The 52,464-nt window shown below is 60.5% G+C and overlaps 7 protein-coding genes across 9 annotated transcripts; 5 read left to right on the forward strand and 2 right to left on the reverse strand.

Moving 5' to 3' along the window:
- The first annotated feature begins 808 nt into the window (after positions 1–808).
- On the forward strand, positions 809–7,229 carry ALDH3B2 (aldehyde dehydrogenase 3 family member B2). Of its 2 annotated transcripts, XM_008146856.3 has the most exons (10): positions 809–867; positions 3,101–3,263; positions 3,636–3,746; positions 3,914–4,034; positions 4,215–4,300; positions 4,410–4,491; positions 4,706–5,092; positions 5,712–5,878; positions 6,347–6,446; positions 6,694–7,229. In XM_008146856.3, the coding sequence occupies exons 1-10, from the start codon at positions 809–811 to the stop codon at positions 6,876–6,878; spliced, it is 1,461 nt and encodes a 486-aa protein (XP_008145078.3). In that variant the 3' UTR covers positions 6,879–7,229. The 2 variants fall into 2 exon arrangements, with proteins under 2 accessions (XP_008145078.3, XP_054581013.1); XM_054725038.1 differs by lacking the exons at positions 809–867; positions 3,101–3,263; positions 6,347–6,446 and having other exon boundaries at positions 3,702–3,746; positions 6,694–6,867.
- A 4,614-nt stretch (positions 7,230–11,843) lies between these two features.
- ACY3 (aminoacylase 3) lies at positions 11,844–15,882 on the forward strand. Its single transcript, XM_008147021.3, has 6 exons — positions 11,844–12,079; positions 12,891–13,086; positions 13,332–13,425; positions 13,559–13,666; positions 13,847–13,956; positions 15,673–15,882. The coding sequence occupies exons 1-6, from the start codon at positions 11,844–11,846 to the stop codon at positions 15,880–15,882; spliced, it is 954 nt and encodes a 317-aa protein (XP_008145243.2).
- A 3,054-nt stretch (positions 15,883–18,936) lies between these two features.
- Positions 18,937–25,401, forward strand: TBX10 (T-box transcription factor 10). Its single transcript, XM_008147022.3, has 8 exons — positions 18,937–18,943; positions 21,687–21,954; positions 22,040–22,141; positions 22,523–22,694; positions 23,695–23,850; positions 24,140–24,207; positions 24,455–24,549; positions 24,974–25,401. The coding sequence occupies exons 1-8, from the start codon at positions 18,937–18,939 to the stop codon at positions 25,261–25,263; spliced, it is 1,158 nt and encodes a 385-aa protein (XP_008145244.2). The 3' UTR covers positions 25,264–25,401.
- Positions 25,402–26,467: 1,066 nt separating this feature from the next.
- On the forward strand, positions 26,468–28,560 carry NUDT8 (nudix hydrolase 8). Its single transcript, XM_008147023.3, has 4 exons — positions 26,468–26,808; positions 27,351–27,483; positions 28,072–28,149; positions 28,249–28,560. Exons 1-4 carry the CDS (start codon positions 26,615–26,617, stop codon positions 28,480–28,482), a joined length of 639 nt encoding a protein of 212 aa, XP_008145245.2. The 5' UTR covers positions 26,468–26,614; the 3' UTR covers positions 28,483–28,560.
- A 75-nt stretch (positions 28,561–28,635) lies between these two features.
- LOC103291066 (double C2-like domain-containing protein gamma) lies at positions 28,636–34,240 on the forward strand. Of its 2 annotated transcripts, XM_054725541.1 has the most exons (12): positions 28,636–28,694; positions 30,341–30,443; positions 30,540–30,921; positions 31,078–31,157; positions 31,231–31,302; positions 31,514–31,623; positions 31,704–31,842; positions 31,975–32,025; positions 33,239–33,390; positions 33,494–33,575; positions 33,749–33,845; positions 33,925–34,240. In XM_054725541.1, exons 3-12 carry the CDS (start codon positions 30,672–30,674, stop codon positions 34,056–34,058), a joined length of 1,167 nt encoding a protein of 388 aa, XP_054581516.1. In that variant the 5' UTR covers positions 28,636–28,694; positions 30,341–30,443; positions 30,540–30,671; the 3' UTR covers positions 34,059–34,240. The 2 variants fall into 2 exon arrangements, with proteins under 2 accessions (XP_054581516.1, XP_054581517.1); XM_054725542.1 differs by lacking the exon at positions 30,341–30,443.
- Positions 34,241–34,581: 341 nt separating this feature from the next.
- Positions 34,582–39,962, reverse strand: NDUFV1 (NADH:ubiquinone oxidoreductase core subunit V1). The gene is made up of 10 exons (XM_008146858.3): positions 39,794–39,962; positions 38,708–38,790; positions 38,464–38,634; positions 37,333–37,516; positions 36,381–36,570; positions 35,824–36,036; positions 35,492–35,658; positions 35,130–35,211; positions 34,836–34,981; positions 34,582–34,731 (listed from the first exon to the last, which is right to left on the reverse strand). Exons 1-10 carry the CDS (start codon positions 39,863–39,865, stop codon positions 34,645–34,647), a joined length of 1,395 nt encoding a protein of 464 aa, XP_008145080.2. The 5' UTR covers positions 39,866–39,962; the 3' UTR covers positions 34,582–34,644.
- Positions 39,963–48,690: 8,728 nt separating this feature from the next.
- On the reverse strand, positions 48,691–51,296 carry GSTP1 (glutathione S-transferase pi 1). Its single transcript, XM_054724852.1, has 7 exons — positions 51,217–51,296; positions 50,858–50,893; positions 50,519–50,625; positions 50,321–50,408; positions 49,938–50,041; positions 49,144–49,251; positions 48,691–48,960 (listed from the first exon to the last, which is right to left on the reverse strand). Coding segments are annotated over exons 1-7 (633 nt in total). The 5' UTR covers positions 51,218–51,296; the 3' UTR covers positions 48,691–48,771.
- Positions 51,297–52,464: the final 1,168 nt, after the last annotated feature.

Here is a 52,464-nt window from a genome sequence, read left to right on the forward strand (position 1 = left end):
CGGGATGTTGGAGAGCCAGTTTTGGCCCAATCCCCGCAGGCCAGGCTGAGGGACCCACCTGCTGGAGGGACCCCACTCACTCTGCAGACGCCCTTCGAGCTGCAGCACCATCCCAGGTGCGGCCGGCCTGGGAGGGACCACGGGAGGTTGGCTCCAGGGCATGTCCAGCCCGTCTCGCCCAGTCCCTCCCCTCTGGCCACCTTCTAATTAATTTCCTTTCAATGTGCACGAAGCTGTGCACCGGGGCACTAGTAGGAGAATAAAGGGACAAAGGAAGGATGCAGCACTCTGTAGCCACAGCTGCCCTGGCCGGGTCAGGCTCTCTGTGGAGAGTGCAGATGAAGGAGCCCGTGGTGTAGGGTGGGGGGTGGGGTGGACATGAGGACTTGGTGCAGGCACCTGGATGGGCTATAGAGCTCTGCTGGCTGAGGGCTTCCTGGAGGAGGCACCAATTGCTGCCATGGTCCCGCTGACATTTTCATCCTGTAATTTCCACCTCCTCCCACATCTTTCTATTTGTCAGCTAATTTCCTGACAGCCTAATTTCCAGACCTGTTCCAGAGCCAGCTGGGGCGGGGGACAGGGGGAGAGAGGGCAGTCAACTTGGGAAGTGTAGGTGTGTGAACAGGGCGGCGGCGGGACTAGCCCAGCGGGTCTGTCAGGTTGCCCAGGTGCCGCTCCACTTCCAGGTGTGGGCGAGGTGGGCAGAGGGAGTCTCGTGTGGCCAGCGCCTCCTAGGAGGATTAGCAGCTGGCAGAGACCGGTGTGCAACCTGGGCAGGGGCAGGGTAGGCTCATCTGGGAGCAGAATGTCGGGCACCGAGGGCAAAGGCGTGGTGAAGGATTCAAGGGCGCAGCCCACGCTGGGGTATGTGGGGCCGTGGGGAAGGGGCAGCGGCAGAGGGGCCAGAGGGTGAAAGGCATTGGGGGGGGGCAGGGATGAGATGTGGGGCCACAGGGCAGCGCCCACGGGCCAGGGCCTGGCTCCACGCAGGGGGCGGGTGCTGCCTGCCCTGGTTGTGCCGTGTGTCCTCAGGTCACACTGTCCCCCATGGAGACCCCTGGGAGTAGCCTCAGAGGAACCCACAGTCCGGGCCCAGGGCTGGCCTGGCCCCGGGTGGGGGAGGAGGCAGGGGCTACAGGGGCCAAGCAGGTGTCCCCAGGGCTGGCCTGGTAGAGGGGGGAGGAACAGGGAGCTTCTTGGGAGGGGAGGCCAGAACCGAGTCTGGCTTTTGGTTCTAAAGGTGAGACTGTTTCTGGTTTTGGAGGTATTGCATTCTCGCTGTAGACCAGTGGTCGGCAAACTCATTAGTCAACAGAGACAAATATCAACAGTACAACGATTGAGATTTCTTTTGAGAGCCAAATTTTTAAACTTAACCTTCTTCTAATGCCACTTCTTCGAAATAGACTTGCCCAGGCCGTAGTATTTTGTGGAAGAGCCACACTCAAGGGGCCAAAGAGTCGCATGTGGCTCGCGAGCTGCAGTTTGCCGACCACGGCTGTAGACAATATGGAAGCTGCCCAGAGATGCTGAGAAGTCGATAAAAAGCTCAGGCGCAGGCTGGCGCAGGTTGCAGTGCTGTGGGCAGAGGTGGGGCTGAGCTGTGTGTGTGTGGGTGGGGGGGGGGGAGGGTCGCCATATCCTAGCTGTTGGGAGGGCAACTCAGGTGGGCTCTGGAGCCTGGGTTTCCTATCCTCACAATGCGTGACGGTAAGACTCGGAGGCCAGGTAAGCTGATGCACGCCACACGCTCAGCTCCGGCGGCCAGCTCTGCCCCCTCCCGGGGCTGCGGTACGCCCGTCGCCCACAGAATAGATTCCGACTCCCTCGTGAAGTCTGGCTGCATCTTGTTCTCAGGATGTGCCCTCACAGGGCCCTCCGTTCGGAGCACCCGCTTCCCCACCGCAGTCAGAGCCTCTGGCCGGCCTCCCACAGAGCCTGCAGCACCCCGATCGTGTCTGTAAGGCTGTGTATTCCCTGTCAGCGTGGTTCCATGTCTAGACTGGGTTTCTCCCGAGCGCGGGCCAAGTCTGCTGCGGTGACCTCTGTGGCGCAGGTCCACCGGGGTCAGGGGCCTCCGCGAGCCAGTCCCTGCTCCCTGCAGAGGGAGGCGAGGCAGGGGGCCACCGAGGATGAGAAGCAGGAGCCAGCTGTCCTGCTCCAGCCCCTGTGGGGACGCTGGGGACCGCAGCCCCCAGCCCCTGGTCTGCTTCCTCACTTTACTGGGCAGTGGTGGGTCTGGGCCTTTGGGTTGGGCCATGGACAAGCTAAGCCTGAAGCTGTCCCCAGGCATTCCCGGAGTTCACAGTGCGGACACAGACGAGGACGGCTGAGGAAGGCAGGGAACCCCTGCCCTGCCTGTCTCACCTGGGAAATGAGAGCCGAGCTGGGGTTGGGGTCCTGGGATGGGCGTCACACAGAGACAGAGACACAGAGAGATAGAGACACACACAGAAACAGACACACAGAGAGACAGACACACACAGAGAGACAGACACACACAGAGACAGAGACACACACAGAGAGAGACACACACACAGAGACAGACACACACACAGACACACACACAGAGAGAGACACACACAGAGACAGACACACAGAGACAGACACACACACACACAGAGACAGACACACACACAGAGAGACAGACACACACACAGAGAGACAGACACACACACACACAGAGACAGACACACACACACAGAGACAGACACACACACAGAGACAGACACACATACACACAGAGACAGACACACACAGAGACAGACACACACACACACAGAGACAGACACACACACAGAGACAGAGAAGCTCTGTGGCCTGGGAGGCGAAGAGCCCTGAGGCCTGGGTTAGGCCCAGAGCGGGCACTGACCAGCGTCCTCTCCCGGCTTTTGCTGGTGGTCTGGTGCTCTGGGTGGAGGGGAGGCATGAAGGTGTGCAGGGTGCGTGTGTTGGTGGGTGCAGGGCCAGCCCTGGCCCTCTGGGGTCACACGTGAGTCCCAGGAAGGGTGTCTGTGAGCCCATGTGGGGCAGGCAGAGGCAGGGTGGGTGCCTGAGAAGGTGGGGGGCCCGGCCCACACTGCCTTCACCCCGGCAGGATGGACCCCTTCGAGGACACGCTGCAGCGGCTGCGGGAGGCCTTCCGCTCGGGGCGGACGCGGCCGGCGGAGTTCCGGGCTGCGCAGCTCAAGGGCCTGGGCCGCTTCCTGCAGGACCACAAGCAGCTGCTGCAGGAGGCGCTGGCGCAGGACCTGCACAAGGTGCGGGGCGGCGGAGGCGGCAGGGGCGGGGGAGCTGGCCGTGTCCCGGTTCAGTCCTGTTCATGTCACAGGCCCTCCCTGGCACGCAGTGCTCACGGCACTCTCAGCATTGACTCCTCAGACAGGCGGGCTCGGTGGCTGTTCCATTACCGACGGGGACCTGAGACCCGTGAGGGTGTATCACTCCCCAAGGCCCTGCAGCTGGGAAGTGGCAGAGCGGGACCTGGAGCCCAGGCCACCTGCCCAGGGGACCGGCTGTGCTGTCCCCGGAGACGGTCTCCATGTCCCTGGTAGGGACCTCTGGGGACCCCTCACACTAGATCCCTTCCCCGTCCTGCCCCTGGCCTGACCCCCGCATTTCCCCCGCCGCAGTCAGCCTTTCAGGCGGACGTGTCCGAGCTCATCCTGTGCCAGAAGGAGGTGGACCTGGCGCTCCGGAACCTGCACGCCTGGATGAAGGACCAGCCAGTGGCCAAGAACCTGGTGAGCTGCTGGCTGGGCCCCTCGCACCCCGACCCAGGACAAGTCACTGACTCTCAGGACCTCTGTGTCCTCATGGGGACGCCACTGCACAAGCACCTCAAGGGCCCTGGAAGTAGGGGACTTAGGGGTGTCCTTGGCTGGGCCTCACCATCCATCTTGCACCCCAGTTAACGCAGCTGAGCTCCGCCTTCATCCGGAAGGAGCCCTTCGGCCTGGTGCTCATCCTCAGCCCCTGGAACTACCCCGTGAACCTGACCCTGCTGCCCCTGGTGGGCGCCCTCGCGGCCGGTGAGGCGGGGGTCTGAGCCCTCCTGGCCCATAGCCCTTCCCACAGGGGAGCCCCAGAATTCCACTAGGTTATGCCCTAGCCTCGCACACCCTCCCTGCACCTCTGCTTTCCGATGCCAGCCCTGGGGTGGGGGTGGGGACACCAGCGTCCCCCTGTGTCTCCCCCATCTGCCCCTGCAGGGAACTGCGTGGTGCTGAAGCCATCAGAAATCAGCCAGGGCACAGAGAAGGTCCTGGCCGAGGTGCTGCCCCAGTACCTGGACCAGGTGAGCGTGGCCTGACCCCCTCAGTCCCACAGGCCTGCCCCTGCCCGCCTGGGAGGTCCGGCATCCCGGGGGCCCACGGTGTCCCCTGAGCTGCCGTCCCTCCTTGCAGAGCTGCTTTGCTGTGATGCTGGGCGGGCCCGAGGAGACCGGGCAGCTTCTGAAACACAAGTTTGACTACATCTTATTTACGGGTAAGGATGGCCCCACCAGTGTCCTGGGGCAGGGCATCCGAGAGCAGGGTGGAAAAGGCTGTGGCCCCCCAGGGGAGTGTCCCGGGTGGCACCAGCCAGGCCTCTGGGTCTTGGAGGGCGGGATCCCGGGGAGCATGGCCAGGCAGATCCCAGGCGGTGTCTGAACCCTCTGGCCAAGGCCAGTTGAGGATGAAGGTCAATCCCATGTCCTCAGGGAGCCCTCGAGTCGGCAAGATTGTCATGGCCGCAGCCGCCAAGCACCTGACGCCCGTCACGCTGGAGCTAGGGGGCAAGAACCCCTGCTACGTGGACGACAACTGCGACCCCCAGATCGTGGCCAACCGAGTGGCCTTTTTCCGCTACTTCAACGCCGGCCAGACCTGCGTGGCCCCCGACTACGTCCTGTGCAGCCCCGACATGCAGGAGCGGCTGGTGCCCGCCCTGCAGAGCGCCATCGCCCGCTTCTATGGCGAAGACCCCAGGGCCTCCCCAGACCTGGGCCGCATCATCAATGAGAAGCACTTCCAGCGGCTCCGGGGCCTGCTGGGCTGTGGCCGCGTGGTCATCGGGGGCCAGAGTGAGGAGAGCGACCGCTACATCGGTGAGTCCCGCGCTCCCGACCCGGGGCCCCGGGCTAAGGCCCCTCCTCGCTGGAGGCCACAGCTGGGCCGAGGCTGGGCCCTGAGGTTCCCAGGGCCCCACTGATGGAGCCCAGCCAGGTCCACGGCCGTTGCCACGATTCCCGGACACTAACGCCACATGTCGCCGTGGTCTGAGCCTGTGACCCCGTGACCCCACCCTCGGGTCCAAGCCCTGCTTCTCGGAGCTGGGCCCAGTGTCCAGGCTCCCGAACCCTCAGATCCCCAGCTTCAGCCCCAGCACCTGCTGCTCCACAGCCGTGACCCCGGGTCCTGTGAGCCGATTCCCGGCCTGTGCACCCGCTGGGCTGTGCTTACAAAGCAGCCCCGGCCTCTGGGCCGCAGGACTCCGTGGGGACGCCGCTGCTCCAACAGGCTGGGGCCTGGGACCTTGGGCTCCAGGGCTCTGGGATCCAGTCACCCTGAGACTGTCAGACCACGGCTGGGACCCGGGTTCCTGGTCACTGCTCAGGGCCGTGGGGAGACTCTCTTCCCTAGAACATCCCCGAGCTGGAGCCCCGGTCCCTGGGCCCTGCCCGAGGCCCCACGCCCAGGGCTGAGCCGCCCCCTGTGCCCGGGCAGCCCCCACGGTGCTGGTGGACGTGCAGGAGACGGAGCCGGTGATGCAGGAGGAGATCTTCGGGCCCATCCTGCCCATCATGACCGTGAGGAGCCTGGACGAGGCCATCGACTTCATCAACCGCCGGGAGAAGCCCCTGGCCCTGTACGCCTTCTCCAACAGCAGCCAGGTGGGGCCCGCGCAGGGTTGGGGCAACAGAGGCGCTGAAAGGGGTGCAGACAGCCCACCCTAATCCAGTCACCTGGACGATGACTCCCTGCACAAGGGCGCCTGGCAGGGGAGGGCTCGGCACCCAAAACCTGCCAGACCGGTGCCTGGCGGCGTCTGCCCTGGCAGCCTCCATCGGGACGGAGAGCCCGCTGCCTGCCGAGAGTACCGTTTGCCTAAACCACGCAAAGGCTCTGTGTGGTGAGCAGAGCCCTGAGGGGATGGGGCGGAGCTAAGCTGCGTCCTGACAGGCCGACCAGGCTGCTGCTTGGGACCCTTTCAGCTGGGCTTCTGGTCAGGGCCCTTCCATGTGGAAAGTGCTTGAGAGGTGATGCTGCTCAGTAGAGGATGGAGCCAGGGAACAGCTGGGCCGAGCCCCCTTTCCCGACGATGAGCCCACCACTCTGCCCCCCACCACCCCCACCCCCAGGTAGTGAACCAGGCGCTGGCGCGGACCAGCAGTGGCAACTTCGGAGGCAACGAAGGCTTCATGTACCTGACTCTGTGGTCCATGCCGTTCGGGGGAGTTGGTGAGCCCTGCCCTCCTCCACCTCCAGCCCCCACCCCGGGGACGCCTGTGTGGGTCCTCCAGACCCAGAAAAGCCCAGTTTTGCCTTCATTCACTGTTAATGTCGATCTAAGCCCTGGGCCTCTCAAGGCCTCAGTTTCCCTATCGGCAAAATGGCCCTTAGAATGGCCAGGCTTTCCCTGAGCTGGCTGCCAGGGGTGGGCGGTGGGCTGCCCAGCCTCAGGCCCTCACTTGCGTGCCCATTGCAGGCCACAGCGGGATGGGAAGATACCACGGCAAGTTCTCCTTCGACACCTTCTCCAACCACCGCGCCTGCCTGCTCTCCCACTCGGGCCTGGAGAAGCTCAACGAACTCCACTACCCGCCCTACACTGCCGTGAAGAAGAGGCTGATGAGCTGGGCCTTGGGCTCCCAGAGCTGCACCCTGCTGTGAGCGCCTGGCCCATCTCCAGCGCCCTACCCCCACCGCCCCCTCGGCGGCTGCTGCCCACGTGCTCGGGCCCTGAAAGGCAGGCGTCCCCTCCAAGAGTGCAAAGGCCCTGCTCCCAGGGTTTTGTCTGAACAGTCTCCCTGCTGGACAGGACCTCTGGGCTGCTGGGCCCCTCTCTCGGGGCCCAAGTCCCCTGGGCATCCTCCTGACAGAGTCACTGGCCCTCTGCTTGGATATGTCTGGTGACGGAGACTTCACCCCCGCAAGGGTGGGCAATTCAGGTGGTTGGAAAGCACTCCCTTTCCCTGGCAAGTGTGGCTCAGCTGGTAGAGCATCATCCCATGCACTGAAAGGTCATGGGTTCGAGTCCCTGTCAGGGCACATGCTTCGGTTGTGGACTGGATTCCCCCAGCAGGAGGCAGCCAGTCAATGTTTCTCTCTCATCAGTGTTTCTTTCTCTCCCTTCCTCTCTCTCTAAAACCAATAAAAACATATTTTTAAAAAAAGGGAAGCACTCTCTTATATTAGGATCTATAATTCGGCTCCCAAAATATAGAGCTATTTCTTTTTTAAAAATACGTTTTTGTTGATTTTGAGAGAGGGATAGAGAGATAGAAACATTGTCAATCGGCTGCCTTCTGCACGCCCCTTACTGGGGATGGAGCCCGCAACCCCAGCATATGCCCTGACCGGGAATTGAACCAGTGGCCTCTTGGCTCATGAGTCGACATCCGCCGGGCAAATACAGAACTATTTCTGACAGCTCCCCTCACACCTGGCTTGGGGAGCTGACCTGAAGTGATTAGATCTGGCCAATTGCCTGAAGTATGTAATCGACAAGAACCCTAATGCTGTGTGTGGAACCAACAGGAAGGAGTGCGACGGTTGATTGGTGATGTCTGCGATTAGCACAGGCAGGGGTTGTGCACGGGGTGGCCGCGGCTGTCCTCCCTGCTCTTAGACTGCCCAGAGGAGATCAGAGCAGGCAGAGTCTACATCTGACCACTTTGTCTGACACACGGGGAAACTGAGGTCTAGACAGGACAGGGCTGACCTGAGTTTACACAGCAAACAGGGCAGAGCGCAGAGATGGCGGGCTTTGTGAGAAGTGTGGGCGAGGGCTCGGTCAACAGCACGTCTGGTCCGTTGTGACCAGCCCCTTGCTCTCTCCCCAGTCCTCCACCTGGAGGCCACTTCCACACCCCCAGGCCGGCTTTGGTGGGCTCCTCGCCCCTTGGAGCCCGGGCTAGTGGCCTGAGATGGAGGGAATCAGGGGGATATGATCTTCCTGCTCCCCCCGGGGATGGGTGGGGATGGTTGTCTCCACAAGGGTACAGGGTGGACTCAAAGGAGGTGCTAAACAGGGGCTTGTTGATGAGTGAAGGAAAGAATGGATAAGGAAGTGAAAGGACGAATGGATGGAAGGATGGGTGGGTGGGTGGGTGGGTAGAAGGGCAAGTGAGTGGGTGAATGAGATGATGGATAGTTGGTTGGGTGGATGGATAAATGATGGATGAGTAGGAGGCCCAGAGAGAAGCTGAGGGACCATTGGCCTGTGTCTAAGAGATCCCATCCTCCCACCTCTGCCTTGGGAAGTTGCTTCCTCAAAATGACCATTGGACTGAAAAGAGAGAGCCAGGGGGACTGAGAATAACTGGAGGGTGTCCAGGCCCCAGTCTGGGCAGTGAGCCCAGTGAGCAAAGAACAGACGATGCCGCTCATCGAAGACTGGACATTTCGCCGCCCTCACCCACCTAAGCGTGTTCCCTTTGCCCTCTCGGCCATTGGCTGCTGTGGTTCAGATGGGGGACAAAGCCTCCAGGGAAACGTGGCTCTGGGGGGCCACCGGAGGTGGGGAGGGGAGGGCAGTCCAGCGTGCCGGGCTCTGGTGGCCCCTGATTGGTAGAGCAGTCACATGACCGCATCCTGGCTGCCAGGGCGGCTGAGAGCAGGTGCAGCCTCCTGCCCGGAGGAGGCTGTTCCAGAGAGGCCCCAAATGTGACAGGTACGTGTCCCCTCCTCACTCCATCCCTCCCAGTCCCAGCCCTTTCCTTTCGGTCACCGCTGACCAGGCTCAGTCCCGGAGACAGTGTGTCAGGCACAGAACGAACACTGTTCCTGGGTTTTGACCCCGCACACAGGGTTCCGAGAGCCTTAGGGCCCTTCAGGCTTTGGCTCAGCTGCTCTCTCCTCCCAGCTCTCCCTCCCTCCCACCTCTTCCTCACCCCCACCTCCCAGAGGAATCCGGCAGCCGGGCTCCTGGCCTGGCTCACACAGCACCAGCGCGTCCTGCCGCTTCCCTGCCGCAGCGCCACCACCTCCACAGCCTGGGTGGCATCCCTCTCGGCCACTCGGACCGGGTGCCTCTGGGCAAGCCCCTTCACTTCTCTGAGCCTCTGTTTTCTTAGCTTGTGGAATGGACTCCCCCCACCCCTTAGAGTTGGTGTGAGGGTTAAAGGAGATCATGTGGGTCGGGTGCCCCGGGGGCCCCACTCTGGGATGCCGTGGAGCCCAGACTCTCTGTGAGGGAGCCAGCGTCGGGCACAGCGGCCCTGGCTGCAGAGGGCCCCGACCACAGCCCTCCCCGGGCTGCCCAGGGCCCTGCCACGGCCTGGCCTCGAGGTCTGTGAGAGCGGCCTCTCCTTGTCCCGCGGTCTCGGGCTCCTGCTGCCCGAGGCTTGGGGCCGTCCCAGGGTCCCTTAGAGCTCAGGGGTCAGCTTCAGCCATAGGTGCTGGTCCCACTGTGGTGACTGACCATAGTCCAGACGGGCCATTGAGAGAAACTACAATATGGGGTGAGTCTTCCTCCCACCCCCACCCGGACACCCGGCCGGCGGGAAGGAGTGGGCAGGGTGGCCCTCGTGGGGGTTGGGAGGAAGGAACAGGCTGCGATGAGGGTGCTGTGAAAACACAGCGGGAGGGCGGTGAGCAAAGGCCGAAGGGGGACGAGCCTGCTCAGGAGGTGGACGGTCAGGCAGGGGCTCGGAAGGAGTGGCTCCCAGGTCACGTGGCTCTCCTGGGTCAAGCCTGACCATTTTGTGGGTTGGCTCAGGTTTCGACCGCTCTCTGGGCCTCAGTTTCTCCAACTGCAGTGAAGAAGTTGGACCCGTGGAGGATGCCCCTGCCCTCGGTCATGCCAGGGTCTGCTGTGCCCGTTTCCAAGCTGGGGCTGCCCCTCCTCTCCCTCAGTCCTCTCAGCGGCTCGGGGCCAGGACAGAACCTAGGCCCAGAGAGGGCGCTGACGCTCCCCAAGTCACACAGCCTGTCAGGGATGGGCGGCAGGGCCTCAGGGCCGGGCACAGAGTAGGCACTGAGTCGACCGGGCTGGACAGTTCACTGCCCGGCTCTGCCTCCTCAGTGACCTTTGGACCATCCTTGAGACCATGTCAGAGCCCTGGGCAGCCCGGGGAGGGGTGTGGTGGGGGGCCCTCTGCAGCCAGGGCCGCTGTGCCCGACGCTGACTCCCTTACAGAGAGTCTGGGCTCCGCTGCATCCCAGAGTGGGGACCCCTGGGCCCCAGTCACATGTGATCTCATTTAACCTTCACACCAACTCTAAGCCTGGGGAGGGACAGGCCCGGAGGGGGGCTCAGACTGGACACCCCCAGGTTCCTGCTCTAGCTCCACCTCTGGTGCCCTGGGGCATTCTGTCCGAGCCTCAGGTTCCACATCTGGGAAATGGGTCGGAGGGTCACGTCCGAAACAAAGCAGGTGGAGTCACGAGCTACACCTGTCTCTCTGGGGGCTGCGAGGGCAGAGCATGTTGCTGCGGGGGGAAGGGGACACTTCTCACCTGGGTGGCCGCCAAGCTGCATGCCTCAACGAGGAACTTGTGGTCCCTGGTGGTGGTGGCCCAGGCTGCCAGTGGCTCGAGCCAGGGCTGCCTTCCGCCCCGGGCTGGCACCTGTGAAGTAACAGGCCTGCTTGGCAGCCCTCAGGCCTCTCTCGAGATTCATGTTCATCCCAGGCCTCGAAGAGTCCCTGCTGGTGATTTTCCAAGGCCACATGCAGCTCCCCACTGGGCGCCTGCCTGGCTCTGGCCAGAGCACCGGCCTGGCTGCAGGACCTGAACTCAGGGGACTGGGGCAGCGGCCGGTGGCAGGGGGGCTAGAGCTGGGTGGGGAGACCCCAGCTCCTGACCTCTGGCTGGACCTCAGCCTGCACCCCCCCCACCCCCACCGCCGCTCTCTGCCAACTTGTCACCAACACTTCCTGCCCGGGGATCTCCGGGCCCACAAATACCCGCTGCTCTCCATGTGCACACCCAGCCCTGGAGGCCCTGGAGGCCCTGGAGGCCCGGACACCCGGCAGGGAGCCACCTCCCAGCCAATGCATGGGACATGCTTCCCCCCACCCCCAGGCTGTGTCCCGTCTCCCCGTATATAACACCGGAGCATAACTCCCTTCTATCAAGTACACCCTGGTGAAGGTCTGGGCCCCTCACCTCACCTTAAGAGAAAGAAACCCTCATGGCCCTGGCCGGGGTGGCTCAGTGGCCTGTGCACTGAAAGGTTGCGGGTTCGATTCCCGGTCAAGGGCACATGCTGGGTTGCAGGTTAATTCCTTGGCCCCTGTCAGGGGGCTTGCAGGAGGCAACCCGTCGATGTGTTTCTCCCACATCTATGTTTTTTTTTTTTTTCTCTGTCTCTCCCCGCCCTCCCTCCCACTGTCTCTAAAAATCAATGGGAAAAACCCTCAGGTGAGGATTAACAACAACAAAAGGAACTCCTGTCAAAGGCAGGGAAGGGCAATGCTTACCCTCCAGGAAAGGTGCTCGGGCCCCTGAGGGAGCAGGTGGAGGTGGAGGTGCAGTGGGACTCACCTCAGTCACATCTTTTGACAGACAGCCGACCTGCCTGGCTGGGACTCTGAGACTCGTCAGACCTCAGGGAGCTCACCACCCCACCCCACCCCAGCTCAGCACTGGGCCCTAAGCAGGCGCACCCACCGGGCCCTCCACCCACGCGGGATGTGCTCGCGGCCTGAGCCTCGAGAGCCCCTGCGCCGCGTGGCAGTGGTCGGGGGCACCCACGGCAATGAGATGTCTGGCGTCTACCTGGCGCGGCACTGGCTGCGGGCCCCGGGGGAGCTGCGGAGACCCAGCTTCTCCGCAGTGCCCGTGCTGGCCAACCCAGCAGCCACGGCCGCCTGCCGCCGCTACGTGGACTGTGACCTCAACCGCACCTTCACCAGCGCCTTCCTCACGTGAGTGTCCTGGTGGCTGTGGGGCCCTGCCGCCAGGTGGCCCAGGCCCTTGGACTGGCTCTGAGAGCCTCACCTCACGCTCATCCTCCAGCCGCGAGCAGGGCACACCCCTCTGCTTTCGATGCCTGTTCTTCCTTTTCAGCTCAGACAAATCCAAACTGATGTCACCTCCTCCAGGGAGCCTTCCTGACCTCAGGCTGGGCCAGGGCCTCAGGCTGCATTCACTTTACTTTCTTTAATGGACATTCGCTGAGCCCCACCTCTGAGCCAGGCTCTGGCCAGCTCGGTTGAGAGAATGGGGAGTGAAATGAGGTGTCGTTCTCAGCTTACTGCGGGAGACAGAGGAGGAACCCAGTAACCACAACCCCGGGGGCTAAATGCAGGGTGGGGGCTACAGAAACCTGACCAAGGGTAGTCAGGGAAGGCTTCCTGGAAGAGGTGGTACCTCAGCCAAGCACGGAAGGGTGAGTCCCCATTAACTAGGTGAAGAGAGGAGAAAAGGAGCTTCCAGGGAAGGGCCCAGCAGGTGCACAGGTCTAGCAGTGAGACCAGCTGGAAGTGTGGCTGGAGTGAGAGCTGGTGAGGCAAGTGGGCCAGGCCAGGCCAGGCCAAGGGTTTGAACCTTACGGGGGCAGCGGGGAGCCAACAAGAGCCCTGAGAGGGGCAGGCACGCTGCAGAGGTCTGTCGCTCTTGCAGGGTCTCAGGGGTTCACTCCTGCCAGCACACGAGGCTCCCTCCCCTCCCCTGCTCTCATTAAGCCTCTGATGATTGAGACTGTGGGTGGTGATACCCCCATCCCTGCCCTTGCAGTGCCAGGGCCCACCCGGATGACCCATACGAGGTGACAAGGGCCCGAGAGCTGAACCAGCTGCTGGGGCCCAAGGCCTCGGGCCAGGCCTTTGACTTCGTCCTGGACCTGCACAACACCACGGCCAGCATGGGCACCTGCCTCATCGCGGAATCCGCCCACAACGTCTTTGCGATGCACCTGTGCCGCCACCTACAGGTGGCCCTGTGCCGGCGGAGTGCCGAGGGGGAGGGTGGGGAGGAGAGCAGGCTGGGGCTGGCGCCTCTCAGCTGGGGACGGGGTTGGGGGAGGGTGCCTCCTGGGCTCCAGTCCCAGGGCCCTGCCACCCTCTGGACCCCCCACCGCCCCTCCCCACGCTGCTCTGTGCTTCCTCCATGCGCCCCCCTCGACTCAGTTTCCCCGCCCAGGTAGGCCTGGGCCCTGACCCACCCCTCCGCTCACAGCTGCAGAGCCCCGAGCTGCCCTGCCGGGTCTTCCTGTACCAGCTGCCGGGAGAAGAGAGTTACAGCGTCAGCTCCGTGGCCAAGAATGGACTGGGTGGGCCCAGATGGTCGAAGTTCTCAGGGGCTGGGAAGGGCGGGGCCAGATGATGGGCGGGGGCGGGGTCTAGGGGTCCAGAGGGCCCAAGTCTCTGGAGTACCTGCCTGACCCCTTCCCTCTGGGTCCCCAGGACTGGAGCTGGGCCCCCAGCCTCAGGGAGTGCTGCGGGCCGACCTTCTCATCAGGATGAGGGCCTTGGTGGCCGCAGCCCTGGACTTCATCCAGCTCTTCAACCAGGGTGAGACCCCAGGACTTGCCGGGAAACGGAGGTCCTGAGAGGAGAGGGCCTGGCCCAGGGGCCCAGGGGCCAAGGAGCCCGGCTCTGGGGTGGGCTGGGAGCCAGCCCTGAGTGGCCCCCAGGGCCCACTCCGCCGGGGCCTGGAGGGAGGGACGGGCTCCCACACGCAGCCTCCCACAGGCACCGCCTTCCCTGCCTTTGAGATGGAAGCGTATAGAAAAGTGAGCAGCGTGAACTTCCCACGCACGGAGGCCGGGGAGCTGGCAGGCACGGTGCATCCTCAGCTGCAGGTGTGTGTGTGTGTGTGTGTGTGTGTGTGTGTGTGTGTGTGTGTTGTCCGGTGGAGCTCCTAGGTCACAGCTTTGGGAGGTGTCAGAAAACGGGCACAGAGGCAGGGACCACAGTGCCTCCCACAGAGTCGCCAGCACCCCCAAATCCGGAGCAGGGGGCAGTAGCCCGGGCCCATGCCCACCCGTACTGCCTCTGCGGGAACCCTGCACGGGCTGGGACGCTGGGCCACAGTGATCCTCACAGAGCCTGTGGAGGGGCCCCGGGGCCCCACAACAGCCTGGACACACCTCCCCTGGCTGCAGAGCGGCCGGGGGAGGGAAGGGGGGGCAGGCATGACCCTGCTTGGAGGTGCAAATACAGAGCCCTCTACTTCCCAGTTAATTCCTCAAGCATCCCTATGCGAGTTAGCAGGGAGTCCAGCATCTCCCTCTCCAGGCCTCCCCTTCCTGAATGTTCCAGGGACTGGGGGATCCTGTTTCTACTAGTCTATCTGGCAGGAAGAAGGTAGGCAAGGGCAGCCAACCAGCTGCCATTCTCCTTGCTGCCACATGGGGTCGCTGTGGAGCAAGGCCCACGCCCTCCGTGGCCTTTGCTTTCTGCACTGCCCAGGCAGCAGGGGTGCCCCCGATGGGCGCCTTAGCCCTAGCCTCATTAGTAAGTGTTCCCCAACCCTCCCCCCCAATCTGGCCTTCAGGTGTGAGAGGGGCATCAGAGGGGCCACCTGCCCTCCTCACTCCACCCCAAAGCTCAGCGGCTGAGCCCAGTGGCCAGCCAGAACCCCTCTTCCATGATGAGCCCTTGTGGGCCGGCAGGGTCCTCTCCTGCCGGTGGAACCAGTGGGAGACCCCTCCCGTGTCAGAGGTGACCCCGTCATTCTGGATCTGCCGGGATGGGTGTCTGTCTCAGGGGCCCCACCTCCCTCGGTCAGCCCTGTCCGTGCCACAACATGGGGGCGACCCAGCACACAGACCTGGCACACACTGAGAGCTTGGCAGGGCACGGGCATGACAGAGAGAAATATTGGGAAGAATTTGGTATTTCAAAAATACTCTGAAGGACCAAAGTAACAATTGTAGGAAAAGTCAGAACTTGGTCGGACCTTTTTGTTCGGAAACAGCTGCATGTTTCATTTTGAGGTGCTATCCTGTGACCATGTTGTGGGAGGGGGCTCCACCCTGTCAGTGTTTAGGGCTCCAGGGCCTTAAGCTGCCCTGCCCATCTTCCGTGCTAAGTAGTAACAGTCATTTTGATTGATTTCTTCCACAACTTTAATTTAATAAACTTTTATATTATGTTTACTAAATGCAAACATAAGTGCTATTAGCCATTTAACGTAAACCTCGGGGTGATGGGAGGAGAGATCATTCCTATTTTAAAGCCGAGGAAGCTGAGGAACAGAGAGGTTAAGTGACTTGCTCCAGGTCACACAGCTAGCAAGAATTTGCACCGAGGCTTTACTCTCTGTGCCTGTAACCACTAGGCACTCTTCCACAATGACAAACGTCTTTCCAAGGTGACTGGTGTCTCCCTTTCTAGGCACAGGGCCAGTTGGCATCTCAGTAGACACCCTGTCATATTGATGAAGGCAGTGAAGGAGTGAGTGGGTGAGGCCATAAGGGAGGGGCATCTCTGGGACAGTCCCTGCTGGGGTCACCCCCACTGGGGCCAGGGCAGAGGTCAGCCCCAGCACCCTTGGCCCTTGGCTGTCCTCCCAGGACCGAGACTTCGAGCCGCTGCGGCCGGGAGCACCCGTCTTCCAGATGTTCAGCGGCAAGGACGTGCTCTATGAAGGGGAGGCCACTGCGTACCCCGTGTTCATCAACGAGGCCGCCTACTACAAGAAGGGCATTGCCTTCTTCCAGACGGAGAAGCTCACGTTCTCTGTGCCTGCCCTGCCCGCCCCCGCCCCCGCCCCGGCTCCCTAACCCAGGCCACACCCGCCGGGCCTCAGGCCTCCCACCTGAGGCATGATCCCCAGCTCAGAGGCCCCCTTGCCATCTTCTATATAGCATGACCCTTGCCACACACACCCACCTCCATGCCTCTGTTTCCCATTCTATAAAGTGGATGATTCCAGGGGGCCATGGCTGGTGTCCTCCATCTTGTGTGGTGCCTCTCTGTGGCCTCAGGATCTGGGGCAAGTCTGGCCCCGTGTGGCCTTGGACATGCTGTGTGTCCTGGGGCTAGTGGTAGCTGTCTCTGTGCCCATGCATGTCCAGGGAAGATCCTAAACTGCGGGGGAACCTCTGAGGAAGGCTGTCCTCGGACCAGCAGAAGGGCTTCCAGAGGCCATGACCAGAGGAGGGTCCCCAACTTCCCACACTCCTGCGGCCAGAGGGTCGGCTAGGAGAGCAGAAGTGCGTGCCCAATATGTGCACACGTGTGTGGGTGCCCACGTGTATGCCCGCCCCAGGTGCTGTGTGTGCACAGGTGTTTCCGAGAACCAGTGCCGTGGCTGTCCTGGGAGGATCTGTATGTGATGGGCGCACAGCCCCATGTGCGTTTCCAGGCGTGTAATGAGCTCAGGGGAGCTCCGGGGAGTCAGGGCTGGGCAGGGCGTGCAGCTCGACAGAGCTCTCTCCACCCGGGCCCGCAGGTCCCGGTGCCGGCACACAGGGAGGAGGTGCCCGGGGGCAGGAGTGTGCCAGGGCCTACCGCTGGGGTCCCTGGGTCCTGGCCAAACTGTCCACGGCAGGCAGAACGGGGAGGGTGGACGCTCCGAGCGCAGCCCCACCGTGCCCACACCCGCCTGAGCCGGCAGGGCATGGTTCCTGGCTGACAGGGGCTGGGAGAGCCCGAGCTCCGTGCTCTCGAGGCCTGGCTCCCCGGCCCTCCACACCCGCCGGCCCATCCATCTCCCCGCGGCCACAGCTGCCACGCCGCCTCCTGCTATTGAGCAGCGAGATGAGAAGGTGTGAAGGATACGGGGACGCCAGGGACGGGCTGGCAGGCAAGATGGATGAGGGGGCAGGGGGCCAGGAGGTGCCTCCGGCAGGAAGAGCTGGCCAGCGGGAGGGGCTGCGCAGGGAGGAGTGCGTGAGTGCCTGGTATGTGTGCATGGGGGGCGGGTGTGTGAGCGTGTGTGTCTGTGCACACAGGAGCTTGTGCACGTGTGAACACGGGTGGTGGCAGGTTGGTATCTGTGTGCACGTGTGTTATATGGGTTGGCATGTCCGTGTGGTCATGTTCATGTTCATGTGTGGGGGTGTTTCCCAACACACAGACCAAGGCGTGTACAAGCGCACACACACGCACACACACACACACACACACATGCACACACACGGGCCAACAGAACCCCAGGCTGGCCCGCCCCCAGGTCCGGGCTGAGAGGGAGCTACCAGGTCCCTCCATCATCAACCCCACCTCCCACTCCACCCACTGCGGATCCTGGGTCAGGGTGGCATGGCCCTACCGCAGGGTGGCCCCTGGGTGCCATGGGACTCTCCATCACCAGCACAGAGAACTCCCACCCAACTTGCCCAGCAGCAAACCCCGAGCCAGCGCAGCCTTCCCCCAGGGCTGGCTCGGTGTGTGCCAGGGCCCGGCCGCCGTCTCCCTGCAGGACCCCTCAGGCTCGGCAGGCAGGCATCGGGGACCTGGGGACTGAGGGCCCGCGGGCCTGAGCTGAGGGGGGAGAGGGGGCCTGAGGCTCGAGGCTCTGGGAGGGGCAGCCCGTCCCGCTGATGCCCCTCTGAGGCATGGGCCTCTGCCAACCCCACACCCCCAGTGCCAGCCTCTGGAGGAGGAGCGGGGGTGGGGCTGGGACGAGCTGGCCTTGGTGGAGCCTGCCAGCCCAGCCTGGGTGCTCTGGCCTGGGGTCAGCCTGGGCTGCTCCCTCCCAGTGGGCAACCTGGGGTCCAGCCAGGTGCCCCTTCCCGGCCACGTGGAAGGAACCAAATGGCCAAACGGCACTCCCAACTGAGAGCAGCCAGCTTCGGGGACCCCACGCCCTCTGCCTTCCTGGCCAGTGATTGTGTGTCCCCTGAACGCCCAGCACAGGGCCAGCAGGGGGCAGCCTGGAGAAGGTACCTGGTCTGGCTGGGAGAATGGACAGACCCCTGGGCAGCGCAGACCGACCCCCGCGGCCTCGCCGGGGCCAGCCTCCCATCCTGTGGACTGTATAGGCCTCCGCAGCCAGGGCGGGGCCGGCTCACCGCCCATCCCAGGCAGGAGAGATTATGCACCTAGTTCAGTTGGGGAAACCGAGGCACAGGGATGGTCAGGGACCTGCCAGTGTAGCACAGCTCATTGGGCCAAACCATGAGGGGCACCAGGCTCCCTCCCGCCCACGCGGGCTCTGTCTCTGCAGCACCTGCTCTAGTTTCCTGCTCAGCTTCCCCGTGGCTCCACCCCCGCAGCCCCAGGTCAGGGGTCTGGGTCCTGGTGGAGGCCACTGCCTCTGCCCTGCAGCCCCTGTGCTACTGCCACTGCCCTGGCCCCCCACCTCCCCGAGGCCCCATCGGCCCAGCCCCTCCAGTCAGCCAGGCCTGGGCCCCTGCGGACCACCCAGCTCGTCCTCCAGATAGGCCCCCACCCTGTGCCTGGGCCATTGATCAGGAATGGCTGGGGGCTCCTAGCCGGGGAAGGGAGGGAGCCAGGAGGGGGCCGGTAGGGGAGAGGGAGGCTTTGCCACGTCAGAGCCTTCCCACCTGCCCTCCTCCCGCACAGCGCCGCCCAGGGCAGGACCAGCCTGGCCAGTGGCCTCAGACGGTGCAGCGTGCGGTGGCTTGGAGAAAGGGGCCCTGCACAGCCCAGAGCCGGGGTCCCCCCTGCAGAGACCAGGTGTAAAACCAAGACCCGGCGACTGAGGAGCAAAGGACAGTCCTGCCAAGAGACCGAAGACGGACTGAGCACCTGAGAGACGGGCTGTGCGCTGAATGAACCAGGAGACCAGGAGTGGCTGACCACCCCGCCCCAGCCCCGGCCGGCAGGGCCCGGACTGAGCCGGGCTGCTCCTGGACAGCCAGGCCGTCCGCATGGCAGGTACAGTGTGGGCAGCCAGTGTGGGCGGGTTCCGGCTCTGGAGTGAGTGGGGCAGGGCAGGGACCAAGGAAACCCCACTGGACCCGGGCCCCGGGCAAGAGGGTGAGGCAGGGGCACCCCAGGCTGTCAGGGCAGGGCTGATGGACTCCCAGCCATCCAGGTGCAATTATGGGGTGCCGACAGGCAGGGGTCAGAGCTGCTTCTGGGAGGTGAGAGCCTTATCAGGCATGGGTGACCTTGGGCCTGTCCCCTCCCCTCTCCGGGCCTCGCCCCTGCAGCCTGTGGGAAATTGGCATCTCCCGACCTGAGCGGTGCTAGTTTTAGGGGGACTGGGCTGAGGACAGGCCCCCCGCTCCAGTTTCTGAGGGCACTGAGGGGCGGGACATTGACTGGGAGGGGCAGGGGGCTCAGAGAAGACTTGGGGGCCAGTGACCAGCCTGTGAAGCCCCCGGGCCCAGCAAAGCCATGAGCTTCTCCCTTGGGACCCACCACCGTGGACGCTGGGGGCTGGCCTCATACCTGGATGTCACACCTGCAGCTGCCCACCTGATGGCCTGGTCCCAGAGGATGGGGGGCATCTGTCTATCCACCCTTCACGCCCCGCTGGGGTATGCAGACCGGACATTCCACCCCACGCACCCCCCGACCCCAGGAATACGGGGGCTTTAGCGAGATGCCCCTTCTCCAATGTAGTCCGAGGCCCCACACTCTTACCAGGTGCTTCCTCAGCGCCAGCTGTGGCCAGTTTGGCTCTTCAGACGCTCCCTCCACCCACCTATCTGTCTGTCTGTCCATCCACCTGACACCGATATTCTACCTCTGCCCAGGGGGTCCCACGGTGTTACCAGACCCTCGGCTCCTCCTGCGGCGGCTATTAACTAATCACTTGTGTTTCAGGATTTTTTTTTTCTATTTTGAATTTTTTAATTGTGGAAAATGTACGTAAAATTAAAACTGCCATTTTAAAATGCACAGTTTAGGGGCCTGAAGCACAGTCACACTGTTGTGCAGCCGTCACCACCGTCATCTCCAGAACGCTCTGCGTCTTGTAACGCTGAAACTCTGTCCCCTTTAAACACTGACTTCCCCTCCCCTCCCCCAGCTCCTGGCACCCACCGTCCTACTTTCTATTTACGAATTTGACAGCTCTAGGGACTTCCTGTAAGTGGACTCGTACAGTATTTGTCCTTCTGTCTGGCTTATTTCACTCAGCATATGTCCTCCATTTCCTTCTTTTTAAAAATATATATCTCTATATATATTTATTTCAGAGAGGATGGGAGAGAGAAAGAGATAGAAACATCACTGATGAGAGAGAATCATCAATCAGCTGCCTCCTGCACACCCCACATGGGGACCGAACCTGCAACCCAAGGCATGTGCCCTGCCTGGGAATCAAACCGTGACCTCCTGGTTCATAGGTCCACCCCTCAACCGCTGCGCCACGCTGGCCGGGCAGCGCTTCCTTCTCTTTAAGGCTGGAGAACAATGAATAGTGTCTGGATAGTCCACATTTTGCTTATCCATTCACGGACACTTGCGTTGCCTCCGCCACTGCCTATTGTGAACAGTGCTGCCGTGAGCAGGATGTACCGTCCCTGTCGGGGCTGCTGCTCTCAGTTCTTTTCGGTAGATGCCAGGAGTTAGGTGGTTGGGTCATGTGGGAATCCTAAGATTAGTTTTTTGGGAACCACCATTCTGTTCCCCACGGCGACGGCACCGTTTTACAGTCCCACCCGCAGGGCACAGGGTTCCAATTGCTCCGCCTCCTCACCAACACATAATTTTCTGTTATTGTTATTGTTTTGCTAATCACCATCCTCGTGGGTGTAAACATCCCATCATTGTAGTTAGGATGTTTTTTGTTTAACCAGAAGGGTGGAGGGTGACACAGCTTTTGGCCAAGGCTTGTGCCAGGATTGCAGATCAAAAGGCAGGATCTTGAGAGAAAAGTGAGGAGGCCAGAGCAGACAGATGGCTCCCGGAGGCAGGATTTGGGGTGGTGGTGGGGGGGGGTTCAGGTCAGAGACGGTAAGAGCAATTCGTGGTAATGTGGGGGGTCTCCTCTCAGCTCAGCTCTTCTTCGGCGGGACAAGGCCGTGGGGTCTCCACGGAGCTGAGACACACCCCCACCCCATCCCCACATCTCAGGCATCCCGTTATCTGTAAAACGTGTCATTACGAAGGGCTAACTGTGTGCCAGGCCCCGTAGGTGTCCTCCCAGGCCCTCCCTGCAGCCCTGTGAGCCAGGCATTGTGAAGCCCTGGAGATGGCTGTGGAAGCTGAGGCTCAGGGAAGTGAAAGTGAAGCAATTTGCTCGCGGCCACCTGGCAGCTCAGGGATCCTCTGGGGAGCCAGCCAGGCCTGGTCTCCGGTCGTCAGGAGCATTTTATTTATTTTAAAATTTTTCTTTATTGATTAAGGTATTAATATGTGTCCTTGTCCCTCCTTGCCCCCCCCCCCCCCGTCTGTGTCCATTGGTTAGGCTTATATGCATGCATACAAGTCCTTTGGTTGATCTCTCCCCCTTCCCCCCACCCTCCCCTACCTTCTGATCGATAAGTGAGCGTTTATTTACCTTACGAGGTGATGCTGAGTCACGTTAACTGTGGGAACACACAGACCTGGCAGTCAGGGAGGACTTCCTGGAGAAAGAGGCACCTAGATGCAGCCTCTGGAGGCTGAGGGCCAGCTCGGTGGAGTGGGGGCGAGCAGGGTCCATGCTTCTGTCCTCTCTCCCCAGCCTTCCTCGCTGCGGGCCTTGGGGTACTTGCAGCTTCCGAGACCTACCCCGTGCCCATGAGCAGCTCCAGCTGGGAGCCCCGGCTGGTTTCTCCGTTCCCATCAGGCCTTTCCACTGGCTCCGCAGGGGCCCGAGCCATGGCTGAGCCCACCGGGCAGGGCCCCAAGAACCCGCACGTGTCCAGCGTGACGGTCCAGCTGGAGATGAAGGCTCTGTGGGAGGAGTTCAACCAGCTGGGCACAGAGATGATCGTCACCAAGGCAGGCAGGTGTGAGGGGAGGTGGGGTGTGCATGTGGGTGCGGCCGGGCCAGGCTGGGGCCGCACTCAGGCTGCGGGCACCCCCCTCCCGCAGGAGGATGTTCCCCACCTTCCAGGTGAAGATCCTGGGCATGGACTCGCTGGCCGACTACGCCCTGCTCATGGACTTCGTGCCCCTGGACGACAAGAGATACAGGTGTGGGGGCCTCGGGGGGAAGCGGCTCAGTCCGCAGGTGCTGAGATGGGGAGTCGACCCCTCGCTGCACTCCGGGGAGGCAGGGGCCAATCAAGCAGCATCAGGGAGGCCTGTCCTGGGGCAACAGCGGGGAGTGTGGTGGCAGGGGCACCAGCCCAGCAGCCGACAGCGGGCAGTGGGCCAGCCCAGGACAGCAGGTGGGACCACAGGAAACTCTCAGAGCCTCTGGTTCCTCGTGTGCAAGATGGGGGTAGTGCGTGGGCACTCCTGGGGGCGCTAACAGCCCCTTTGCCCGCCGGACTTGGCTCCAGGCCGGGGCAGCAGGTGAGGGTGCTGTGTTATGCAGACGGGGCATCCTCACCAGCTCACTCTGCCCCCCAGGTACGCCTTCCACAGCTCGGCCTGGCTGGTGGCAGGCAAGGCGGACCCGGCCACGCCCGGCCGAGTGCACTTCCACCCCGACTCACCGGCCAAGGGCGCACAGTGGATGCGCCAGATCGTGTCCTTTGACAAGCTCAAGCTGACCAACAACCTGCTGGACGACAACGGCCACGTGAGGCCCCGGCATGGGGGGCGGGGCCGGGCCTAGTCAGGGGCCTGATTCTGACGAACGGGAGCCAGGCCTTGCTGCCCAGCATCCCCGCCCACCGCTGCTGGTCACCTGGCCGAGGCTGGGCCGGGCCGCAGAGGGCACTGTTCAGGCAGGTGGGGGAAGTGGGCTGAGGGAGTGGGAATGTTCCAGCAAACACAGTCCTTCTCATGGACAGTGTATGGACAGGCCCATGGTAGGTCACACAGGACTGTTGACACTCTGTAGATCAGACAGAGATGGTGCCCTCACAGGGCTCACCTCCTGGGGGAGGGGCGGATGGTGAGCAAAAGTCCAGGAAACACTGGATGCGGTGTCTCAGGGGGTGTTAACCGCCGGGAGCACAAAGGCCCCAGGAACAGGGCTGGGAGGCGGCTGCTCCCTGGGGCCAGGAAGTCGCTGCGGAGGATGAGGGCAGGATGGGAAGGACAGAGGGAGCCTGTGCGTCTAGAAGGGGAGCTGTTGCGGGTGGGCAGAGGCGCTGAGAAGTGTTGGGAGAGCTGGGGGACCGCACAGACGCTGCCATGTGGCTGCACTGGAGCGAGGAGGGGGCGGGGTGGGGAGAGGCCCTAGGCCAGGCTCACCTGCTCAGAGAGGATTCTGGGTTTTTCTCTGGAGCCACAGGAGGGGTCTGAGGAGGGGGTGACATGCGTGGCTCCCTGGGTGGAGAGTGGACAGAGGGGCCAGGTGAAGGCAGGGAGGCAGCCAGGAGGCAGCTGAGGAAACCCAGGTGAGATGGTGGAGGCCAGATGGGGTAGAGGCCCTGGGGTGGGCGAGGCGGTCAGATATTGGACAGTTCTGAAGGGAGGCGGGCAGCCGACCTGTGGGTGTGAAAGAGCAAAGCAGCGGCTCAAACCCCAGGGGCCTGAACCACCCGCAAAGGAACGGCGGCAGCAGGCTCAGGGCACTCCCTGCCCCGGGGATGGCGGCTTCGGCCTCAGTGACACCTGCTGTCCCCCCACAGATCATTCTCAACTCCATGCACCGCTACCAGCCCCGCTTCCACGTGGTCTTCGTGGACCCGCGCAAGGACAGCGAGCGCTATGCCCAGGAGAACTTCAAGTCCTTCGTCTTCACGGAGACCCAGTTCACGGCCGTGACGGCGTATCAGAACCACCGGGTGGGTTGGGCCACAGCTTATGGGGCACCTGCCAGCCCATTTCATAGGCATGGAGACTGAGGCTCAAGTCTCTTAGTCGCCACATACACACAGACCCCAGCCCTTCTCTCCTTCCCTGGAGCTCAGTGAGCATCTGCCCAGTCATTCCCCTCCCTTCACACCCACTGTGGTTCCGGGTCCCAGGGCCTCCTGACTGGGGGGTCCAGGGAGGTAAGGATGGGGGAGCCTGGAGCCTCACAGCCTTTCCCCAGTTCAGGGCTGACCCTTAACGTCACTCTCTTCTCGGCAGATCACGCAGCTGAAAATCGCCAGCAACCCTTTTGCCAAGGGCTTTAGAGAGAGTGACCCGGACTCCTGGTACTGACTGACTCCTGTCAGGCTTGCCCCGCTGCCCTGACCCAGCCCCTCAGCCCCGTCCCCAGGCATCTGCTAGGGCTGGGCTCCTTAGGAGGGCCACGCCCATTGACTGGTCCTGGGTCTCATTGGCTGACTCGGAACCAGATCCTTGGCGTGGTTCTTCACCTTGACCCCTGCCCATCCCTGCCTGCCCCCCTGCCGATCCCTGCCTGCCCCCCTGCCCCCATCCCTGCCTGCCCATCTCCAGGACTGCATCTGCACAGCCCCTGCTCAGCGTCCCAGCCCGGAGTCGCAGCAGCCTCGGCCCCTGCCTGCTGACAGGCTCCACAGAGCAGGAGAAAGGTTAGACCCCAGAGGGACCAGAGCCGACACGGTGGGTGAGAAGCCAGGGGGCAGCACCACAGGGCTTCCAAGAAGGGGCTCTGGCACACTCAGCAAGCCCACTGGGCACCTGTGTGGACAGAAGGGGAAGCAGAGATTTCTTAGGCAATTTGGGGAGAGGGCAGAGAGAACAGGGTAGAGACATGTTTCTGAGCCGGGGGTGGAGGTGGGGCGGGCGGGTGTGAACAGGTGAACTTCCTGGAGGAGGTGGTTCCCAAGCTGGGCCTTGCAGGACTGGGAAGGAGAAAGTGAGAAAGAAATTCCAGGCAGAGGCAAGAGCGAGAGCAAAGGCTGAGGTGGGCAACTTGGGGTGGGAGAAGCCGAGACGGGCAGGAGTGGATGTGAGGGGAGGTCTGGGGTTCACTCAGGCCACTTCCTCCCTCAGATCCCAACAAAGCTCCGGCTCCCACCTCCAGGACCCCTGCTCGGCTCCACCATCCGCTGCTGGCCACCCCCGAGGCTCTGCTGGCCCCCGCCACCTACCGGGCCCTCGCCTATCAGGACCTGTACCCTGGAGCCTCAAGCTCTCTTGGAATCCCAAGGGCCCGGCCCACACCATATCCCCTCCCCAATATCCAGGCTGACAGGGATCAGGGGGGCCTGTCCCTCCAAGCTGGGATGGGGCTCCTGTCCCCCACTGCCACGTGCCTGAGGTCTCACCAGGACCCTCAGTGATGATGGGTACCCTGTGGACAGAGTCCTCTTACCCTGGACCCCACGCCCTCCAGCCTCACCTCTGCAGAGACCCCTCCCCTCCCAAGGAGAGCGGTGAACACAGAAGCCGAGAGGGAGGTGACCTGCCCAGAATCACGGCAAGGCTGGGATGGTGCCAGGCTTGGAGCCAGGCCTCCTACCTCCCAACCTGTCCCCTTCTGCCTTGGGGGTGACTCCTCCAAACCCGGCTCCCCCTCTTCCTTACCCCAAACATTAAACCATTTGGCATGGGTGGTCAGAGCACTTCCGTCCTCAGGGCTGAGGGTGGAGGGCTCAGGGACACTCCAGCGCCAGAGCCTGGGCTGCAGACACCCAGAGCTCTCCCAGCGCCGCCGCTGGCGCAGGGCTGGGTGGGGGGCGGGGTTCCTGCTCCCTACCCGCGTGCCCAGATGAGGGCTGGACTGCAGCTCGGAGAGGTACTTGCTCAAAGTCAAGGTTTGACGACACCTGCCACTCAACGTCTAGGTGCTGGGCACAGGTTGGGGTCGTCTGGCCCTCAGGGGCCAGGGGCCGGCCGAGGGTTACAGAACCACAGTAGGCAATGGCCACACGGGCCAAGGTCGGGTGGGGGAGGGATTTGAGAATCTGATCAAGACTGACACGGGACGGCATCTAGAGAAAGCGACCTTTAAACCAACGCCTCAAGAAAGGAGTAGAAAGGAGAGGGAAAGGGGCCTGGAAGAACGCCGGGAGACAGCTCCGGGAAAGGCCAGGCGGGAGTGGGTCCCTAGGAGCGGGAGGTCGCGGCGCGGCCCTGATATCCTAGGGAGCGCCCCAAGAACCCCTAAACGCCGACTCCGCCCATCTTGGAGCAGTTCCTATGAGGTCCTTGGAGAGGAACGGACACACCCGGGTGCAGAGGGACGGGAGCCGGGGGGGCCTCAGCAGCAAGACACCCGGATTCCTGAGCTCCGTGTCGGAAGGGCTGAGTTCGGTCCCCGGGCCGAGCACGACCGAAGGTCGAGGACACACAAGCCTAACCACCCAGCCCGGCTCCGCCCCGGCCCAGCCGCCCTCTGCGGGCAGCCAGGACACCGGTCCACGCCCCTTCCGGGCCCGCCCACCGCCTTCCCTTCCGGAGCCCGCCCCTTGCAAGGCCACGCCCCCTAGCCCCTATACAAGCCACGCCCCCTACACAGGCCACGCCTCTAAACCGCCGGGGCAACTTCGGAGCCCCAAGGGCTGGGGCGGGGCGGGGCGTCCGGGCCCATTCCTGCGCCGCCCGCGCCGGGTCCCCGAGCTCCTGAGCGCTGCCCGCCCCCTGCCTCCCGCGGCCCGGCGCCCTGGCAGGAGCGGCGGCGCCCGGCCGGACATGCTGCCCGACTGTCTGTCGGCGGAGGGCGAGCGGCGCTGCCGGCAGCTGCTGGCAAAGGCCACGGCCCGGTTCCGCGCGCGGCCCGCAGCGGCCGCGGTGCTCGTGCCGCTGTGCTCGGTGCGCGGAGTCCCGGCGCTGCTCTACACATTGCGGTCCAGCCGCCTGGCCGGGAGGCACAAGGGCGACGTCAGGTACCCCGCCCGGGACCTCCTCTCCCCTCTGGTAGGAGGCCGCCGAACCCCGGAGACGCTGGGACCGTGGCCCAGCACTGAGCCTCTCCGGGCCTCGGTTTCCGCCTCTGTAGAATGGGTCTGCGGAGAGCCCGTCGGCCCGGGAGCCGCTTGGGCTCCCTCGAAGCGCGCCCGCATCACGTCGAGCCTGCGACACCTCTCTCTGAGCTGTGACCCCCTCTTAAAAAGGCGGCACCTCTCCGGGCCACTGTAGGAAGATTTGGGTCCCAGAGCCTTGAAAGCCCGGGGGCGGGGCTTTCCGGCTTCCCGCCCTGGCCCCGCCCTCGGCGGGAATTGGGGACACCCTAGGGTCAATGTCAGCGCCTGGGGGCTACCACAGACAGAATTCGCATGTCTGAGTCCCAGGGCCTCTCTCCCTTACCCCCATTGCTCGAGGAGGTCAAGAGCCTGGAGAGGCCCTGAGGCTTCCGCCGGCCTCACTGTAAACGGGGCAGGAGCTTAGGGGTCACTGGCCCTCCGCCACACTGCCTGTGCCTGTTTAGTTTCCCAGGTGGCAAGTGTGACCCGGCTGACCAGGATGTGGTGCACACGGCCCTGAGGGAGACCCAGGAGGAGCTGGGCCTGGCTGTGCCTGAGGACCATGTGTGGGGTGTCCTGCAGCCCGTATATGACCAGGTGAGCCCACCAGGCTCTGAGGCCACAGCCATCCTTTACCCCATTCACCCACTCTGCCTGCCCTGGGCTAGGCACGGGGACCCCAGGGACAAGGAGCATGGTCATGGACTCCAGCAGGTGTAGAATGCAGTGAGCAGCCGGCACCTGCCTGTCCCTCCTCTTCCATCCCCCACAACCCATCAGGGCGGGGCCCGGGTATTTTTATCCTCTTCTCACAGGGATACTGAGGCTCAGGTTCCGGGTGGGAGTGGCTCTGGGGTGAGCCGGCTCTGTCTAGTTTGGTGGATGAGGGTTGGGGAAGGCCCCACAGGGCAGGAAGGGATGGAATGACAAGCGGCAGATTGTAGGGAAGTAAAAGTAAGGGAAGATTGTTCTAAGTGGAGGGAACAGTCTGCGAAGGTCCAGAGGCCTGAATGGGAACCCGAGTCCGTCAGCATGGCTGGAGGGAGCCCCACGCAGGACCGGGGCCAGATGGCCCTGGCCTTGGCTGCTAAAGGCCTCTGGATGGCAAGGGTGGGGTCTTCCTTCTCCAGCCCCAAAGGCCCGCCAAGGCCATGCCTCCCTTGACTGCCTGCCTTCCTGGCCCAGGCAAGGAACACCGTGGTGCCGGTGCTTGCTGGTGTGGGCCCACTGGATCCCCAGAACCTCCAGCCCAACCCCGAGGAGGTGAGTAGGGGCAAGGGTGCCGGGGGACCGGGCTGTCCCAATGCGGGGAGCTGCCACGGTCAGTCCTCTGTCCACCGTCTCGCTGCCTCCTGTCCATAGGTGGAGGAAGTGTTTGCACTGCCCCTGGCCCACCTGCTGCAGGTGCAGAACCAAGGCTATACCCACTTCTGCAAGGGCGGCCACTTCCGCTACACAATGCCTGTCTTCCTTCACGGGCCGCACCGTGTCTGGGGGCTCACGGCCATCATCACCGAGTTCACCCTGCAGGTCTTGGTACCTGGTGCCTACCAGCCCCGCCTGGATATCCCTGGGGAGTGGAGGCTGCGGGGCTGAAGACTGGTCCTCAGCAGCCCCTGCCCTCACCCTGCCAGGCCAGCTCCACCTCGGGACTGAATAAAGAGCCTTTACCAACTCTTTGGCAACTGCATCTTCTGCGCTAGGGCCCTGACCTCGAGCAGACCCCATGGGACAGCTGGTCTCCTGGCTGGGGCACCTCTGTCCAAGCACACTGTCACCCCCCGCAGTGGGCACTGACCCTGCACCAGGTACTTGGCATCATTTCTCTCGTTTCACCCTCACCTCAGCCCTGTGAGGTGGGGCCGACACTGTCCCTGGCTGGTGAGACTGGGCTCAGAGAGGACAGACACCTTGACCGAGCTGGGATTTGAACCGGGCCCTCTCTGACTAGAGCCCAGACCCTTAGCCACTGTGTGCTCCTTCCTCCGTGCCTGGCTGACCACGTGCTGGGCCGCAGGAATCTGGAGAGGAGGCCTGCACATGACTAATGAGCGCCCACCATGCACCAGCTGCTGTGCTGGGGCCACATCTGCGGACCAGCAGATGTTGTCCTGACCTCTGGGGGGTTGAGGGGGGCGCTCAGACTAGGGGAGACCTTAGACCAGATACTCATGTGTTTGCACATTAAACGATCACATATAAATAACGGTGGAATTATGCAGGGTTCTGTGAAAGAGTTGAGGGGGGAACAGTTGGACTTTGGCATGTGGACTGGGCAGTATTAGCCAGGACAAGTGATAGGAAACTCCATCCACTGGCTGACGTGGCCAGAAGAGGAATGGTGATTATGAATCGAGGGTTAACGCAGCTTCAGGCATGGCTGCATCCAGGGGCTCTCTCTCTGGCTGTGCTTTCCACCGAGTTGGCCTCATTCCCAGGAGCAGTCTCCACTCCACAGAGAGATGAGGAGAGCCACAGCTCTAGGGTGGCTCCAGTGTTCCATCAACAGAAAAGAGAGTTGCTTGGTGTAAGCCAGAAGCGCCCTGCGCTGGCCTGCTGGGTCACAGGCCCTTCCCGGAGCCTGTCCTGTGGCTGCTGGATTTGGAATTCATTGATTGGCAGGGTCTGGGGCACAGCCCTGGGGAGGAGGGTGAACCCCTAGGCTGGGAATAGGGAAGGGGGCGGCCCCCAAAGGACCACTGGGAAAAGGGAATGCTGAGTAGGTAAAAGCCAGCCAAGTTCCCCTTCAGAGAGTGACCTTGAAACCAAAGGCAGGAGTGAGCCGGGTCAAAGGGCAGGGTAGGACAGTTGGGGCAGCAGCTGCACGGGCACAAAGCTTGGGGTGTTCAAGGAAACCATGAAGAGTAATGTGGAGATGAGGGGGTGCCCAGGGGCATGCCTCAGTGACGGGTTAGGATTTTATCCCAAGCCCATAAAAGGAGAGAGGAGTTGATGTGATCTGATCCATGTCCCAAAAAGCTTGAGCTGCAAAGGGACCAGACTGCAGATGCCCTCTTCCCCAAGTGCCCCCTCCTTCCCAGGCACCCCCCCAATTCCACATGAGCCCTCCCATCTCACCTCCCCTTGCACCCCTCCATACCTTCCAAAGTGCCCCCACACCCCCGCCCCTTCTCACCTCCCCACCTGCTCCCTCCTCCTGCACTCCTTCCCTCTCACCTATCTCTTCATCCCCACACACCCCTCCCATTGCCCCTCACACCCCTGTCACCTCTAGGCATCCTGCCTCCTCGCCTTGCAGCAGGTCCCATGATGGTGGTAAAAATAACCACAGCATGTGAACAGGGGGAGGGGTTGACAAGGGCGGAGGGAGGCTGATGCCCCCTTGCCCCGTGCTAAGTAAGGGACCCTCGGAGTTGAGGGCAGGGAAGTGCCCTCTCCTGAGCCCCGGAGGTGGGCTCTGAGCTCCGCCCTCCCCCTCCCTCGCGGGTACCAGGAGGCCCTGGGTCACACAGATGAGTCACCTCAGTCAGCGCACACCCAGTGCCAGCAGCGAACAGAGCCAGGTGGCAGAGGCAGGTGGCGGAGCTCTCAGAGAGGTAAGGAGCCCAGCAGGCACCGCCAGCGCACCGGGCCCCCCTCCAGGCTGAAGCCCCCCACTTCCCCACCCACCCAACCCTGCCCTCTGTCCTCAGGTCCCCGGCTGCCACCCAGGACCCTTCTCAGCACCCGCAGTGATGCCTTTGCACCATGTCTCAGCCCAGTGTGGTCCCCTCATATCCAGTCCAAGGGGGCTTGTCTGAGCCCCTCCCCTTGTCTGAGCCCCCATGGCGGGCACTGAGGCAGCGGGCTGGAGGCGGCCACAGCGGGTGAGCATGCAGGAGCACATGGCCATCGATGTGAACCCGGGACCCATCCAGCCCATCCACCTCATTTCTGACTACTTCCCGCATTTCTACCCCTTTGCTGAGCCTGCCCTGTGTGGCCCAGACCCACACCCTGCAGTGTCTCCCGCCGTCCGCTCTGCACCCCAGCCGCAGCCAGACCCAGAGCCAGAGGGAGACTCGGACGACAGCAGTGAGTGGGGCAGGGGATGAGGACACCCTGGGTGGGCCCAGCGCAGCCAGGATGGGGTCTGAGGCATCCCAGGCATCTGTGAGGGGCAGGGCAGGAGGCATGGTGCCACGGGGGCAGGGTGCAAGAGGAACTGACCTGCGTGCCACCTGCCCTTAGCTACCCTGGGCACCCTCGAGTTCACACTTCTTTTTGATGCGGACAACAGCGCCCTGCACTGCACGGCTCACCGTGCCAAGGTAAGGATGGGCGGGGGCCCCTGAGCGTGGGCCTGGGCCACAGGCCTGCCCCATATCTATTGTTTCTTCCCAGGGCCTCAAGCCGCCAGCCTCAGGCTCCTTGGACACCTATGTCAAAGCCAATCTGCTGCCAGGGGCCAGCAAGGTGAGGGCAAGACCCGGGCTCCTACCGCTGCCCCTCAGCCACACACCCAGCCCTGGACACCCACCCGTCCTGGCCGGATCCTCCCGCCAGGCCTGGACCTCAGGCCTGGAGCTCCCATTGCAGGCTGCACAACTGGGGATTCTGTGAGGGAGGTGGCCAGGGTGGGGCCCTGGGGCCGAGGTGGCCCTGACCCACCCTGCCTGGCCCTCAGGCCAGCCAGCTGAGGACGCGCACAGTTCGGGGCACAAGGGGACCTGTCTGGGAAGAGACGCTCACTTATCACGGCTTCACCCACCAGGATGCTGGGCGCAAGACCCTGCGGTGAGGCTTGAGCCTGGGCCACGAGGGAACAGGGTGGAGTGGGGGCTTGCCTGCCCAGGTCTGACCTGGGTGGCCTCCAGGTTGTGTGTGTGTGAGGACCCACGGCTGCGGCCACGGCGGCGACGCGTGCCTCCGCTGGGGGAGCTGCGGGTGCCCCTGAGGAAGTTGGTGCCCAACCGAGCCAGGAGCTTCAGTGTGTGTCTGGAGAAGCGGAGGCTGGTGAGTCGGGGTAGCGCACAAGGTGGGGCTTTGGGGTCCAGCAATCGTGTGTTGGGGGAGCTGGAGAGGGGAGGGGCGGGGAGGGAAACTTGGGCAGTATCCGGCCAAGGTGACCCGGCTCTGCTCTTTCAGACCAAGAGGCCGGAGAGCCTGGACACATCCCGTGGCATGTCCCTGTATGAGGTGCGTAGGACGGTGGAACTGAGCAGGCGTGAAGGGGACAGGCCTGGGGTACTCGGGCATCAGGCAGGTGTGAGGTGGGCTTGGAGGAACTGAGGCCAACCCCCATACGTTCTGTGAGTGCTCAGAGCCCTGGGGAACAGCCAGGCCGGAGGATATGTGGGGCACTGGGATACGCAAAGCCCTCAGGGGGCAGAGACCCAGGCCACCTGGAGGCAGTTGCTGAAACTGATGGGATGTGTCTGTGGCCAGAGCAGCTGGGAGGGCAGGCGAGAATGGACAAGGTGGGGCTCCCTGGCTGCTCCCGGGGGTCAACGTGGGTGCCACTCCTGGGGCTGGTAGCCCTAGACAAGCGCTTGTCAGGAGGCAGTGACAGTAACTGGAGGGGCCCCAGGGGAGACCAAAGACTAGACTGAGGCAGGACTGGCCCAAGCCCCTCTCAGACTGAAGGTCCAGTGCTGCTGCCCTGCCCCCTAGTGGAGCCACAAGTTACTGCAGCTGATGCCTAAACAAGGCCCGGCAAGTCCCACCTCCGTGGGGCTGGTAACCTGTGCCACCCACTTCCTGTCCCACTCACTGCAGTGCGGGGGTGCACGGCAGGTGCCCACGGGACACTCCCACAGGAAGGACTAGATGCTAGCACGGTGGTTGGACTTCCTGCAAACCGAATCCTTGTTACGTGTGGGAGAAACATGTCCTTCCTAGCCTCCCCGGGGACTCCTCTTGGAATCACCAGGGGCCGAGTGTGGCAAAAGGCATTCGGCATCTCTGTCCCCAGGATGGTGGGGGGCGAGGAGGGTGGGTGTTGTAGCTGGAAGACCTGTACGTCCTTGAGTGGAGAACAGCCTCTCGGAGCTGCTCCCAAGACATGGGCTTTACCAGCAGGAGGGTGGCGTGGGCACTCAGTGGGAGGCCATCAGCAAGTGCCTGGCCTGTCTGTGGCTCTCAACATCAGTTCCCTTCCTCTCATGGCAAAGATGTGACCTGCCCAGTCACGAGGCCTGAGCAAGCCCCTCCCCTTCGTAGGTTCTGGAGGTACAGCTGACCCGTGAAATTCCCTTCCAGGGCACCAGGTCCATGAGTTTGTGAAATTGAACCATGAAGTTAAATCACTGGCCCAACTTCTTTGCAGCCAGTCTGAGCTCTCACACCCTGGCTGATACTGGTGGGTGGGTGGGCTCTGGGCCGCAGGGGCTGACCCCAGCCTACCCTGCAGGAGGTGGCAGAGGTGGCTGGGGAGGAGCGCGGGCGCATCCTGCTGTCACTGTGCTACAGCTCTCAGCGGGGCGGCCTGCTGGTTGGGGTGCTGCGGTGCGCCCACCTGGCCCCCATGGATGCCAACGGCTACTCGGACCCCTTCGTCCGCCTGTGAGTGTCAACAGAGGTGGACAGGTGGGCATGGGGATTCCTCAGAGTCCCTCTGGGGCTCACCTCTCCAGAGACACACCTAACCCGACCCCATCCTCCCCAGATTCCTGCATCCAAATGTGGGGAAAAAAACTAAATATAAGACCAGTGTTCGAAAGAAGACCCTGAACCCTGAATTCAATGAGGTAGGCCAGGGCCAGGCCAAGGCAGTCCTGCTGCTCTGGGGTGGGGGAGTCAGCATCCTGCCTCAGTCAGAGAACACAGGTCCCAGCCAACCTGAGGCCCGCAGCAGCCTAAGCCTGTTTCTGAAGCTGGGAAGGACCCGAGGCTTCCTTCCTTCCTGTCTCCTTCCCGGCAGGAGTTCTTCTACGCAGGCCGCAGGGAGGAGCTGGCCCAGAAGACCCTGCTGGTGTCTGTATGGGACTATGACCTGGGCACAGCCAACGACTTCATTGGTGAGTGGGAATGCAGGGGAGCTGGGTGAGGGGCCCAAGGGGCTCCCACACATCTCTTGACTCCTATCCCCCAATCCAGGCGGGGTGCAACTGAGTGGCCGGGCCAGTGGGGAGCGCCAGCGGCACTGGAGAGAGTGCCTGGGCCACAGTGACCACCGGCTGGAGCTGTGGCACCCGCTGGACGGTAGTGCGCCCCTCCAGCTCAGCGACTAGCTGGGGCACCTAGCCCGGCCCTGCTCACTGCTCCTCCCCCAAACTGACCCAGACGCCTCCACAGAGTTGGGAGGAACCAGGGCTGCCTCACCCACCATGCCCAGCCCCTAGGCAAATTGTTTCCCTCCTCCTCCCCTTCCAAATGTGCCCAGTGCCAATTCAGGAAGCAGGAATAAACCTCTCCTCCAATCCAGACTAAACCAAGCTTATTCTTTCCTGGCCCATCACCTCACAGGGCAAACTGGACCCTGCTCTCCTTGTCCCCACCCTCAAGGGCCCAGGTGTGGACCCCAGGCCACAGCTTCCCCTCCTGCCCACCCCAGCTTCCTGCACTGAAGGCTGGGTGTTCAGGATGGTCTAGGGCAGACTCACTGACGCACAGGAGGCCAAAGTCTGGATTCACGGCATGACCTTGAGCTGGCCTACCCTTTCCAAGCCTCCCCATCTGGGAAACAGGCCCCATGAGTAATGGACCTGAGGGGCAGGGGCAGAGCAAGGCCACAGAGAAGCTGCAACAGGAGAGTGGGCAGCACTCGCTTTATTGTCCCGCCGTCTGGATGATGGACACCAGCCCAGGGCAGCAGGCTCAGGCGGCGGCTTGCCTGACCTGGTGCTGCTGGGCAAACCGCTGCATCCGGTCCTCGAGCTCCGGCCGGAAGTGTCGGATCAGGCCCTGGGAAGGGGTGGGGGCACTGTGTGAACCAGGGTCTAAAAATCCCCAAGGCCCTGGGCTCTCAGCAACCCCACACTAGTGCCACAGAGCAGGGCAGTGAGTACCTGCACGGGCCAGGCGGCCCCGTCGCCCAGGGCGCAGATGGTGTGGCCCTCTATCTGCTTGCTGATCTCCCACAGGGAGTCGATCTCGGCCGGCCGCGCGTCCCCCCTCACAAAGCGGGCCATCACCTTGTTCATCCAGTCCACGCCTGCAGCCACAGTAGGAAGAGACTGAGAGAGGCCACAGCAGGCCGGCAGCATCTGTTTATTCAGGGTCCAGAGCCCACTCCACCTTTGACCTCTCCCAACCCAGGCCCAGGGTGAGCCAGAGAAAGCCCCACCCTGCCTGGTGCTCACCCTCGCGGCACGGGGTGCACTGGCCACAGCTCTCGTGCTTGTAGAACTCAATGAGGCGGGCGATGGCTTTCACAATGTCCGTCTGGAGAGACAAGGACAGTGAACCGGGACCCAAGGCCTGAGCCTCAGTCCCCAGAAGCAGCCCCTTCTGACTCCCCGACCCTCCCTGGGCGTCCTGCACTGCCCACTCTCCGTGGCACCCTGCCTCAGCGCAGCCTTGCTGCCCCCTTGCCCATCTGTATCGCGGGCTGCAGGGTCTGGGACGCAAGAGCTGGCAAGAGTTCTCAGAGCAGCCACGGGAGGGGTACCAAGCAGGCTGGCAGGAGGTGGGGACTGGGTGGGAAGCGGGGGCCGGCCCTTACCGAGCGGTCCATGACGATCACCGCAGCCGTGCCCAGACCCGTCTGTGCCTGCACCAGCGCGTCGAAGTCCATCAGCACCGTCTCACACACGGACTTGGGGATCAGTGGGGTGGACGAGCCGCCGGGGATCACAGCAAGGAGGTTGTCCCAGCCACCCGTGACACCCCCTGGGGTACCAGTCAGTCCCCAAAATGATGGGTGGTCAGGGCTGGGGCCAGCAAACGTGCCTAGTCCTGAGCCCAGGGCCTGTCAACCCCCGCTCCAGCCCCAGGCCCTTCCAGCCCTGGCTCTCTCCACGAATGCCCTGCCCTGCCCCAGGCCCCAGGCCTCACCCGCATGCTTTTCAATCAGTTCCTTCAACGGCACCGACATCTCCTCCTCCACGGTGCATGGGTGGTTGACGTGGCCAGAAATGTTGAACAGCTTGGTGCCCGAGTTACGCTCGCGGCCAAAGCTAGCGAACCAGGCACCCCCTCGGCGGCAGATGGTGGGGGACACAGACACTGTCTCCACATTGGCCACGGTGGTGGGGCAGCCAAACACTCCTGTGAGGAAATGGGACAAATCAGGTGGGTTTCCTGGCAATGGGTCTGTCCCAGGGTCCTGCTCCCATGGCAGAGTGCCCCCTTCTACTGCTTTATCATTCTCATCCCCACCGGACCCCAAAGCCCAGCAGGCCCTGCACTGCCTTGTTCACCACCCTGCCCTTTGCTCCCGGGGGGCTGAGGAGGTGACAATGGTGGATCCTCTATGTTGTTACCACCTACTCCCTGTGTCTGGCCCCAGTGCAGAAGGAACTCAGAAATTTCCTAAGACCAGCGGGGACCCGAACCCAGGTCCCGGATTCCGCAGGACCTAGGACAAGGCCCAGGATTGGGCCGGATCTTACCCACGTCTGCGGGGAAGGGCGGCTTCAGGCGGGGCTTGCCCTGCTTGCCCTCGATGGACTCGATGAGCGCCGTCTCCTCCCCGCAGATATACGCCCCAGCCCCGCGCACCACGAACACGTCAAAATCATAGCCGGAGCCACAGGCGTTCTTGCCAATCAGACCAGCCTCGTAGGCCTCTCGGATGGCCACCTGTGGGACAAGGGTGAGAGGTGAGGTCACTGTCCCCAAGGGCCTGGGGATACTGTTGTGTGTGCGGGGGGCAGAGGAGAGGGGAGAAAACAGGCCCATCACCAAATCCAGGGCAAAAGCCCCCTTTTGACAGGAATGGAGGACGCTCTGGGAGGGAGGGAGGACTTGGACAGTGTATATGCCATTGTAACAACAACTTAAAAATTCTCCAACTACATCTATTTTTAAAAGAAAGATTTTAGAATAATGAAAAATTTAGCAAGTGCTTTCTCTAGGTAGTGGATCTGTGTGAGATTTTTCTCATGTGTGTGTGGTTTCCTATCGTCATAATAAGTACTGCTTCTGCAAGAGAGGAAAGAACCTAGAGATTTAACTTTGAAGTATGTAATAACAATACATTTTATACACGATGCTACTACGTGGGCCCTGTACCACAGGCATCACCAGGCTAAGAATCACCCCTTGACCACTGACCCTTCTGCAGGAAATAGCCCTCTTATGAGTTCCCCAGCCCACCCACACGCGAGAAGTCATGGAGCCACGGAAAGCCTCCCAAGCTGAGACTCTGGAGTGTACTGGGCGGCCCAGAGAAGGAGGCCTATGGGAGCCGCGTCCCAATCCTGACACACGCAGGAGTGGCCAGCACTCTCCCAGTGGGACCCGGACAGATCAGGCGCTAAAATCTAAGAATGACGCCGCTGGGGAAGTGGGCGGTGAGAACACGGAGCACCACCTCCTCTGTGATGTCCTTCCCCAGCCCACCTGCAGGTTGGAGGCCTCGTTGTAGAACTCCCCACGGATGTAGATGTAGGCTGCACGGGCACCCATGGCCCGGCCCCCCACTAGGCAGCCTTCCACCAGCTTGTGGGGGTCGTGACGCATGATCTCCCGGTCCTTGCAGGTGCCCGGCTCCCCCTCATCCGCGTTCACCACCAGATACTTGGGCCTGTACAGGGGGCCAGCAGGTCAGTTAGGCTACAGGGCCACCAGGGAGGGTCTTTCAACCCCCACTCTCCCAGCCAAGCCTCAAAGATGTCTCCTCTGACAGCCAATCCCTCTCTGCCCTCCCAACATGTTCCCAGGGTTCTGCTTGCTCACCACCAATGACAGGAAACTCACTGTCTATCCCACCTTTGACCTTTGACAGGAAAGGTCTTGGTTCTGCTGTCCAAATGTCTCTTTGTGCTTTCCCAAGAGCCCAAATTCTGCTCTTGGTCACAAAGGGCTTTCTCAACCTCCACCATATCACTGAGGCCAGAAGGAGGCAAGGTAGCTGACATGTATTATTTGCTTTCTATGTGCTGACCAATGAGCAGGCCAAAAGCTATACAAACATTATCTCTTTAATCCCCACAAAAGATAATATCCATTTAAAGAAAAGAACACTGAGGTTCAAAAAGGCCAAGAGACTGCCCATGCTTAATGATTAGAAGGCAGAGCTAGGAATTGATCAATTAAGTCGCCTGAGTCAAAATCGTGTGCTGCCCTGAGCAGGCGGCTCAGTTTGTTGGAGCACTGTCCTGTACACCAAAGGTTTTGGGTTCAATTCCCAGTCACGGCACATACCTATGTAGCAGGTTCGATCCCCCGTAGGGGTGTGCAAGGGAGACAACTGGTTGATGTTTCTCTCTCACATCGATGTTGCTCTCCCTTCCTTCCTCTCTCTCTAAACTCAGTAAGCACATCCTCAGGTGAGGATTTAAAAAAATCTTGTTCTGATTCTGCTACCCTCAAGTCTCCCCCGAGGAACACCAGCGAGAACTGAGTCCCACCTACTTAAGCTCCAGAGACATTTTTCCACTTCATTCACTCCAAGGCAACAACCCAAAGCCCTGGGTAAGCCAAAGCACCCGCAGGTTTCTCCTGCAACCGCGTCTCCGCCTCTGAACACACCTGCCGTCGGAGGGCTTGTTCATGAAGCTCCACTTGAGGCCAGTGGGGAAGCCGGCGCCGCCACGGCCCCGCAAGCCAGAGGCCTTGACCTCGCCCAGGATCCAGTCAGGCCCCTTCAGCAAGATCTCCTTTGTCTTGTACCAGTCACCCCGACTCAGGGCACCTTTCAGCCTGGGCAGAGTAGGGAAGGTGGTGAAGGGGAGGCCGTGCCCTTCGACCCACCAGGCTCAGGGCACCATCTCACCTCCAGTCATGGCGTCCATACAGGTTGGTGAAGATCCGGTCTTCGTCCTTCAGGGAGCCAAAGGAGGTTTTCTTGGGCGCTGCCTGGGGACAAAGAGGGTCAGGAAGCCCAGCAGAGCTCTGGGGTCGTGAGGGGCCAGGCCAGAAGCTACAGATTCTTAGGTCCCCCTGACTAGACGGGGCTGCGCTGGGGAGAGGGTAGGAGCCTAAGCCTTAGAACCCCGGTAGCATCATAGATACCACCACCCCTAGTAACCACGTCCTGTTCAGCAGGCACTGGGCTAAGCATTTTACATCCAGAACCCTGTTTCTTCCTCATAACCCTGAGACAGGAATGAGTTTACAGAGGAGGAAACTGAGGCTCAGAACAAAATGAACTTACATAAGGGCATATAGCCAAAAGCAGCAGATAGAATTTGAGCTGAGGTCTATCCGAGGCCAAAGCCCACAGCAGCATACTACTGCCCTGAGCCCAATGTAATGGCTGTCTTGCTGGACGAAACCTTGGTTAAGCCAGGGCCTTATGTTACTAACAATGTTGGAAGCAAAATGTGTTTACTGATGGAAAAGAAATGTCTCACTAGGACTGGGTGGAGGGAGACCCATTTGGGATGAAACTGATGAGAAGAGGTGGGATCTGGAATTCTACAGAACCCAGTGGTGAGCACTCCAACTGAGAGCGCTGGGGAACTGGCTCCCAGATCCGATCCCCTAAAAGCCACCACAGGAAGCAGAGCGCTGAGCGGGGAATCGGGCGGTGCATAACCCTCTCCAGTTTTCTGCATCTGCACAATGGAGCAACGACACATTCACGCCCCACAAGGCTGTGGCGAGAAAGAAATGAGGCACGGACGCTTCACCACCTTCAAAACTTCCCTAAGGGAAGCCGGAGGCGGGAGGGAGTCAGCCTCCCGTTGGAACCCGTTCCCCTTCTACACCCATGCCGGAGGGGCTACCTTCCTGCCGGACTCGGGAGACGAGGAGGGCTCTCCAGGAGGCGCTACAGACCCACGGGACAGCGCGCGCGGAGACACGGCAGCGAGACCCGCCCGCGAACACCCCTGGTCCGAGCCAGGCCGGGCCTCACCGTGTCGCCGCTGAATCGCACAGACACCCGCGCGGGGAGCGACCCGCCGAGCAGTCGCCGTGCCGCCAGCATCGCGGGGGCCAGCACAGTCACCTCCCGCTGTCACCTTCACTGCTCTGAGGCCGAGGAACCGGCGCGACCCAAACGCTAGGCGGCGCACAGGAAGCGCGTCACGCGCCCCGGCGCCGGCGGCACACCCAGGCATCCCTGCGCCTCTCCCACCCCGCCCTTCGCCCCGCCTCTCGGAGAGGCCGGAAGTGGCCTGAATAACGCTGGGGCTGCTGGGAGATGTAGTCCGACCCGCCTTTCTTCTACCGCCGGGCTGGTAAGCACTTGCTACCTGGGACAACGGACCCAGCCTTTCAAACCTCAAGTAAACAAACCTTGCGCGTCGCCTCCTGCCAGTTTCTGGTGTTTTCCACGTTCTATAGGTTCAGCATTCGGTGTGCAGCTCCTGAGGAGAAAACGGCCTGACCCTCATGACTATGTTAATTCCATTTTATACATGAAAAGAATTGAGGCCCATGGAGGCTTCATGCCTTGTCCATGGGCATCCACTTAGAGTGTTAAATTGGAGTCAGATCCAGGCCTTTCTTCCCAGAGTGCCCCGCGCACCACAAACCTACAGAACAATTGACACACATGTGACAGTCGTGGGATGTCTGTGGTATTTCCAAAAGAGGCGCCAAAACAATGGCAACTTGTCTAATGTCTTACAGATGGGCAAGGCAGTAACAGGCCCAGAGCCCAGCAGTCCTGGCTCCCGGCCATGGCCCCTCTCCTGGCTGGGGAAAGAGATTGCCCAGACAGATCTGGGGATTACACAGCTAATCCGGAGTTCAGACTTGAGCTCACGAATGCCGCCCTCTGGTGTGGGAGCAGATGCGTCAGGGTGGAGCCAGAGGATGGATTCCTTCCTTATTCCTCTCTAATTGGGTCAAGGGAACACAAGGCCATGGGGAGAAGGCAGCCTGGGACAGGAGATGGCTGGACATGGGATGATGGGAAATGGAGCATGAGGGGCAGGGTCTCCCATTCATCCAGCGCCAGGCTGTGTGCCAAGCACTTGCCATGTGTTATCTCGTTAATCCTCCAACAATCTAGGGTGTAGGAATGAAGAGCCCCTGTTTTCAGAAGAGGATAGAGTATCAGCAACACTGAGTGGCCGACCCAGCACAGCATCTGCCAGAATGTGGCTTGAGGTCTCCTGACCCTACATCCCCCACTCCAACCCCACCCACCTGCTTGCCAGGCTCCACTTCATGTCACCTCCCAGGAAGCCCTTCTCCGAGGTGTTCCAAGTTCTGGCTCTCACCTCTCCCTCTGCACCTGTCCCATCCTATGTCATCATCTGCCTCCCCCACCAGCCTCCAGGCCACAATGGGGGAGGTGTCAAGATCTCCCCAGATTCACTGCATCCTGCCAACTCTGCCTTCTGAACACTCCCCTGCAGGCCCTGCCCCATGGCCATGGCCCCTCAGCTTTCCCTGGATTTTGCATAGCCTCCTTGAAGTCACCCAGCCTCCCATCTGGGCCCCTCCAATCCCTTCTTTGCACCCTGGAACTGTGCCTCAGTTTCCTCTAGTGGGAAATGAAGGATGGGAACCGTGAGTGAGCAGTGCCTGACACACAGCAAATGCCCAAAGAATGCTGGGCTATATACACTGGCCTGCAGATTAATTTAGAGAAGATCCAATCTGTACAATATTAAGTCTTCCTACCTAGGAATGGGATGTCATTCATTTTTTCAGATCTTTTAGGTCCTTCACTAAACATTTAGGATGTTTTCTTTTTTAAAAAAATCTGCACATTTTTAAATACAGGAATGTTGTGTGATGTTTTGCACTTCTATGCTTTTGTGATATCTGTTTTGATAACATTTTCTTTTTTTTAAATATATTTTATTGATTTTTTTACAGAGAGGAAGGGAGAGGGATAGAGAGTTAGAAACATTGATGAGAGAGAAACATCGATCAGCTGCCTCCTGCACACCCCCCACTGGGGATGTGCTAGCAACCAAGGCACATGCCCTTGACCAGAATTGAACCTGGGACCTTCCAGTCCGAAGGCTGACGCTCTATCCACTGAGCCAAACTGGTTAGGGCCTAATAACATTTTCTAATTGGCAATTGATTGTGAGTAGACAACTGTTGATTTGCCTCTATTGAGTCTGTATCTGGATCCCTTAACGGACTCCCCTGTTATAAAAGTGTGTCCATTCAAGCTTTTCTATTTTCCATGCTGATGATCATATTGTTGAGAAGAATGAGAGTTGAATCTCTTCCTGTCCAAGATCAGGTTTCTTTTCTAGTTTCTTTTCCTTACCTTCTTGCACCAACTAAGAACTTCAGACGACGGTTGAGTAGTGGTGACAGCAGTGAGCTCTCCTATGTGAGGTGGGCCACTTTCCACCTTTTTCCTGAACATCACAGGAGTTTGCTGAGCATACGAATGAACCATTTCCTGAAGCGTGACTAGAACTCATGTAAGGCCACCTGGAGCTGTGGCCTCTGCTTAGGGGTGATCTGATCACCGTTTCCATTTCTTTTGTGGTTATTTATTTCCTTGAGCCAATTTTGAACACCCATACATTTTATTTCTATTTTTAGTGGTTTTCCTTACATTTCTAACAGTCATAACTAAATTTCTTTCCCCCCCCCCCCCCAGGAAAAAAAAAAAGCTAATTAATATGTCTGGCCTTCCTTCCCTCCCAAATTCTGCACTCCGATCTTCTGAGTTGACTCCATTTGTGACATGACAAGGAGGGCATCTTTGGTTCTTCCCCCCCACACACACACACTTCATACTGCTGGTGGAGACTGGCCTGTCACAGGGGGCTCTCAGCTTTGCTCTCCAGAGCTGGGCCCAGACTGAAGGCCTGGCCCAAGTCCTGTGCATTCACCCAGGCTGTGTTCCTGCCTCCTGGCTAAGTCACGGGCTAGAGTTTTCCCTATTTCTTTCCTTCAGAGAGAGGCCTATTTCAAGTCCACACAGAATTGCCTTTTTCTTTTCTGTGTGTCAGAGATTTCATTGTTTTTTCTTCTCTAAATTTGATGTGTTTGAGAAGGACAGGATGGATTTCAGGTTGTACTCTGCTATCTTGAACTAGAAATCTTCCCTTTCCCCCCATTAATTTACACTTGAGAACGTAGAGTCGATCAGTTGTGACCGGTGGGGTGCACACAGGGAAAAAGGTGAGCGCCTCTGGGGAAGCAATGCCACGATGAACCTGGCCAGATGTCCCCCTGCTCTCCAGCGGAGGGCGCCCTCACACGCTCTACAGACCTAGCACTGCCCTGAGACCCTCCCTGTTAGCCGGCCAGTGCCTCAGGGTCCCTCCTTGGCTCACACTGTCCTGAACTCTGGGCACTACCTGCACTCTCCACCAGGGGGAACCTGTGAGGTCACACAGTTGGGCAGAGGTCCCGGGCACCAGTCCAGTCCCCTCGGCCCACCCAGCCCGGCACCTCCTGGCAGCAAAGCCACGTTCAACAGAGCAGGTCCAGGTCTCTGGAATGTCCCCCACGTTGGTTTTTTGCCACAAAGGCTTCAGTCTGTTCTTTTTCATCCCATGTAGCCCTTGATGGCTATTTGGGATAATAGACACAGAAAGAGCTCACAGCCCCTTGACTAATCCCAAACGGGTAGAAATGTGAGACTCATCCTCCCATTCCTAGGAGCTCAGTGTTGAGAAACGCCTGGCTTGTAAATCAGCAAAAAGAAAACCTGCTGAGTGTTTATTATTAGACACAGGTGAGCTGTTTGTCTTCCCTCACATCCTTCTTTCCTGTGACCACTTCAAACCTGACAAAGCCAATTTCCTCCCAATTTCCAACACTCAGAGCTGCAGGGGACATATGGCGGGGACCCCGGTGCTGCAAGGGGCCATGACGCCACAGCCAGTGTTTACTGCTTTCTTCCTCCTTCCTGAACCCCACGCCCCTCCCCTCCGCCAGCCCCTTGGCTGCTCAGGGCCTCACAGGGTGGGGGTGGGGGTGGGGGTGTGGGGGGATGTGCCCTAACAGCACAGAGATGTCACATCTCCAATTTCATCTATAAGCTCACTGTGAATTCCAATCAAAACCCATCACAACTTTTCATGGAACTGGGAAAACCGATACTAAGATCTAGATGGACAAACAAAGGGCCAAGAATGGCCACGCCGTTTTGGAGATGGGGCGGGGGCGGGCGTGGGGAAGGCTGTGAAGCCTCCGTCAGATCCCAGGAGTAATGACCAAGCTGGAGTCCTGGGGACCAGCAGGCCATGGCTCCCCGTATGTGGTGTTTCTTCACCAGGATTTGCTGGAAGCCCTGCAGTTTGGTTTTGATTTGCTCTCTGGCACGAGTCGTTTTAAGACAGATTTACAAATGTAACTATTATAACTTTATATTAAAGCTATGGACATCAGGGTCTTTTGCTTCCTGGTTCTATTTTTTGTTTGTTTGTTTGTTTGTTTTATGGTCTTATAATGAGAGACTGTTGTCTGGATTATTTCTCTCTCCCTCTGGGAAGTTCTGAAACTTTCTGAGGCATAATAGATGGTTATGACAGAAAATGTCCCAAGAGCCATCGAAAGGAAGGCGCCTTCTCTTGTTTCCTATTGTAGAGTTTTACATCTGTTGTTTCTAGTTGCCAAAATCTTTGACCTCCCACCTGCTTTCGCTTTATAAATGTGTATGTTGGGGGAGGGGGGCATAGAAGCCCATGTCTCCCACCTTCATGAGAGACAGTGTGTGTGTGTGTGTGTGTGTGTGTGTGTGTGTGTGTGTGTTTGTGTGTGTTTTGTGGTATTCGTAACTTTGAGAGGATTCTGAAAGATTAGTGGGAATGCCAACTCCAACATTAAAAACGACAGGTGGTTGCAAATATTTCTTTTGTGTTTACCATCTATCTGATCCTCTGATAGGCAATAACCATCACTGTACAAGAGAAATCCTTAGCCATGACCGGTTTGGCTCAGTGGATAGAGCGTCGGCCTGCAGACTCAGGGGTCCCAGGTTCGAATCCAGTCAAGGGCATGTACATTGGTTGCTGGCACATCCCCAGTGGGGAGTGTGCAGGAGGCAGCTGATCAATGTTTCTCTCTCATCGATGTTTCTGACTCTGTATCCCTCTTCCTTCCTCTCTGTAAAAAATCAATAAAATATATATATATGTGTATATATATATATATATATATATATTATTTTTTTATTTTTTTTTAAAGAGAGAAATCCTCAGTTTGGGTAAGTAGTAAAATGTATTCACTTGGCGACCTCGTTTAAGAACTTCATCCCCAGCCCAAGGCCCTACAGAAACTCCTCACATTTTTTCCGGTAGTATTTTATTTCTCTCTGTCACGTGTACGTGCACCCTGTTGCAGGGTTTCTCGGTCTTGCACTGTGGACATTTGGGGCTGTGTCATTCCTTGTTGGACGGCTGTCCCGTGCACTGTAGGGTGTCTGGCAGGATTCCTAAGTGCCAGTAGCACCCCACAAGTTGTGACAACAACAATATCTCAGACATTGCCCAGTGTAATCTGGGATTGCACCCCCAGCTGAGAACTACTCGTCTACCTGGCGTTTGTTGTTGTATATGGCGTGAGGTAAGGACCCAGCGATTGCTCTCCATATGGTGAATCAGTTTTACTTAACACTAAAGAACGTGTTCATGATGCCATGACCGTCACACACCAACTTCTGGTATATGCATGCCTCTGCCGCTGCATGTGGTAGACATGGGCACAGAGCCCCCTGCCTGTGGGTACAAGGGGGCATAAGAGGAGCCTGTCTCTCCCAGGTCCCGCCCAGCTTCCGGGGGAGGCCGTACAGTGTTTGTGGGCATGTTTCAGAATCCCCACGAGAACTCCGGTGCGATTCCAAGTTCCTTACCCCTCGTGGTGAGGCCTGTTTCCCTCTCTCTGGAAGGTTGCAGGGTCTTCGCTTTCTTTCTGGGGCTCTGCAGTTTCACCATCGGCTTTTGTGTCAGTCTTTGGTCTTTTTTTTTTTTTTTTTCTCCTTCCAATATGCTTGGCTGTCATTGTGCCGTTCAGCTGGAAGCTCAACTTCTCCAGTCGGGAGGTTGCATTGTGTTGTTCATTTGATCACCTGCTCCCTATTTCTCCCCACCCCCCTGACCCCCATCTCTGGACCTCCTCGAATAATCTCTATTTTTCTTATCTCTCCATGCTTTTATCTTTCTGTTCTGTTTTTCATGTGGATTTTTCAACCGCTTCTTCAAGATTGTTCATTTCCACTGTTACCATACTTTGAAGTTCCAAGCTCCCGTTTCCCGAACGTTCTTTATGCTAGCGCCCTTTTCCTGTCTTCCGGATGAGGTGTCTTTTGTCATCTCCCCGAAGGTAATGATTAAAGTTTATTTGAAGTTTCTCATGCGGCCTGCATGGTCTCATCTCCCCCGGGTTCCTTTTATTTTCCTGTTTATGATCTCGCTCTCTTTTATGTGAGAGATTTCTCTCCAATGTCGGACCGTTATGTGTTGTCCATTGGTATTTGTCGTGTGAGGCGTGAGGGGAGTTGGTGGAAGTTCTGGGTGAATGTGAAGTTGTAAACTGCAGGGCGGCTTTAGTGGGCGCAGTGTCCCCGGGGTCCCCCGCTATCCGTTTCTGCCTCTCCCGCCTGGGGTCTGGGCCACTCTGCTTGTCCCGGAGGCCAGGCTGGGGGAGCGTGTGGGCCCTCCCGCTGGCACGCAGGCGGCCCCACTCTGCCCACTGCTCCCTAAGAGCCTGTCCCAGGCCCTTGCTCTTCACAGCGGCAAATCCGTCGTGCGAGCACCTACCGCACTTAGCCAGTCTCCTGCTGGACATCGATGCTGTTTCAATACACGTGACCACAATGGTACGATGAATAACCTTTTTTGTGCCTCAATTCGCACCATCAGCAAGTTACTTAAACTTTCTGTGACTCAGTTTCCTCCTCCACAAACAGGGATAAGAGTGTCTACTCATGGGTGGTGAGGATTAAGGAAGGTAACATACTATAGCAAGTATGTCAAACTCAAGGCCTTCGAACCCATGTGGCCCACAACGAATATTTTTGCAGCCCAGCCATTATAACAGTATGTAAGAAACGTTTTAATAAAAATGTTGTAACTTAATTTTTACAATATCCTGTTATACGTAATTATTTTTAAATAATATATAATTATTGATTTCAGAGAGGAAGGGAGAGGGAGATAGAGATAGAAACATCAACGATGAGAGAAAATCATTGACTGGCTGCCTCCTGCACGCCCCCCACTGGGGATTGAGCCCACAGCCTGGGCATGTGCCCGTGACTAGAATCGAACCTGGGACCCTTCAGTCTGCAGGCTGACGCTCTATCCACTGAGCCAAATGGACTAGGGCTATACATAATTATTAATAACGAACTACAACCTTCGCTAATGACTGATTACTATAATCATGTTGCATTCATTTCCCTTCCCTCTCCACTAATACTAGCAGCGAATATTTTAGCAGCCGATGGCCACGTCGTTAGTCTTGTACTGACCTGTTTGGTGTGCGCAACAGGAAATACTTCGTTTTCGGAGAAAAATAGGTTTATTTGCGTGACGCTTACTAATTTGTGCAGTTATTCAGTATCTGGTAAGTTAATATTCAAGAAAAATGTTAATTTTTGTTAAAATGTTCTATTATTTTATGTTAATGACGACTCATTTATTTCAGCCCTTTGTATTCAGCGTGTCTCTATGGAAATAAACCTGTTTCCATGCAAATTGAAGCTCTTGTTTCTCTGCGCCCACATACACTTAAACCGTGTTTATCTGGCCCGTGTTAGCCTTTGAGTGTGACATGCCTGTACTACAGCCTGTGGCATCATGCCTGCAGGGAGCCAGCACTCGTAAGTATTAGCAGCTACGGCTGTTATTTGCAGGCGTGGCTGTAGGCGGTTCAAGGATACCTGCCTTTTCAGTTTGGATCCACATATCTTAAATCCAAAGTCCTCCCCGAGGCAATGCCTGTTCCAGCTTCTAACCTATGTCCTCAGCCTCCCGGGCGACGCCCAGGGAGTGCCTGGCGCCGCTCTGCGTTCCCGGGGCTCCCCAGCAGTGGCCAAGCGGGGCTCCCCAGCGGTGGCCAAGCATTCCCCAATGCCCCAGCCGTGATGACTCTGACACGCATGGCCCCCGAGGGGGGCCTCCGGGATGTGGGATGGGTGCAGGCCTCCCTTTGCTGACCCAACTCTGCAGCCTGAGCCCTCTCAGAAGTGAGAGGTTACTTCCTGAGGGACTCCCCTGTGAGTCCCCCTTTTGGGCAGGTGACTCTAAGGTTGGGCAGGGCTCCTCCTCCAGCCATCCCTGACCTGCTCACACCCCAGTGCCTCCCCTTTGCCTGGACTCTCTCCGCTGTGGACACACGCGCCCCCTCCCCACCCCCAGCTCCCCAGGCTGGTGGATCTCTTTCTCAGGCTCCATCCTTTACAACCTGGTGGAGAGGAGGCGGCAGGAGAGGCCCCTGATCTTCGTGGTGCCCCTGTGCCCGCGATGCCCGAGGAGGCCAGGAGAGCCCCACCTGCAGAAGTGACTAACCCTCCCACCAACCAGCCTGGGCTGCTCTGAGCTGTGTACCCTGGAGGGACCCCTCAGCTCCCGCTGTCCAGGACTAAAGTCCCCTGGCAAGCTGCCTGCTGGGGCTAGAAAGCCTGCTGACATAAGTGAGCCTTTTCTCTCGAGACTGGGACCTCCAGGGTAGGGATCTCAGTTATTTCTCTTCCTGTTTCTTTCTTTTTTTCCCCCCCTCTTCCCGAGTTCAGCAAACACAGACTGCATTGCAAGCTCCCAGTAGACACTGATTGTGTTTTAGGATTTCAAGTATCCTAGCCGGGCCACCTCCAGCATCTGACAAGTAAGGATCCCACAGCCCTTTCCCCAGGAAACTCAATGCCCACGGCACCACTTTTCTCTTGGAAATTTTATTGGTCCAGGGAAGGGGGAGGCCGGCAGGCAGCCCCCGCCTCCTGTGAGGGTGCCACAGGCCTCACTGTTTCCCATTGCCATTGATGGGGCGGTTCACGTGCTCCGGGGAGGCCAGGAAGGCCTTGAGCTTGGGCCGGGCGCTGAGGCGAGACACATAGGCCGAGAGCAGCGGGAGGGAGTCCAGGCAGCCGGGGGCCAGGACCTGGTGAATCAGCAGCAAGTCCAGCAGGTTGTAGTCGGCGAAGGAGATCTGCAGGGAAGGGGCAGGGATCAGGAGGAGGGAGCAGACCACAGGGTGAGGGGAGGCGGGGGCCCAGGGCCTGAGCCGGTCCCTAGGTCTGTCCGGCAACGAACGGCTCACATACCCTCTGCACCTTTACCCATCGGTAAGTGAGGGTGGCACGGGAGGGGCGTGACAGGGACCGTCGCTCACCTGGTTGCCCACGATGAAGGCCTGGCCCCCCTGGTTCTGGGAGAGCAGGGTCTCAAAAGGCTTCAGGCGGCCCGGCAGCTCCTTCACATAGTCCTCCTTGCCCGCCTCCTGCCGGAAAGACGGCCCTGGTCACCCTCCTGACCCTCACACTGCCGCTCGCCCCCTTCTGTTGGCCCCACCTGTGAGTCACCACCCTCAGAGCCCCATGCTCCTCGGCTGACTCCCACCCCAGGCTATGCCACGTCCTGTCCACTGCAGCAGCCAGTTCCTCCTCCTCTCCCTGTGACCTCTCAGCAGATCCCTAAGGAAGCCCTGGAGGGTCCTTCTAGACCTCACATTTGGACACCACCCTGCCTAGACTCCTCGATGGCTCCCTACTGCCAGCAGGAGCGGGTGTAAGCCCGGAGGTTCAGACCTTCGGGCCCTGGGCCTACTGCCCCTCCAGCTCCACCTCCTCCCGCCCCTCTCTCACGCACAGCCACGGCGCCCAGCCTCTGTTAAACTGGTCCTGGGTCCCTGAGTGTGCTGTGTCTGCATACCTGTGTACCTGAAAGTATGGTTCACGGGAGCTGTAGCTCCTCCTCCCCCACCTGCTCCAGGAAGCCCTCGGGACCACCCGCAGCCCAGGCGGCCAGGACCCACCCCTGGCTCAATGTCTCCTGTCCTTGCCCTGTTCTGCTGTTGCTGGTCACTGGCCCCCAGCACATGGCCACACCCCGCCCCGGCCCCCAGACCTAGGGAGGTCTCGGCCAGAGCCACTTGAGGGGTGTGGGTCCGGCCCGCCCCGTGCTCACGTAGTTGGTGTAGATGAGGCTGGCGTATTTGCAGCGCAGGTCCTCCACGCCGTCATTCACCACGTCCACCAGGGCCGCCTCGCGCGGGTCCTGCCCGTACAGCCCTGGGGAAGGGAGCGCCCACAGCGTGACTGGTCAGCTGACACGGACTGAAAGCCGATCCACAGGCAGGCCATGTGGCTGCCGGGGGCCCCAGCGAGGCAGGAGGGAGGAGGACGTGGAGGGAAGGAAGGAGCAGTCCTGACCCACAGGAGGTGCTCAGGACTGGGTGGGAGGCGGCCTGGCATGGGGCAAGGGCTGCCGGCGACCAAGCCATCTAACCCGCCCGGCCTGGAGCACCGCCCGCCCGGCCTGGACTGGGCCACTGCCCCCTCAGGACTCACCGAGGGAGCGGCCCAGGTGCCGCAGGATGGCATTGGACTGGTACAGGGTCAGGTCTCCGTCCTGGAACTTGGGGAGCTGCCCGTACAGCTGGGGGTGGCACAGCTCGGTCAGAGGTGCTCAGCCTGGCTGCCCCCCTCACCCCACCCTCCGTCCACCCCCCAGGCCCCGCCCCTGACCCCGCAGGCAGCAGCACTCACACAGGAGGCCTTGAGGGAGCCCTGCAGCCAGGTCTCCTTGGTCACCACCTCCTCCTTCCAGCTCTGGCCCTGGTCAGCCAGCAGCATGCGCGTGGCCTCGCAGCGCCCTGCGGAGCGGAGCCGGGTCGTGGGGCGGAGACCCCAACCCGCAGTGCCGTGGGGCGGGGCCTGCTCACCGGGGAGGGGACAGGCCACAGGCGCTCCAACCAGGAGCTCAGAGATCCGGGCGCGAAGGCGCGGGCCAGCAGCGGGGACGCCCCCCCCCCCGCACCCCCCGACACCCCGCCGTGGGTGAGAGGCCACAGCTGGCCCTCCCCCTCCCTCCAGGCACAGGCCTACCTCGAACAGGGAAGTAGACGATGGTGTAGGGCGCCACTGGGGGGACAGAGAAGTCTGTTAGCGTCCTGGGGGGGGGGGGGGCGGGTCCTGAGGGGCAGTGCGCCCAGCCGCCCTCCCCGGGGTCCCATCCCGGGCTCCGGGCGCTCCGGGCCTCCTAGGGGCCGGTCTCTGCGCCGGGGACGCCGGGCCCCTGAGAACCCCAACCCCGCGCTGGTGCCCTGGATCCCCCTCGCGGCGGGGGGCGGGGGGCGGGGGCGGGGCAGGGCTTTGCAGGGGGGTCCCGGCCGCGAGCGGGGCGCGCTGCCAGCCTTGGGGGCCCCGCCCGCCCCGAGCCCCTCGGAGCCACGGCGCGTACTCACTGGCGACCGTGCGGAGCGGCGGCGGCGGCAAAAGTGCCCCGGAGGCCGCGGCCTGGAGCCGACAGAGGTGGTCCCGCCCCGTCCCGCCCCCGGTGCTGAGTCACGCGCCGGCCCCGCCCCCTGCCCAGCCCGGACCCGGCCCGCGCCCCGCGCCCCGCCCCCTGGCCAGCCCGGACCCGGCCCGCGCCCCGCGCCCCGCGCCCCGCGCCCCGCGCCCCGCGCCCCGCGCCCCGCGCCCCGCGCCCCGCGCCCCGCGCCCCGCGCCCCCCGCCCCGCGCCCCCCGCCCCGCACTCCCCGCAGCGGAGCTCCGCCCAGCCCGCCGGGCCCGCGGAGGGTTTGCGGCGGGGAGCTGGTGAGAACCGGGGTCAGGGTTTCCAGAATCTTCTCCAGGCCTTGGCTCTGCCCTGGCCGGCTTCCTTCTCCGCTTGGGTCGCAGATTCAAGAGACACAAACTCTTGCATTTGTGCCCACAGACAAAAGACGCTGCACGAAGGACAGAGCCACGTGCCCTGCACACAAACTCGCGTGCACGCACACTCCAGGCTGGGTTTTTCATACGAACCAGCCATTTGGATGCCACCATTTTCCCCTAAATCACCTCACTGAACTCAGCCTATCGGAAATGGACCCTCTTTCATCCCTAAGTGGAAACAGGCTCCGCTGGTTAGAGGTAGAGGTCACGGGCCCAGCTGGTGTGGCTCAGTGGTTGAGCGTCAACCTGTGAACGAGGAGGGCTCGGTTCCATTCCTGGAGAGGGCACATGCCTGGTTTGGGGCTGGGTCCCCAGTACAGGCGTGCAGGAGGCAGCGGATCCATGATTGCCTCTCATCATTGATGTCTCTATCTCTCTCTCACTCTCCTTCCTCTCTGAAATCAATTCAAAAATAGATTTAAATTTTTTTTATATTTTATTGATTTTTTACAGAGAGGAAGGGAGAGGGACAGATAGTTAGAAACATCAATGAGAGAGAAACATCGATCAGCTGCCTCCTGCACACCCCCCACTGGGGATGTGTCCGCAACCAAGGTACATGCCCTTGACCGGAATCAAACCTGGGACCCTTCAGTCCGCAGGCTGACGCTCTATCCACTGAGCCAAACCGGTTAGGGCAGATTTTAAAAATTGTTTAAAGTAGAGGTCACTATAAAAATAGTCACAAGGAGAACAATGTGGTTTTAAACCGACCTGGATAACGGGACACTGAACCCTCCCTTTCCACAGTAACAGTAAGGGGTGTAGGTGTTTC

The sequence above is a fragment of the Eptesicus fuscus genome, chromosome 13, assembly GCF_027574615.1.
Source record: "Eptesicus fuscus isolate TK198812 chromosome 13, DD_ASM_mEF_20220401, whole genome shotgun sequence".
Classification (NCBI taxonomy): Eukaryota; Metazoa; Chordata; class Mammalia; order Chiroptera; family Vespertilionidae; genus Eptesicus; species Eptesicus fuscus.

What these genes read in the sequence shown, in the direction of transcription:
- NDUFV1 (XM_008146858.3), bottom strand. Translation starts at nt 39,865, where the DNA reads ATGCTGGCGGCACGGCGACTGCTCGGCGGGTCGCTCCCCGCGCGGGTG. An exon ending in TGCGATTCAGCGGCGACACG is followed by an intron (nt 38,791 to 39,793) that starts GTGAGGCCCGGC and finishes CTTTGTCCCCAG; the next exon opens with GCAGCGCCCAAGAAAACCTC. An exon ending in GGGCCGCCTGGCCCGTGCAG is followed by an intron (nt 34,732 to 34,835) that starts GTACTCACTGCC and finishes ACCCCTTCCCAG; the next exon opens with GGCCTGATCCGACACTTCCG.
- ALDH3B2 (XM_008146856.3), top strand. Translation starts at nt 809, where the DNA reads ATGTCGGGCACCGAGGGCAAAGGCGTGGTGAAGGATTCAAGGGCGCAG. An exon ending in AGCCAGTGGCCAAGAACCTG is followed by an intron (nt 3,747 to 3,913) that starts GTGAGCTGCTGG and finishes CTTGCACCCCAG; the next exon opens with TTAACGCAGCTGAGCTCCGC. An exon ending in GGAGAGCGACCGCTACATCG is followed by an intron (nt 5,093 to 5,711) that starts GTGAGTCCCGCG and finishes GTGCCCGGGCAG; the next exon opens with CCCCCACGGTGCTGGTGGAC.
- NUDT8 (XM_008147023.3), top strand. Translation starts at nt 26,615, where the DNA reads ATGCTGCCCGACTGTCTGTCGGCGGAGGGCGAGCGGCGCTGCCGGCAG. An exon ending in AGGCACAAGGGCGACGTCAG is followed by an intron (nt 26,809 to 27,350) that starts GTACCCCGCCCG and finishes GTGCCTGTTTAG; the next exon opens with TTTCCCAGGTGGCAAGTGTG. An exon ending in TGCAGCCCGTATATGACCAG is followed by an intron (nt 27,484 to 28,071) that starts GTGAGCCCACCA and finishes TTCCTGGCCCAG; the next exon opens with GCAAGGAACACCGTGGTGCC.
- GSTP1 (XM_054724852.1), bottom strand. An exon ending in CGTCTACTTCCCTGTTCGAG is followed by an intron (nt 50,626 to 50,857) that starts GTAGGCCTGTGC and finishes TCCGCTCCGCAG; the next exon opens with GGCGCTGCGAGGCCACGCGC. An exon ending in CCTTCATCGTGGGCAACCAG is followed by an intron (nt 48,961 to 49,143) that starts GTGAGCGACGGT and finishes CCTTCCCTGCAG; the next exon opens with ATCTCCTTCGCCGACTACAA.
- TBX10 (XM_008147022.3), top strand. An exon ending in CTGGACGACAAGAGATACAG is followed by an intron (nt 22,142 to 22,522) that starts GTGTGGGGGCCT and finishes TCTGCCCCCCAG; the next exon opens with GTACGCCTTCCACAGCTCGG. An exon ending in CGGCGTATCAGAACCACCGG is followed by an intron (nt 23,851 to 24,139) that starts GTGGGTTGGGCC and finishes TCTTCTCGGCAG; the next exon opens with ATCACGCAGCTGAAAATCGC.
- ACY3 (XM_008147021.3), top strand. Translation starts at nt 11,844, where the DNA reads ATGTGCTCGCGGCCTGAGCCTCGAGAGCCCCTGCGCCGCGTGGCAGTG. An exon ending in CGTGGCCAAGAATGGACTGG is followed by an intron (nt 13,426 to 13,558) that starts GTGGGCCCAGAT and finishes CTGGGTCCCCAG; the next exon opens with GACTGGAGCTGGGCCCCCAG. An exon ending in CGGTGCATCCTCAGCTGCAG is followed by an intron (nt 13,957 to 15,672) that starts GTGTGTGTGTGT and finishes CTGTCCTCCCAG; the next exon opens with GACCGAGACTTCGAGCCGCT.
- LOC103291066 (XM_054725541.1), top strand. Translation starts at nt 30,672, where the DNA reads ATGGCGGGCACTGAGGCAGCGGGCTGGAGGCGGCCACAGCGGGTGAGC. An exon ending in GGGAGACTCGGACGACAGCA is followed by an intron (nt 30,922 to 31,077) that starts GTGAGTGGGGCA and finishes ACCTGCCCTTAG; the next exon opens with CTACCCTGGGCACCCTCGAG. An exon ending in TGCTGCCAGGGGCCAGCAAG is followed by an intron (nt 31,303 to 31,513) that starts GTGAGGGCAAGA and finishes CCTGGCCCTCAG; the next exon opens with GCCAGCCAGCTGAGGACGCG.